Here is a 72,089-nt window from a genome sequence, read left to right on the forward strand (position 1 = left end):
CAAAGATATTGTTTGGATGAAAGGGCATCATTCTTGAGGGGGGAAAAGTGTAAACTGAAAAACACTATGCAAATATAAATGAATGTGCAGAAGTTAGGTGTTCTAACCAGTGAAATTGACAAGAGTGCCGCTCAGGTTGCTGCCAGAGGGTGGCAGCAGCAGCCAGGGACTTTGGCCCACCGTCCTTTGAAAAAAAGCAACCCTGGAAGCTGCCAGAAAGGGACACATTCACTGGGTTGCCCTGAGATGATCAGCTCATCTGACTGTGAAGAGATTGCCCTCTCTCCTTGAGTGGGATCTGGCCAGGGCTGAACCAAACCCCAGAAGTCTTCCTTTGAGTGATTTTCCCCAGATGGTTCTTATGGCCACCCTCACCATCACAATGCTGTTCTGAAAATTCCAGCATTCCGTGTAGGTTTTTTATTGGTGACCTCATCTAGCCTTCACCACAAACTTTTGAGTTTAAGGGAGCAGGCCAAATTACAACTCCTTCCCCCAGATCACCATTTTATTTTTTTAATTTTTAAAAAAATTTCATTTTTGTAGAGACAGGGTCTCACTATGTTGCCCAGGCTGGTCTTGAACTCTGGCCTCAAGCGATCCACCTGCCTCGGCCTCCCAAAGTGTTGGGATTACAGGCATGAGCCACAGCACCTGGCCATACCTCACCATTTCAGACATGACAAAACTGAGGCCCAAAGAGGTTGCTTTGAAGATCACACAGATACTAAATAGGAAAAAATTAGAATTCACATTTTAAGCCTGGGTTTTTTTTTAGCTTGAATTCCATTACATCATCACTTCTTTCACCTGCTTGTTCAGTTATTCATACAACCAGCACTTTTTGGGCTCTTGCAGTTTGCTGGAGAGCTGCATAGACTTCCTACTACTTAGCCATGGTGGCCGCTCTCCTGGCCTAGGCGAGCCGACGTCTCCCACCTTTTCTGCTCAGAGCTAGGGCCTCAGTCTATCTTCCTCTACTCTGGGCAGCAGGCGCCACCTCCTTGGTGTTCTGGGGCTCATATCCCAAGCCCAACAGCTGAGAAGGGCCCTGTCTCCCCCTGCTCCCTACATCACAGCTTCTTAGACCACAATCTCACAGGCTCTGCTGGCTTTCTATTTAGGCAATCCTGAGAAATAACTAGGAAGAGGAGGGTAACAAAAACAAAAGTGAAAAACAGAGAAAAGTAATGCATACCTGAGGAATCATATAAAGTCTCCTAGTTCTTCTCAGTCTACAGTTCATGACTTATTTGCTGCGAAGTCTCCAGGCCCTGAGCTTGAACTTCCCTGGCTTATTTCCCAAGGTGAAACTTCTCTATTATTTTGTCTCTTCTTTTATTCTCTTAAGTTGGCCTCATTATCAGGCACATAGAGGCAATCTGGGAACAAAGCTGACATTTGTCAAGCATCTCCTAGGCGCCAGGCATTGTGTTAGACCCTGGACACACATCACTTCGTTTGACCTCACAATAGGCTTGAAAACAAAGCATTTGTCTTCTTTTACAAATGTGGAAACTGAGATGCAAAGACATGAAATGACATGCCTAGATTCATGTATCTAGTACGTGGTGACTCAAAGCTCTTTTCCCTAAAAGCACATGATTATACAGCTAGCAACAAGCATGTACCCCTTCTTCTCTCAGAGGCGTTTACCGCTTGGGGGACTTCCAAGGTGAGTGACTCTCATATCCGGAACCCAGGCTTTACACAGGAACTGGCACTGTGGGTCAATTCCGAACTCTCTGCTTTGTGGGTGGGAAGCCCAAGAGGAAAAGAAAACTCAGTTTTTGCCTTGGAGGAGATACCACCTGACACCAGAACAAGCTCTCAGAGATGGTTTTTTGGCTGGAAAAGAGCACGTCTGCCGCCATGGTGCATGCATTGGTGGCTGATTACGTTAGGCTGCTTTTATGAGAACACCCACCTCTTTGCCTGGCAGTGGCAATGTTTGTGGAATCATACTGATACTGAAATTCTGCTGTGATCATCTAGATACAACCAAGCTAAACATCAGTAGGACCTGGCCACAGACACACAGTGTAGCCTTTCAGATCATCACTGAAGCCCTGGCAAATGTCAGGGATTTTTCTTTTTTTTTTTTAAATTCATTTTATAAGCACTTGGTTTTATTGCACAGAAGCAATTGAAACTGGACTCCAGTAGAAAGTGTGCCCTGGCATCATTCAGTGGCCAGTACCCAGCCCCACCTGGACCACTCTTCCAGAGTAGAGAGCTCTGGGCAAGAGCTTGACCACTCCTTTGGAAAATAGAAGGCCTTTGGGAATAGGTTAAGACATCTCAAGCATAATGTGTTTCTAACTGCTCATTCATTATTGCGGTCGTCTGTCAGTTGCACATAGAGGCAATAAATGCACTTATTTGGAAAGGAGGGGGGCAGTTTTTACAGTCAAGTGTTTACGTATGGCCTTTGGCATGTATCACATTCGGCTACATAAGCCATCATAACATAATTGTCCATCGCCTGGGGAGGGCGTGGAGGCAGGGGGCTGGGAGTGCCCTCTCTTGCTAACATATTGCTAACAGAAGTTCCTGTTTCAAGAAAGAGGCCCTGTCATAGAAGCGGTTTCTTCTTACATAAAGAGAAAAAAAGTGAAAATTGCATTACTCCGATCCTTGAGCTCCGGGACCCTTCTGAGTTTCTTTGGCTGCTCCAGACATTCCTTTCTCCCTGCCTTACTTCCCCTCAGCAGCCTTGTCTTCTGTGGCCTTCTCTGGAGGCCTGCTGTCTTTTTGGTCTGTGCTGGAGGATTTTTCAGCCTTTTCCGCCTTAGGTTTGCTGAGCTCCTTTGAGAGGGTGGGTCGTCTTTGGCTTTGGTCTCTGTCTTGGGTTTCTCCTCAGGCTTCTTGACCTCAGTGGCGTTCTCCTCCTTGGTGTCTTTTTTCTCCAGTGCTGCTGCTGCCTCCTCCTTCTCTGCTGGTTTTCTGGGTTCCTTGGCCTTGGCATCATCTGGTTCCTTCTTGACCACCTCTGTCTTCTCTTTGGGTTTAGCGTCTTCCTCCACCTCCACCTTGGCAGGAGCTTCCTTCTCTGGGGTGGCTGCTTTTTTCTTATATTGAGCCTCTTCCTTCTTGGCTTCAACTTTGGATTCTTTAGGCTTTTCGATGGCAGCTTCCTTCTTCTCCTCCACCATGGGCTTTGGAGCCTCCTTGTTGGGTGCCTCCTCTTTCTTGTTGTCCTTCTTCTCCGTTTTTGGTGTGACAGGAGCTTTCTCTTCCTCTGCCTTCTCTGGGGTCTCTTTGACTTTCACCTCCTGGGGCTTCTCCCACCCCTTCACTGGGGACTTCACCTCTTCCTTCTATGGGATCTCTTTCTCAGGGGCCTTGGCATCCTCTTTTAGGGGAGACTTCACCTTCTCTGGGAACTTGACCTCCTCCTTGACAGGGCTTTTGGCCTTTTGGGGGGATTTATCTGCAGAGGGCCTTGCTTCCTCCTTTGCTGGAGTGTTGGCTTCTGGAGACTTCACATCAAGAGTCTTGGCCTTCTCAGGGGACTTTGCTTCTTCCTTCACTGGGGACTTGGCCTTCTTTGGAGGCTTGGCCTCAGCCAGTGACTTTGCCTCTTCCTTTGCTGGGGACTTGGCCTTCCCGGGGGACTTGACCTCAGCTGGAGATATTGGTTCCTCTTTCTCTGGGGACTTGGCCTTAGCCAATGACTTTGCTCTTCCTTTGCTGGAGACTTGGCCTTCCTGGGGGACTTGACCTCAACTGGGGATTTTGCTTCCTCCTTCTCTGGGGACTTGGCCCCAGCTGGTGACTTTGCCTCTTCCTTCACTGGGGACGTGGCTTCCTTCTCTGGGTATGTGGCCTCTTCTGCTGGGGGAGACTTTGCTGCTTCTTCTCTCCCTTTTGTCTCCTCCTCTTCACCCCCTTCTTCCTCCTTGCGCTCCTCCTCTTTGGCCTCCTTTCTCCTCTTCAGTCACTTTTTCAGTCACTTGGGTCTCCTCCATCTGTTCCTCCACAATCACAGTTTCTTTCTCAGACTTCTCTACCACTTTGATCTTCTCTTTGCTTTAGACCTTTATGTAAGTGGACGTGGAGGGAATTTTGGGGAGTCCTTCTGGAAGCGAGAAAGGAATCTGGCCAAAGTCAATCTGACATTCCTCACCTTCCAGGAGTTTTCTGTAAGTGGCTATCTCTATATCCAGAGCCATCTTGACATTGAGCAGGTCCTGGTATTGTCACAGCTGGGCCCTCATCTCCCACTTGATGTTCCTCAGCTTGGCGTCCAGCTGCTGAATGACTTCCTGGTAGGAGGCAATGTCGGCCTGATGAGGGTCCTCCAGCTCAGAGGGCTGCCTCTCCAGTGAGTCCATGGTGCTTTTCAGTGCGTCCAGTTCTGTGGTCTTGGCCCGAAGCTGACACTGGTACTCAGTTATCTCCTCCTGCACTGAGCGCATGTCGTCTGTGTTCACCCTGGCTGCCTCCAACAGTCAGTCCAACCTCACTTGGAATCACTCCTCGGACTGCAGCGTGCTCTGCACTGCGTGGCCTTCGAGCTGCCGCAGATCTCCTGCAGCGCTGATGCGCTTACATCATGTCACATTTGAGGGCGTCCCCCCGCGTGGCCTGTACTTGCGCCTGTGCCTGCCAGGCGCTGCAGCGCTGATCTCGCCGGGCAGCTAGCCCACCTCCTCCTGATGGTGGCGCCGCAGGTAGCTGCACTCCTCCTGCAGTGCCTGCGCTTTCTTCTGCAGTTCCATGCCCGCCGCCTCCGCCTCCCACAAGAAGCCCGCGAGTGGGCCACAGCCTTGGCCTCCTCGCGCTGCTGGGCCTTTATGTGGAGGCACTGATGCACATGTGCGAAGTCTTCCAGCAGGTGCTCCTGCTCCAGGCGCAGCGGATAGCGCGGTGCCCGGGTACAGCACGTTGCAGCGCGTCTCGCAGACCTTGCGTTCATACAGCTCGCCCGTGGCAGTGCGGCCCACCTGCTGCTGTCGCAGCGCCGCCGCCTCACCCTCCAGGCTGCAGTTGTTCACGACTGGTTGCCGCACCCTGTCGATGTAGCGGGTGAAGCGGTGCTTCAGCGTCTGCAGCTAGCTGCTGCTTCTCACTGCGCGCCATGGCGCAGCCACCACTCTGTTCTCTCATCCCATCCCATTGCTCAGCGTGTCCAGCCAGTCGGTGCTTGAGGCGGCAGGCGCCCCAGAAGTGGCTGGGCGAGGCGGCGAGGCGGACACTGAGCTCGTGGACGTCGGCGTCCACGAGTAGAAGCCACTGGAGGAGTCGGCGGCCAAGCGCCTCCTGCTTGTGCTGCCCTTTAGGGCCAGCTTGTAGTGGAGGGTGCCCCCGCCGTGCAGCCTCACGAACAGGGCACCCAGCAGTGCGTCCGAGCCACTGAAGCTCATCATGGTTTGAGCAGGTGCCCAGGGCCAGGATAGGGTGGGAGGCACTCAAATGTCAGTTTATAGTAAAAATGAGGCTGGGCGTAATCCCAGCACTTTGGAAGGCTGAGGCTGGCGGATCATTAGGTCAGTAGTTCGAGACCAGCCTGGTCAATATGGTGAACCCCATCTCCACTAAAAATACAAAAATTAGCTGGGTGTGGTGGTGCACACCTGTAGTCCCAGCTACTCAGGAGGCTGAGGCAGGAGAATCGCTTGAATCCAGAGAGGGATGTTGCAGTGAGCTGAGATCGCACCATTGCACTCCAGCCTGGGCAACAGAGCAAGACTCCATCTTAAAAAAAAAAAATGCTAGACACTTGACTCCTTTTTTGTGTTTGTCCCCTGAATCTGTAAGAAGGTGTAATAAGGGTGCAAGTGGAGGCACCAAAGAGAGGAGATGGAAGTTAGGCAGGAAGGTGAGGTGGGACACAGAGATTGCTGCAACTAAGGACAAGTGAGGTGTGTGAGGCAAAGGTAACAGTGAGGTCTCAGAAAGAAGCAAGCAGTGTCTCCGAGTTTGGAGCACAGGTCCAAGGGACTAGGGATTAGGTGATGAAAGTGTGGAGGGAGGAGACAGGCACAACCCAGAACCTCCCGGGGCTTAGAGTCCTCTACTGAAATATGAGGAGATCTAATCCTATTTGGAATTTCTTTCTCTTCCAAAATCTCACAGTTCAAAAGATTCAGTTGGGTGTGAAGTACAGAAGTGGCAATTTTGACCACAGTGCTGCCAGAAATAATAAGTTCCTCTTCAAAGCTTCCTTTGTCTTTCTTAACCAGTAACAAGCACTTCTTTCTCTGCTTAATCTGTGAGGAGCACTTGTTTCTCTACTTAATCTGTAACTAGCAAACCTCTTACTCTGTAAATAACCCTTCCCACCTATTTGGTAATGGACAGCCTCTCTGTTCCCGCCTAATTGGCCTTACTCAATTTCAAACACTAGCCAATCAGATCAGCTTAGACTGTGCCTGACTCCACCCAGTGGGGAAAGGACACAGAAACAGGAACTGTGTTAGGGATAAAAACCCCTGCCCTACCCCACTTGGCATGCTCTTGCAATCAGAGGGATATAGGCAGCACCCCTCTGCAGAAGTAAATGTGCCTTGCTGAGAAATTTTTTGTGCTGTTTTTTGCTTGTGGCATCAAGCACTTGTTTCTAACAGTTTCTCCAGGATCCCATTCTCCTTGGGGGAAGTGTCACCAATCATCTCTTGTGAGGAGATGCCTCTGCTGCCTCATTGCGACTGCCTCAGGAGTGAGGGATTGAGACCCACCTGGCATGATGAATAAACCCGGATTCTCAGCAACGTGGGAGGAAAAGGCCTACAGATACCACAGCGACCAGGTAATTCTGTGCACAGACCAATGTAAGAAAAGCTGCGGGGGTGGTGAAGTACTTCCTTGGTGTTTGGGATGTCCTAGAGGTTGAAAGTGTATGAATGAGATGCACAATTAAGTGCAAAGTAAGTGTGGAGTCCAGATTTGCAGTTCTGGGGTCACCTCATATGGCTTAAAGTGGCTTTCCTGTCAGAAGTTTATACTGACCCACCAATGCTAAGAAGGACTTAAATTCCCACGGGGGAAGCAGCCAAAGAAGGATGAAAGGAAAGCAGTCGAGTGCAAGAAACCTCCAGTGGGGTGAGGTGTTGGGGGAGTTAAACCTCCAGGGAAAGGGGGCAAGAAATCTCTACTAAGAGAGATTGAACCACACACAGCCAGGAAACTCAGGGAAATGCCTAAAACTTCCAGGATGGGAAATACCCCAAGCAGGACAGGCAATATAAAGGACAAGACAGATAATAAAATTCTGTCTGATAGCCCTCTAGGTCTCATGTTAAAATATTGGAGGGATAATGAAAGGACTAAACATAAGAAGCAACAAATAAATTATTGTTGCTTTATTTTGACCAAAGAACCTATTCTTAAACCTTCAATTTTCTGGCCAAGGTTTGGGTCAAATGACAATTGGATTTGTCAACTTTTAATAGAATATGTCAATGATAAAATCCTGTCTCCCAAGAGGAAACAGAATATGCCCTGTGCTGGCGGCAGGGGCCTGTCCTCCTCTACCTGCTGAAAGCTACAGGAAATAAGCCAGAAACTACCTCCCCTAAAGAAATTGAGACTCCTACCCCCAAACAGTCCATTAACACATGAGACCCTTTAGACCACCTTCCCCTGCCAAACACCACCAACTTCCCTCCCCTTCAATCAGATGTAGCTGCCCCAAATCCTTCCCCTACTCACGTTGTTCCCTCCCCTTATAATCCCGACTCTTAGGGCCATTCCCAGTCTGAATGCCCTGCCCCAGGAAAGTTTCACCGTGAAATAGAACCATGTAAAAAGGATATTTAAAACTTCCCTTTCCCCTTCTCCTCAAAGGAGTCTGCCCCAACCCTTTTTCCCTTAAGAGAAGTATCACTTGGAGGAGGGGGAATTGGCTTTGAAAATGCCCCCTTAACTAGTTCAGAGGTCAGAAACCTGAAGAGGGAACTTAAAACGCTATTAGATAATCCTTTTGGGGTCACGGATCAAATTGACCAATTTTTAGGACCCCAAGTATATACTTGGGCTAATGTCCATCTTAAGTATTTGCTTTCTGGGGGAGAAAAAAGCCATGATCTGCAGGACTGCTGTGATAGTCTGGGAGCATGAACATCCTCCCTGTCAAAATATCCCTGCAGCCCAAGACCCCCAAAGGGATAATGACAATGCAGTCCACTGAGAAAACATGAAAGACCTTAGGGAAATGATAGTTAAAGGGAGTTGGGAATCAGTGCCTCAAACCCCAAATATTTCCCAAGCATTTAATATACAGCAGGGAAAAAACGAAGGGCCCATGGAGTTTTTAAACAGACTAAAGGAACAGATGAGAAAATATGCAGGCTTAGACATAGAGGATCCCCTTGGGCAGGGGATGTTAAAGCTCCGTTTTGTCACTAATAATTGGCCAGATATCACAAAGAAATTACAAAAAAATAGAGGACTGGAAAGATTGACCTGTAGAGGAACTTTTGAGGGAGGCCCAAAAAGTGTATGTAAGAAGGGATGAAGAAAAGCAAAAACAAAAAAGCAGAAATCATGCTCTCTGCTCTACAACAACATACCCAAGGGGCCAAAACCTGTAAGGAATTTAAGCCCCCACTTGCTAGGCCATATAAATGGCATGAAAAAGCAAAGCAAGGGAATTTAAAAATAAGGAGAGAAAGAGAGCCGAACAAATGTTTCAAATGTGGGTGAATAGGTCACTTCGAAAGGGAATGTCCTGAATGGGAAAAAGAAAAGGAAGTCATCCCATTTATGGCCTTCGAGGAAGAATAGAGAGTCAGGGACTCTGTTTCTTTTATCTTGAGTCCCACCAAGAACCCTTGATAAATTCAGAGGTGGGACCCAAACCCGAGCTCATTACCTTTTACACTCGATCTTAGCCAAAGGCCGAGAAGCCATAGCTCATTACCTTTTTAATTGACTCAGGGGCAGCTTGCTCCTCTGTTTGTTATCCTCCTTCTGGTGTACTTTGTTCACAAGAACTCCTGATCTCAGGAGTAAAAGGAGAAGGATTTAAAGCAAAAATCTTAGAAGAAACAAAAGTCATGAACTGTCACCCCAGGACCAACATTACCAGAGTAATGTTAAAGAAAAAAGCTTAATCTGACTGTCCCTTTTTCCTCTTCTCTTTCCCTTAGCTACCCCACATCTCATTATTAATGTAACCAGGTCAAAGTCACCCCAAATCATTACTTTTGATGCTTGTCTTGTTATACCCTGTGGAGACTTGCAAAGTCAAAGGCAGCTCTTTACTTCAGAAAAGTATCTTTGCCCTTCTTGGAAATTCTCAGATTGGGCAGATTCAATTAACTGGACAGTTCCCTCAGACTTGGGATATTATAAAGAAAATTCTATTAACTGGGAATCTTGTCCTCTGAAAACAGAGCTTCTCTGCCATAGCTGGTCCAATATTCTATGGACTACCAAAAATCGGGGTTGGACCTCCCCAACAAGTCTGTGTGTCCCTAAAACCATACATTCCTTTCACTAAAGGAAGCACCCCCCCGCAATTGCCAGCAAAACCAAAATAATCCAGTACAGATTTCCATTACTATCTCAACTTCTCAAAATTCCTCCCCTTCATTAAGTCGTTTCTATGGTATAGGAGCAGAGGTCACAGGAGCAGACTCTATAGGATTTTTCGAAATGCATTTCATCGCCCCCTCATCCCCTCCACCCTCTCCTTCTAAACCTTCTAATCAAACTATTAGTTTCTCCCTACCCAATACTAACACCAAAGTAGCCACTGTAGAAGTTAAAGATTTAGAACAAACCCTAGCTATTGAAACGGGCTACCAAGATGCAAAAGCCTGGTTAGAATTGATTAAATATTCCATTCACACACTAAACAAAAGCAATTGTTACGCTTGTGCAACAGGCAGGCCAGAGACCCAAATTGTCCCCTTTCTACTTGGATGGTCCTCCGACCAACAGAGTATGAGTGGTATGGTAACTCTCTTCCAAAACCCCACAGCCTGGGGCAATAAGGCATGCCGAACTCTAGTGGGATGCAGTAAGTCTAAGCCTTTTCAGGAGCTTACGAATCAGTCTGCCCTTGTTCATCCCCATGCAGATGTATGGTAGTATTCCAGTAGACCAGTACTAGGTACTTTGTCAAGTGACTGGATCGACACTTGCACCCTAATTCAATTGATCATCCCTTTCATCCTGGCGTTTCATTAACCAAGCAAAAAAGACAATCATAAAAAAGAAGTACCCCCCCCCCACAGGTCCTTTGACTCTCACATTTATATAGATGCCATCAGAGTTCCACAAGGAGTGCCAAATGAATTTAAAATTCAAAATCAAATAGCTGCAGGATTTGAACCTATATTGTTCTCATGGGACTGTAAACAAAAATGTAGACTGGATAAATTACATTTACTATCATCAACAGTGGTTTGTCAATTATACTAGGGATACCATTAAAGGAATAGCTGAACAATTAGGCCCTACCAGCCAAATGGTCTGGGAAAATAGAATAGCCCTGGACATGATATTGGCTGAGAAAGGTGGGGTCTGTGTCATGACTGGGGTCCAATACTGTACTTTTATCCCTAACAACACAGCCCCTGATGGAACAATTACAAAAGCCTTACAGGGCCTTACCACCCTAGCAAATGAATTAGCTGAATTCTGGAATAGATGACCCCTTCTCTGGTCTCATGGAAGAATGGTTTGGAAAATGGAAGGGACTCATAACCTCAATCTTTACCCCCATTGCAATCGTTATAGGTGTACTCATTCTTGTAGGTTGCTGCATCATACCTTGTATTCATAGATTAGTGCAAAGACTTATAGAAAAAGCCCTCACAAAACCCCCTCGATTCTCCCATTCTTATAGGTTGCTGCATCATACCTTCTATTCATAGATTAGTGCAAAGACTTATAGAAAAAGCCCTCACAAAACCCCCTCGATTCTCCCTTGTCCTACTCAGATAAGCTCCTACTCCTAAATGACCAAGAGGACTAACAAAACCAGGATATGTCAAGGAAATTTGAAGAGGAAGAACTATAAAGTCAAGAGGGGGAAATTTGCCAAAAATAATAAGTTCCTCTTCAAAGCTTCCTTTGTCTTTCTTAATCTATAATGAGCACTTGTTACTCTGCTTAATCTGTAATGAGCACTTGTTTCTCTGCTTAATCTGTAACCAGCAAACCTCTTACTCTGTAAACAACCCTTCTGGCCTAGTTGGTAATGGACAACCTCTCCCTTCCTGCCTAATTGGCCTTATTCAATTTCAAACACTAGCCACTTGGGTCAGCTTAAACTGTGTGGTCTGACTCCAGCCAGTGGGGAAAGGACACAGAAACAGGAACTGTGTTAGGGATAAAAACCCCTGCGCTACCCTGCTCAGTGTGCTCTTACAATCGGAGGGACACAGGCAGCACCCTTCTGCAGAAGTAAATGTGCCTTGCTGAGAAATCTTCTGTGTAAGTGCTGGTTTTTCCTTCTGGCACGGAGCACTTATTTCTATCAGTCCTGACTTGACCTGAGCCTTGTTAAGGCTCTCCTTTGACAAAGGGAAAGGGAGGTAGAAGTCAAGACCATCAATATTTTACTAATCAGGGAATAAGAGGTCAACCTAACGTAAGACCTTCAAAAATGTTTTCTTCCTTCTCTGCTTCTTATTCTCCTCCCTGTAGCCTACTTCTCCAGGAGTGTGAGTTTAGGTAAGAAAAAGAATCAGTGAAGACAGAGCAAGAGCCAACCTGTACATTGCAGCAAGAGTGGCGAGGGAGGAACTGGAATGAGTCACCAAGTAGATGGTCCCGTGCAAAGACTCAAACAAAGGCAGGGACTGCACCTGCCTCAGCACTCAGAATGTTTACTGAAGTGGTAGATCCACTTAGAATTAAACAGAATTCAACTGAAGGACAATACATGTTCAATCTAGATAGATTAGAATAGCAACAGCAAGCAAGGAGAGCAGAATAGTATCTATTATCCCACCACACAGGTACCAGCACCCTGGGGACATTCTGCAAGAGACTCACCCAACACATGCTTTTCGAGAAATAAAATGGGACTATATTGTTGATTGTGAAGGGTACCAGAAGATACTGATGTAGGACAGGTAAGCCCCATTAGGGCTTAGCCTGGGAGTGTTCTTGGCTTCACTCAGGAAAGAATCAAGGGTGAGCTGGTGGTGTTAGACAGCAACTTTTATTGAAGCAGCAGCAGAGGTACTGCTCCTTGCAGAGCAGGTATACACTACAGTCAGTGTGCCTAGAGTATCAGCTTAAAGGTAGTTTTGCAGTCCCATTTATACCCATTGTAATTATATGCAAGTTAAAGGGCACATTATGCAGAAATTTCTAGGAAAAGGGTAGTAACTTCTGGGTCTCCAGGTCATTGTCATGGAAAAAGGTGGTAAAGGTTGGGTATTGCCATGGCAACAGTAAACTGACATGGCACACTGGTGGGCATGTCCTACGGAAAGCTGCTTCCACCCATCTCTGTTTTAGCTAGTCCTCAATTTGGTTCAGTGTCCAAGCCCCACCCCCAGAGTCAAGTTCCACCTCCCACTTTAATGCCACCCTAAAACATGCCTTTTTAGCATATGGGTTATTTTGAGCAAAAGGCCATCATGAACCAGCAGAGGCAGTAAAAGCTTTAAAAACACAGCACAAAATTTTTCTTTTGTAAAGAAAATTTACAATTTCTGAAGAAAATACCCATTTGTAAAAGGCATCTCCTTTTCCTGTATCCAGAAGAGGAGTACTCTTAACAGCTCTTATCAATGGAGAAGGCATTGGCTTCAATCTGCCAACAAACCTTACTAAATAACTCATTGTTTACCACACTTTTCCTGGTTATTCAGTAACCTGCCTCTCCCACCTAGAAGCCCCAAATCCCTTTTTGTTTGGTTAGCCTAAGATACTCTACAAGTCCAAGTTCTAACATCCCTTTGGGTTACTCACCACTGGGTGTTCCCATGTTTATGAGGGATACACATCTTGATCAACTTCAATGTGTCTTTCCCTAGTTAACCTGTCTTTTCCCAGTCTGGTTTACAGGGTTCCAGCCAGAGAATCTAAGACGAGCAGAGGAAAAAGATTACTTTTCTCCTCTCCTACAATTGGGACCTGTTTTTATCATATTCCACAGCTTGTCTATGTCATGATTTACTTAACCAATTTCCTTCTCTTAGACATTTAAATTGTTTCCAATTTTGGCTTTAAAATACTGCAGTGTATAAATTTATAGCCAAGTCTAGTACATAGCCTTCATTATTTCCTTATGATAAAATCATCCTTGTGGACTTGTTAGAAATCCACATATTTTTGATACTTCTAATTCACACTGACAAATTGCCCACCAGAAACTATACCTATTTGCAATTCTCCTATATACAAGAACGCCCACTTTCACCATCATCAACACTATGTTTTCATTTTTCAAATGAAGATGAAAAATGCATCTATGTTAAAACTGACATTTCTTTATTCATAAATAGAAACAAAATTCTTCTTTTGTGGATTGCTTCTTTTATGACTTTGACCTATTTTGATATTAAGGTGTCTATCTTTTCTATGTTTACAAGAAAAATTTAATATTAAAAATTTAATGTTTGCCAGGCACAGTGGCCCACACCTGTCATCCCAACACTTTGGGAGGTCAAGGTGGGAGGATCACTTGAGCCCAGGAGGTCAAGGCTGCAGTATATTGTGATCATGCCACTGCACTCCTTCCTGAAACAGAGCGAAACCCTGTCTCTAAAATTAAAAAAAAAAAAAAAAATTGTTATGCCTTTGTCATGTATCTTGCAAGTAATTTGCTCCTTTTAGTGCATTCTTTTAATTTTTTTATGGAAAAATACAAAGTTTTCACATTTTACAGAGTCAGATCTACCGATCTCTTTCTTTTTCATGGTTTCTGCCCTTGAAGCCATGCTCATCACTCAGAATTGAATTAGTTTTAGAGGAGTAAAATCAATGTTTCAAATAGAGGAGCAGAAAGCTGCTCTTCACATGCTCCATGAGGAAAGTGAGAGGAAGAGAGGGCAAGCGCACTCAAAAGCTGAGACGGGGGAGAGGATGGCCGGCACCACCTTCTCTCCACCAGGCCTTGACAGACTGGAGTTGGACAGTGGCTGGTGGGTTAGCCACTCACAAGCAGGGAAGCTCTGTGCTGCTTCTCTGGGTTGGCAGATACTTTTGAAAAAATATGTGTGCCCTAAGCATCCTTTCTTAAAAAGACATTTTTTTAATTACAAAAAAGTGTTTGTTTCCAAAATTTTAAACTTCACAGAAATTAATAAAATGGAAAGAAAAATAAAATGCCAGGACCCCAATTCATTATGCCAAAAGGAAAAAATAAACTGAAAGTTGAGTCATGCAAGAAACTGCCTTTCCTTGAGTTTCTAAGCAGACAACTACAGATAAAAAGCTGCTGTCTCCAGGGGTAGCTACTCTATGTTCACCTTATCTTATGAAAGTGCCAATTTACTGAGCATGAGAAGAATACACAATTGACCATTCCCCTACCTGCTTCTTTTCTCTTGCAACATATGGATTCAGTAATGTGACTGTATCCTCCCTCCTTCCCCTCTGACCAGCTTTTCCCCTTTAAATACTGAAGCCTTCAAAATCATCTTGAGAAAAAGGCACAAACCACAGATTGTTCCTGTGGTTCTGTGTTCCTTTTTGTCCTTAATGTTGATGAAATAAACTTCTAAATGGATTGAGACCTGTCTCAAGTATTTTTTGGTTTACAAAGGTAAGAAGTGAAGATTTCATGTCCGTTCTCTCGCAGTCTAATACCTGAAAGACAAACACTGTAAAAAAAATTCACCATCAGCCCTTTCAGGCTTTTTTCCCGTACATACCTTAATAACAACAGAATATGATACGGTATGCTGGTATACCCGTAGCATAGTATAAAGACAGTATCATATATAAAAAGGACTAATCCTATAGATATTGTTTTGCAATTTACTCTTTTCATGTGATTTTCCAAAAGCATCTTTCCATGTCTTACTTTCAGGCCTATGTTATACTATTTTGATGGTTATACAGTATTTCATAATACGAACATACTGTAATTTTAGTGGCTTGCAATTTTTTATTACAAAAATGATACAACAAACGTCCTTGAACAGCATTTTAAAACATCTGTGCTTTCATTTGTGTGGGATAGATTTCTGAAGTTAAAATCACTCGGTGAAAAAAAGACACATTTTAAAGTTTGGTGGAAATGATAAATTCCTTTCCCCAGAAAGTATTGATTTATATTCCCTCTGATGTTGTATGAAGGTTCATTTCTTCACACATTCATGTTAATAATGTAAATTATCATTTTTCCTGATTTTGCCAATCTGCTGGTGAAAAATGGTATTTTATAGCTAAGATATATACATATAATTTTGGTGACATTAGACTCCTCTTGTGGGTTTGATATTTCTTCTGTGAAGTGCTTCTTCTGTAAGCTGATCATTTATATCCTTTGCCCATTTTAAAAACTATTTTGTATTGATTGATAAGAATTATTTCTATATTTTGAATATTAATAATTTTATACATATCACAAGTATTTTGTCATGCCTTTTCATTTTGTTCCTTATTTCTTCATCTGCACATAAACCTTACTTCTTTTTTTTTTTTTTTTTTTTTTTGAGACGGAGTCTCGCTCTGTCTCCGAGGCTGGAGTGCAGTGGCCGGATCTCAGCTCACTGCAAGCTCCACCTCCCGGGTTTACGCCATTCTCCTGCCTCAGCCTCCCGAGTAGCTGGGGCTACAGGCGCCCGCCACGTCGCCCGGCTAGTTTTTTGTATTTTTTTAGTAGAGATGGGGTTTCACCGTGTTCGCGAGGATGGTCTCGATCTCCTGACCTCGTGATCCGCCCGTCTCGGTCTCCCAAAGTGCTGGGATTACAGGCTTGAGCCACCGCGCCTGGCCAACCTTACTTCTTTATATCATCAGTTGTGTTCATCCTTTCTTTCTTACTTTGGATTATGTGTTATATGTAGATAGGCCTTCCATACTCAAGCTATAAGAATATCTTTCTATATTGTCCTTTTAGCATTTTAATTAATTATTTTATTTTATTTTATTTTTTTGAGACAGAGTCTCACTCTGCCGCCCAGGCTGGAGTGCAGTGGCATCACCCTGGCTTACTGCGACCTCTGCTTCCCAGGTTCAAGCAATTTGCCTGCCTCAGCCTCCTGAGTAGCTGGAATTACAGGCACATGTCACCATGCCTGGCTAATTTTTGTAGTTTTAGTAGAGATGGGGTTTCACCATGTTGGCCATGTTGGTCTTGAACTCCTGACCTAAGGTGAGGAGGTCCGCCTCGGCCTCCCAGAGTGCTGGGATTATAGCTGTGAGCCGCCACGCCCGGCCTCCTTTTAGCATTATTGTAGTAGTTTTGCATTTAAAATTTTAATTCAATTGTTGTGCATTATTGTGGAAGATGCTCATACAACCATGAGGTAAATATTTGGGGCTTCCTTTTACCCACCCAGTAATGGCAAATAACTGCTTTGACTTAATTTCATTTCCTCGGCAACTTTCTGACAGAAAATATCCATATTTGTACTTAGAGTTGAAAAAGAAAACAAGCACCACTTTTACAGTTTTTACTCACTGTGACCTAAAGAATTGTAACGCTGAAAATGTGCTTTGGAAGTCTGTCATGGTTATTCCTCTTTTTAGGCATCTTTTCAGGGCACACGCATCTCTGCATCACTGTCTCTTTCCTTGTGTCACAAATTTCTGTTCTCTTTTTCTCTCCCTGTTCCCTTTCATTTCTTTTTTCTCCTAATCTCTCCTTTTTCTTAACCACCTATAATGCTAATCAATTTAAATGCTTTTGACTTGTTTGTTTTGGTGGTTTAAGTGTATTTCATAGTCTCTATGCTTCTTTGTTTTGGAACAAGTTTTTATTTACCTAACAGTGAATTTCACTAGAGTTGTAAAATATACACCAAACATAGGATTTGGGGATTGCAAGCATTTATAGCTGATACTCAATTTCTTTGTTTTCATCACAAAAACGATTTTAGAACATGAAAAATATCTTTGGAGAAACAAAAAAATCAATTTCCTAATCATTTTATGGGCATACCTTTTTCAATATTTATAATCATATAGGATAAATATTTGCATTCTGCTATTGGCTTGTGAACATTTACCTATATTTCTCTGTGGTCTTGTTAGGGACAGTATACCTAAGTGGATAAAAGCCTGGGTGGTTGAATTTGGCTTCTCGTTTACAAAAGACTGATCCTTAGTCATCTACTTAGCCTCTATGATCCTTTTCTCTTTCACTGAGATGAGAAAATCCATCCGTCCCAATTTTTTGTGTGAGGATTAAAATGCGGTAAGAAAACACACACTCATAAACACATCTGCTTTGGCAAAGGAGCATATCAGAAGGGCTGGCTTGTGCACGCTCTCGCTCTCTGTGTATGTGTGCTATGTTTTATGTTACTGTAAAAGGTGTAAAGAGAGGCACGTGGTTAAGTTCTCGGGGTGTGGACTCCACCAGTCTCACTTCAGTTCCTTTTGCATGAAGAGCTCAGAATCAAAAGAGGAAACTAACTCCTAAGATGAGCCTTCCATGTAAAATTGTAACCAGCTTCCTTCTAATTTTCAACGTTTCTTCCAAAGGTAAGTTGGTGGATGGGTCGCCACTGTCACGGTTAGAAGCTTCTTCTTTGGAGACCCTGAAGTAACATAAGAGCCAAAGAAGTCCCAACCCAGCTTTCCCTGGAAGTGACTCTCAGTAACTCTTTTGCTTTTTCTAGGTGCAGTCTCCAAAGAGATTAGGAATGCTTTGGAAACCTGGGGAGCCCTGGGTCAGGACATCGACTTGGACATTCCTAGTTTCCAAATGAGTGATGATATTGATGATATAAAATGGGAAAAAACTTCAGACAAGAAAAAGATTGCACAATTCAGAAAAGAGAAGGAGACTTTCGAGGATAAAGATGCATATAAACTATTTAAAAACGGAACTCTGAAAATTAAGCATCTGAAGATCCATGATCAGGATAGCTACAAGGTATCGATATACGATACAAAAGGAAAAAATGTGTTGGAAAAAACATTTGATTTGAAGATTCAAGGTAAGTGTTCATTCCCTTTATTGCTTTATTTCAGTGTGGGTGCTATTTGGCAAGTTGGAAAATAGCATTTATAATATTCCCCAGCGCTGACCTCTGCCTCTAGGGGGGCTGTACAGGAAATTAGATGCATGTCTCCTGCCCCAGTGAAGACTGTGGTCCAGTGCTGGAATGGGGTACATCTGAAGTCTACCTGCCTACAACTTTCTCTTCAGGTGGTTACAGGAATGTGGGGCTGGGTGAAGAACCTGGATTAAGGTGGCATTAATCAGGAGAGAGACACAGGTGGGGAGGGGGAAAAGGCAACTGTTCCAGGTTGCTGATGAATGGGCGAGCTAGGAGTGGGGCAGGAAGAGGCTGACTGGAGAGCAGCGGGCCTTTCATCGACAGAGCCCATTTCAAGCCAGACTGCCCTGAAGGAGGAGTTATATGGCAGAAAAGGCCTGGAAACAACATATTTAAGGATGAACAGCCCTCGTTTTGGATCTGCTTGTCAGAGTGATCCAAGGTGATAGGTGATTTTTGCTAATATGTGTAGAAGATGCACAAGGTGTGGCTTTATTTATCTCTGCCGTACTGGGAGGGCAGGAGTGGATATTGAGGATGGGGTTAGGGAGACTAGTCTGCTGCTGTGATCCAAGGGAAGTGAGGACCAATTAAATCAGATGTTTTTGCATGCGGCCTGGGTATCATTAGGTTATAAAGCTCCCTGGGAGATTATAATGAGCAGCCGAAGTCAGTCACCACTGGCCTAGACCAAAGGGTGCCTGTAAAGTGGGAAGAATGAGGATAATAAGGGTCAGGCATAGAGAAAGGTGGCTTGGGCAAGGGAGAGAAGGAAGAGAAAGTGGAATCGAAATGCCATTGAAGTTGAAAGCCCAGGGGATGCTGGGGAGGGAGTGATAAGAAGGAAAAAGAAGAAGCTGCGCTTGACTTGGGGAGGCAGACAGGAACCCCAGAATGAGCACAGGCCAACCATTCAGTGAGCAAATAAGCATTTCTGTGCTTCACACAGAAAATGTCACCGGAAACAGGGTCCCCTCCTTCTTCCTTTCTGTCTCCAGCCCCGTCTTCAGCACCTGGACCTTCTGTCTCCAGCCCCCCTTCAGCACCTGGGCCTACCAGCAATCCCAGATAGTGTCAGATTGCCCAGTCCAGCATTCCCAGACACTGTCAGCTCCCCTGCAGTGACAACTTTCCACACTCTAGTCCTGCAACCTTGAGTGGGAGCACCTTGTAGAAATGTAGTGGGGTTGAGCATGGCTCTCAAAAGGGTCTCTGATTACAGGCTCTGGAAACCACAGATCTCAGGACTCCAAACAGCACAAAACTCGAGTGCCCTGTTTTGAGTGTGAGCCCTACATGAGGGACCATGCTGGTGTTTTCACATTTGGGTCGCATTTAGCGTTGCGGTGGAAATAATGGCTACCAGCTAGGAGTCAGGTGCTTGCTTACATGATCTTATTTAAAGCTCCCAACAATACTGAGACATAGCTGTTATTATCTCTTTGTTATATATAAGAAAACAGAGACCTAGTCAGAAGCAGCTTGTCCAAGGTCTCATTGCTTGACAGGAGCAAAGTCAGGATTCAAACTCAGAGGTCTTTTTGGCAAGGATAATGACCTTTTCTTTTTTTTTTCCAAGCAGCTTCATTGAGATAACTCACCTAGCATTCAATTTGTCCCTATACTAAAATGGCCTTTGGTATATTCAGAGTTTTGTAACCATCACCACAATCAACATTTTCATTGCCCCCAAAAGAAACCCTTCACCCTTTAGCCTAAAGACAGCGACTTGCTTTGTGTGTGTGCACGCCAATGTCATATAACATCTTGATTCAACTTGTAGTTGGGCACTATTACCAGACTTAAGGTCACCACGGCCTTGGGCAAATTCCCTATCTGCTCTGAGTCTGATTTTTGAAGGACAACTTCAAGGGATATTCAATGAGACAATGTGTGTACAAGTGCCTTGCAGTGCCTGGGGCACAATACCTGTTTGCTCAGTGCTAATGCCTTCCCACATCTGTTTGTTTCTCCAAGCTTCTCTTTGTTTTTTTTTGTGTGTGTGTGAGATGGAGTCTTGCTCTGTTGCCCAGGCTGCAGTGCACTGGCATGATCTATGCTTACTGCAGCCTCTGCCTCCCAGGTTCAAGTGATTCTCCTGCCTCATCCTCCCAAGTCGCTGGGATTACAGGCGTGTACCACCACGTCCAGCTAATTTTTGTGTTTTTTTTTTTTTTTGGGGGGGTGGGGACAGAGTCTCGCTCAGTCGCCCAGGCTGGAGTGCAGTGGCGCGATCTTGGCTCACTGCAAGCTCCACCTCTCGGGTTCATGCCATTCTCCTGCCTCAGCCTCCCAAGTAGCTAGGACTACAGGCGCCCGCCGCCATGCCCGGCTAATTTTTTGCATTTTTAGTAGAGACGGGGTTTCACTGTGTTAGAGATGGGATTTTGCCATGTTGGTCAGGCTGGTCTCAAACTCCTGACCTCAGAGGATCTGCCTGCATCAGCCTCCCAAAGTGCTGGGATTACAGGTGTGAGCCACGGCACCCGGCCTCCAAACTTCTCAAACTCCAGTAGTTGTGCCTGCATTTCCTTCATGAGGGAGTTGCTGCTGCAGGCTGAAGAGGCAGTGGAGGGCTCCTTAGAAGCAGATGCTGGTAGGGAAGTGGTTAATCCCAGCAACTCAGAATTAAGGAGTTCTCAACCATGGGAGGCCTTAGGTTGGATCAGTTCTAAGATGCTATCTTAGTGAATGTATACGGAGGTACCACTCCACAACTCCCATCACTGTGTTGTTCATGTTAGCAAAATGCTAGAACAGTCAGCAGTCAGAAACTTATTAATCAATTAAATTAAGAATGCATCCTTTAAAAAGATGGAGATATGCATTTACTGATGTTCATTAAAAAAAGAATGTCATAATATAATTTCACAATAAAGGGGAAAAGGCAGACTATAGGATCACAAACTAGTTTTAATTTTAAAAATATTACATATATATATATATACACATATACACACACACAGAGAGAGAGAGAGAGAGAGAGAGAGAGAGAGAGAGAGAGAGAGAGAGAGAGAGAGAGAGAGAGAGACAGGGTCTCACTCTGTAGTCCAGCCTGGAGTGCAGTGGCTCAATCTTGGTTCACTGCAGCCTCTGCCTCCTGGGTTCAAGCAATTCTCACACCTCAGCCTCCTGAGTAGTTCGGATTACAGGCGCGTACCCACACACCTGGCTAATCTTCGTATTTTTAGTAGAGATGGATTTCACCATGTTGGCTAGGGTACTCTTGAACTCCTGGCTTCAAGTGATCCGCCCACCTCAGCCTCCCAAAGTGCTGGATTACAGGCATGAGCCACCTCACCCAGCTGAAATATTACATTATTTATATATGTACATATAAATAGAAAATATCTGATAAAGATATACATAAAAATATTATTCATTATTAACTTTGAGTGGTGGCATTGTGGGTAATTTTTAATCTGCTTTAAACTTTTAAAAATATTTTATCGGCCGGGCGCGGTGGCTCAAGCCTGTAATCCCAGCACTTTGGGAGGCCGAGACGGGCGGATCACGAGGTCAGGAGATCGAGACCATCCTGGCTAACACGGTGAAACCCCGTCTCTACTAAAAATACAAAAAAATAGCCGGGCGAGGTGGCGGGCGCCTGTAGTCCCAGCTACTCCGGAGGCTGAGGCAGGAGAATGGCATAAACCCGGGAGGCGGAGCTTGCAGTGAGCTGAGATCCGGCCACTGCACTCCAGCCCGGGCGACAGAGCAAGACTCCGTCTCAAAAAAAAAAAAAAAAAAAAAAAAAAAAAAAAAAAAAAAAAAAAAAAAAAAAAAAAAAAAAATATTTTATCAACTTGTACAATGACTGAAGTTGAAAGCCCACGGATGCTGGGCAGGGAGTGATAAGAAGGGAAAAGAGGAAGCTGCACTTGGCTTGGGGAGGCAGACAGGAACCCCAGCATGAGCACAGGCCAGCCATTCAGTGAGCAAATAAGCATTTCTGTGCTTCATACAGAAAATGTCGCCAGAAGCAGGGCCCCCTCCTTCTTCCTCTGTCTCCAGCCCCATCTTCAGCACCTGGGCCTACCAGCAATCCCAGATAGTGTCAGGTTGCCCAGTCCAGCATTCCCAGACACTGTCAGCTCCCCTGCAGTGACAACTTTCCACACTCTAGTCCTGCAACCTTGAGTGGGAGCACCTTGTAGAAATGTAGTGGGGTTGAGCATGGTGCTCAAAAGGGCCTCTGATTATGGCATCTGGAAACCACAGATCTCAGGACTCCAAACAGCACAAAATTTGAGTGTCCTGTTTTGAGTGTGAGTCCTACGCCGGAGACCATGCTGGTGTTTTCACATTTGGGTCGCATTTAGCGTTGCGGTGGAAATAATGGCTACCAGCTAGGGGTCAGGTGCTTGCTTACATGATCTTATTTAAAGCTCCCAACAATACTGAGACATAGCTGTTATTATCTCCTTGTTATATATAAGAAAACAGAGACCTAGTCAGAAGCAGCTTGTCCAAGGTCTCATTGCTTGACAGGAGCAAAGTCAGGATTCAAACTCAGAGGTCTTTTTGGCAAGGATGATGACCTTTTCTTTTTTTTCCAAACAGCTTCATTGAGATAATTCACCTAGCATTCAATTTGTCCCTATACTAAAATGGCCTTTAGTATATTCAGAGTTTTGCAACCATCATCACAATCATGTTACTGTGTTACTGTTGTAAGTAGAAAAAAAAAATTCGATTCTGAAGAGACAGGCAAACTTCATGACCAAACCCCTAGGCTATGTACTTACTCGTTGCTGAGTGTTGATACTTTCCATTTTCTTCCTTCTCAGTAACACCAATAGCATCGTAGAACTGATCATCTTGGGATGAGAAGAAAACTTCTAATTTAATTTCTGCATGCCTACATATATTGGGACATAAACGAAGTTTGACTGTGATGTTCCATGGGGAAGATATTGGTGTCTGGAAGTCAGAGTGGGAGGGAATCATTGAAAAATAAGCTAGTGCGTCTATATTATGAATGGAGAGAAACTGAGAGGGAAAAGTGGCAAGTCTGGGGGAAACAAAGCAAAGAATGAGAAAAAAAAACCAGAGGAGGAGGAAAAAGAGAAGGTCACACAGCTAGGAAGTGATGGGGCTAGGATGTAGACCTGAGCCATCTAATGTCAAGCCTAGGCATTTTCCTTTTATGATGCAGTCTCTCTGCGGGACAGGCAAGAAGTTTGTGATTATTGAATGCATGAACTACCACTAATAATATCAGTGCCTAATGATCTGCCCAGGGCTTTGCCACATGTTGCTCCTTTTGTGACAGGTGGGGCATGTTTTTCTGATCCTTTTCCGATGCTCTGAGGAGGGCTAGTGTAGACCCTGTGAGCAGCTGAGCAGCTCTGGGCTGGGAGAAGGCAGAACCAAGTCTCTGGTTCCCAGGCAGGTGGCTCTTTTTCCCCAGAGCCTTGAGCTCCTTGGACACCCACATGCTCACATGTACCCACCTGGCCCTCTGCTCCAGGAACTTGGTTGGGGCAGAGGTATCCGAGGTCTCCGTTCACATGTCAATGTGGCGATTCCTCCAGGATGGGGTTCCTGGCTGCTCTTAAGGCATTGCCCTTCTCAGACTCCTGAGGCACCCTCTTAGCCATATTCCTAAACCCTGACTGCCATGTTTTATTTAGATGGTGCTCTAAGGCCACCCACTGAACCTTTCAGAGCCTTGAACATTTTTTCTATAAATGGGAAGAAAAACATCAGCCTCTCTGTTAGGATTAAGTGATATCATACATGTGAAAGCATTTTAAGGTATAAGACAGCATATAAACATTACATATGATACATTATTTAGTGGCAAAATGTATCTATGAATGTCATCAGAAATAATTTTTTTCCAAATGCTCTTTGTAAATAAAATCATTTTCAAACGGTGCTAGAGGTCTTTGACATGGTTCCCTTGTCCCTATCTGACTCCATCCCTCACTGTATAAATAGATATGCTTATTAAAATCAGAAAATTGCCTAAATTGAACTGGATCTTTATTTTCTTTTTAGAGAGGGTCTCAAAACCAAAGATCTCCTGGACTTGTATCAACACAACCCTGACCTGTGAAGTAATGAATGGAACTGACCCCGAATTAAACCTGTATCAAGATGGGAAACATCTAAAACTTTCTCAGAGGGTCATCACACACAAGTGGACCACCAGCCTGAGTGCGAAATTCAAGTGCACAGCAGGGAACAAAGTCAGCAAGGAATCCAGGGTGGAGACTGTCAGCTGTCCAGGTGCGTGGCAAGCGTCACTTCACAAACACAGCTCTCCAGGCCCTCAGGAGGCAGAGGCACGCTGCTCCAGGTCACAAGTGCTCATGCTGGGAGGCAGCCCTGGCTCAGGATGAAGCGTGAAAACATATCTCTTTCTCTTGGAAATCTTCAAGGGAAGCCTCAGGGGAGGTGGTGTTCTGTGGTTACCCAACCTGGGAGTCCTCCCACTGAGCACAATTTGACCACAAGCAATTTTAAAGATCCTCTTCTAGGAGAAAGAATTGCAAAACCGAAGAGGGAGGAGCTGTAGAGAGTATCTCATGCAAAGCCCCATTTTCCAGAGAGGGAAACTGACTTGCCCAAGGTCCCTTGGCTAGTTAGTGACATGATTCCAACTGCTCCCCTAAAGATCAGTGGTCAGCGCCTCCTATCAGGAATAAAGGTGAAAAGGTTGCAGAAACCCTGGGGGACAGGGACATGGGGGAATGGAGCCCTTGAGGCCAAAGAGGACTGTGGACAGCAAGGCAATACTCCTGGCACACAGCAGGACGGCAAGGCTTGGGGACTAGCTCCAGAAAATCTCAAAACTCCAAGACCATAATGGGTCCCCAGTGTCCCAGCCTGACATGACCTCCAGAAGTATTTCTGAGAGGCAGCCTGCTGTAGTGCCCAAGCTCTCGCTTGGGAGTAGAGGTCTGGACTTCTAGTTTGGGTCTGTCCAAATTCAGCCAGAGAATTTTGACAGAGTTTCTTCCCCTCTCTATGCTTCAGCTTCCTGGCCCACGAAGAAAATAAGCACCATGTTCACAGACTATTAGATGAGTAGACTCTTGGATCCACTTCCAAGTTCATTCATGTGGGCCATTGGGCTGCCTCACAATATGGCAGCTAGCTTCCCTCAGAGTCCTCTAAGAAAGAGCAGGAATAAGTGCCCAGGACAAAAGCCATGGTCTTTTTGTAACTTAATCTCAGGAGTGATATCCCAATCACTTCTGCTGTGTTCTGTTCATTAGAAGCAAATTAATAAGTCTAGCCCACATTCAATCAAAGGGGATTGCACATAGATGAGAATACCAGGAAGCAGGGGTCATTGAAGGCATCTGAGAGTCTGCCAATCACCAACTTGACCAGCATCACTTCACCCCCGGTTTTCCCACCAGTCATTCTCCCACATTTCCCTATCACTAAGGCACAGTGAGTGAAGTTGCCTCTCCTTGACTTCACAACTTCTTTTTATTTGAGACAGGATTTTGCTCTGTTGCTAAGGCTGGAGTGCGGTTGTATGATCATAGCTCACTGCAGCCTCGACCTTCCAGGCTCAAGCAATCCTCCCACCTCAGCCTCCCCAGTAGCTGAGACTACAGGAGGATGCCACCAAACCCAGCTAATTTTTAAATTTTTTGTAGAAATAAGGTCTCACTGTGTTGCCCAGGCTGGTCTCGAACTCCTGTGCTCACACAGTCCTCCCACCTCAGCCTCCCAAAGTGCTGGGATTATAGGCATGAGCCACTGCAGTGTCCTCGGGAGATCTTTGATTAGAGTTGTCAGATATAGCAAATAAAAATACAGTATAAGTATGTTTCAGAGATTACATGGAACATACTTGGGCTAGAAATTATTCATTGTTTATCTGAAATTCAAATTTAACTGGGTGTTTTGCATTATATCTGACAACCCTATTTTAACTGGAGCCCACAAGTATAAAAATATGTGTGTATCACGGATGGAAGGAGGGAGAGAAGGAGGACCTTGGGAGCAGCCAAGGTTTGAAGGCTGGAACGCTTATGTCCCTTATTCTATGGTGCAGAGCGGAAGCTGGTTGGGAGAAGGACCACTAGGGAGATGGGAAGAATACCTGGGGAGATATTAGGGTGGAGGAGCTGCTCTTGAAGACCTGAAAAGGGATTTGGAAGTTTTATTCTGAAAGGCCAAGGCAGAGAGGAGCAATGATGAGAGTCTAACCATTTGGTTCAGATTAGGTGAGCGTTTACATACTTAAAACCTCCGATGCGCAAAAATACTTTATCACATAAACTCATGGGCATGTGATCTCCAAGAGAAATTGTAGGAAGATACTATGCCTGGATTTAGGAACTGGGAGGGCATATGTTTGATTGACAGTGCCACCGCTGCTTCTGAAACATAATGTAATGTTCCCCACCGCGAGCACTACCAGGTGTCCCACGGCGCCACACTGGACAAACTGGAGAGCAGGCTGGGTAAAGCATTGCCTACATTCCTGCATGTGCCCAAGATAAAGTTGTGGCAACTTCCCAACGACTCGGAGAGAAGATGGAGCTGGTGGCTGCATGACTTAGCCATGTGCTCCCCAAAGCATTTCAGGCCTGCCCTGCCGCACCCTGGGTCAAATCAGAAAAGTTCTCAAGCTCAGCAGGAAGTGGCCTCTGGTATCTCCTGCCCCTCCTCCAAGCCAGTAGGGCCTAAAGGGCCCTAAATCCTTTACTGACCCAATTTCAATGGTTTAAGATTATGCCTGTTTCTCTGGTGGAGGCCTCTTCATCAGTAGAGCTTAGAGATGTTGTGTAACTGGCAGGCAAAGAATGGGTTAGAGAGAGACTCGAGGAAAGAAAGCCAAGATGAACAAACCACTGCAGTCTAATAATCTGTTAAACTTGGTTTCTGAGCCTCTGACCCTCTCCTTGGGGCCCATCCTGGGCTTCATGTATAACAGTGTCTCCCTAGGATCTTTTTTGCCTGCAGAAGCATTTCTTTTGTGATGCTGGGCCAAGTTCCAGTTGTTCTTTAGATGACCCCGTCCCCTGACCCCAGCCCCACTGCTGCTTCTCTAACTGCTATTGACTCACAAGGGGCAGACAGCCCTCCCGTTTCCCCTGTTTCTGGGAAACAGCTCCCAGAAGCACCAGTGCAAGAACACTAGCAAGAGTGAGACCTCACATTTGTGTTGTTTTACAGTTTACAAAGCACTTTCATATCCATTATCTGATTGACTTCCAACAGCCACCTTATGATGTAGGTTTCATTATCTCCACTTTACAAAGAAGGAAACAGGCTTGGAGGGGTGAAGTAACTCTCCAAAGTTCGCTACAGCTCTTGCCTAGAAAAGCCTAGACCAAACCCACTTCCCTTAACACCGAAGTCACTGTTTTCCTCATTGCATTACAGTGACTGAAGGTCCAGAAACTGAAGACTAAGTCTACTGCTGTTACTAGCGCACTGTACGCCGGGTTTCTCTCGTGGCTCCAGGGAAACTCTGAGGGGTGCTGGCCATGAGGTCAGAGTGCTGGGCTGGACAAGTGAAATATTTACCCTGAGTGTTTGGAAACTGCCTGGTAGAGAGGGTGAGAAGGAATCATGGTGCGGGGGGCAGGGTAGCCAGAGACGAGAGCAGGATCGACAGTGCAGAAACACCGAGACAAGGGGTTGCTTAAGGGAACTGCTCAGGAACAGATATTGCGTGGCTTCGGGCAACTCATCCTCCCTCTCGGGGCCTCATGTTTGACACTAGAGGTTCCTTTAGAGTATCTCTAAGATCCTTGGATCTAAAAGTTTGTGATGTCCATGTCCATGACGGGGGCAGTGGGCAGGCAGGCCTCGGTGCATGAGCAGTCAGGCATTTCTAGTCCCTGAGAGCAGTTTCCCAAGGAGCCTGCAGATGGAGCTTCCCCAGGACCTTGGGTCCTCCCAGGGTTGACACCACTCACCACCCTCTGTGAGCCTGGGAGCCGTGGGGTGAAAGGTCCCAACAAGCTCTCTTATCTGCTTGATGTAGGAGGCAGCATCCTTGGCCAGAGTAACGGCCTCTCTGCCTGGACCCCTCCCGGCCATCCCACTTCTCTTCCTTTTGCAGAGAAAGGTCTGGACATCTATCTCATCATTGGCATTTGTGGAGGAGGCAGCCTCTTGATGGTCTTTGTGGCACTGCTCGTTTTCTACATCACCAAAAGGAAAAAACAGAGGAGTCGGAGAAATGGTAAGCTCCCCCTCTTTCTTCCCACCACAGGCCCCAGCAAAATCCCCATGAAACAGCTCATGGGGATGACACCTTGAATCTGCAGAGAAAATAATGGAAATAGGTAGTTTCGGAATGTCAGGGTTGTAGCCAGCGGGTATAGCTTGTTTCATTTTGTGGTTAGCTTGATTTTTGAAAAACAAATTCTTAGTGGTGACAATGTGGGAGCTTTGAGACAGTGAATCCAGTTGGCCTCATTGGAATCCACCACTGAGGCTTACTTGGTGACAGGCTAATGTGAACATCTTTTGAATGAGCCACACTTCTCTACATAGGTAGAAAGGTTAGCTCTAAAACACCATTTCTAGCAATAAATGTCCTGTCTATGGGTGACCGAAGACTGTGGACTTAGTCTTGGGTTCAGGACCAAGCTCCTAGAAACACAGGGAAAATCATTCAGGTCATCAGGTACTCACAGGAAAACAGCTGTTCTAAAGCAGGGTGACTGTGCTCCCCTTTGCTAATTCTCTGTTTGAGGGATGTGTTAGGGTTGAGAGTTTCTCCTCGGATCAGGCCTGTCCGACAACCTATCAGCAATGAAAAGGGCAGCTGGCTCAGGGAGCATCCAGGCCAGCCAAAGCAAAACACTTCAGAGAATGGCCAACCCGGGGTCACTGTCAGGGCACAGATGAGGGTGTCAGCCATTGGCGGGACTTGCAGCCAAGGGAACAGGCCCTGGGGTTCTCTGCAATTCACGTTCACAGCAGGACTTGGTCTCTCCCTAGAACCTGCAGGCACAGCCACACCAGCTGTTTCCAGTGCTGCCCAGGGAGGTGGTCCAGATTTCCCCAAGCAGTGGTGGCCTTGGGCCCTGTGCCCTCTGGATTTGGTTTCTTTACCTCAAACTTCTTCCTCTGTTCTCCCTCTGCCTCCCCGTCAGGCTGTGGTCCCTCAGCCCCACGTCCCATCATGCCACTGCCCCCAGCCCAGGCCCTGAAACATCTTCCTGAACTTAGCCCCATTCTTCCCACCACCATTGTCCCACACTTTCCACCACAGTGCAGCTGAATCACTGGCAGGTCCCTTAGGCATGCCCGGCTTGCCCTCCTCTGTGCCCAGCTCTGGCTGTTCTCCATGCTCCTCTCTAGCAAAGACCCCTTCTCCATTGACTAATGGTCAAAGACCACGTCTTCTTCCAAGGTGGACCTCACTTGTCACCCCAAGACAAGGTGATCTCTGCCATCACCAGGCTGAGAAGACCAGCATGGTGGTTAGTTCATGCTGATAAAAAAAAAAAGTCATTAGTCTCTGTGTTTTATATCTATTAGTGCATCCAGCTTTCAGAGTGATCTTAGGAGATAGATAACAACACAGTTGAGCAAACTTAAATTCAGTGAGGTTCAATTATTTGCCTTAAATCCTGTGGCCAGTAGGCTGATTCAGGCCTAGGCTGAGGCAAGGAGCCCAGAATTTAAGGCACAGAATTTAAGGAGGCTGACCTGCCCTTGCACAACCTGAAAGTTGGTGCCTCTTTAAACTGCATGCCCGTCAGCCTCACTTGCCTCATCCCAGTCACGCCCTGGGCTGAGCAACCAGGAGATGCAAACAAGGGAGACGGACAGTGAGCCTGGAGGAATTCCTGGGAGCACACGTTTAGGCGCCAGCTGCAGCTGCTGGGGTGGGCAGACTGAGACCCACTGTCCTGCTTGAACCAGGCAGGGTGCACAGAGTCGTAGCCAGCCTTGTCTGTGCAACCCTGACTGCAGTCTCAGCCATGTGGTCACACCCCATTCCTCCTACCAGAACTCATGTGCCTCTGCCTACACTTTCTGGTGGCCCTGGGCTCTTCACAGAAATTGACATTGCAATTTTCAATTCTTGTTCGCCTCTTGATTTTAGGCTTCCTGAGGACGATTTGCGTCTAAGTCACAATGACACTTAACACTTAGAAGATGAGGAATAAACATTGGAAGGACAAATGAACAAAATGGTGGATGGGCCAGGTGTGGTGGCTCACACCTGTAATGTCAGCACTTTGGGAGGCCAAGGCAGGAGGATCCTTTGAGCTCAGGAGTTTGGGACCAGCCTAGGCAATGTAGTGAGACCTTGTCTCTACTTTAAAAAATAAATTAAAAAATTAGGCGGGTGTGGTGACGTATACCTGTAGTCCCAGCTAGTCAGGAGGCTGAGGTAGGTGAATCATTTCAGCCCAGGAAATTGAGAATACAGTGAGATGTGATCAACCACTGCACTCCAGTCTGGGCGACAGAGCAAGACCCTGTCTCAAAAAAACAAAACAAACAAAAAACAAAAATGGTGGGTGAACAGAGTAGTAAATCAATGGCCGGTGCAAGCTTGCCACATAGGAGTCACTGAAAAAGGACCACCCACTGCCCCAAATTCAGAACTGGGGTCAGGGGTTAGAACCCTCTGCACAGTCTACTGGACATAACCTAAGCAACGACTGCAGGGCACGGAAGATGGCATAGAGGATGTGTTTTGCCCTTTCTGGAGGCCCTTTCCTCTTTGTGCTTAGAGCACACGAGCCACTTAGGTATCAAAATCACATTGTCTGACTTTGACTCTACACTCAAAGCCACCTAATGCTCACATTTCCTGTAGTCAGAGGAGGCCATCTGGTTTGAATCAACATCCGGAAGTTACAGGGTGATGCTTAGAGAGGGCTTGTGCTTCCCCAGCCACACATCTCCATAAAGATGTAAGAGGTAATTTTTTCGGCCGGGTGCGGTGGCTCATGCCTGTAATTCCAGCACTTTGGGATGCCAAGGTGGGCAGATTACCTGAGGTCGGGAGTTCAAGACCAGCCTGACCAACATGGAGAAACCCGTCTCTACTAAAAATACAGTATTAGCCAGGCATGGTGGTACATGCCTGTAATCCCAGCTACTCAGGAGGCTGAAGCAGGAGAATTGCTTGAACCCGGGAGGCGGAGGTTGCAGTGAGCCAAGATTGTGCCATTGCACTCCAGCCTGGGCAACAAGAGTGAAACTTCGTCTCCAAAAAAAAAAAAAAGAAAAGAGGTAATTATTTCACCCCAGGGAAAATCTTCTCTTCCTAACTCCCTCTGGAGCTACTGCAAAGATGGCTTTGGGTGCAGGTACTGAAATACCTAACTTACAGCCTGAAGGAGTCCAGAGGGGCCAGCAGGGTGCTCCAGGCCTCTAGCAGCTGGGCACCCTCACAGATGCCCTGTGATTTTCAGAGTACAGGAAAACTACATTACGAATAGTTGTGGTTCTGCTTTCATGGACTGAAGTCACACAAAGAAGAAAATCCTGATGGATGAGGAGAGGAGGAATTCTTTCCCTCCTACGGCCAAGAGGATAGGTCACGAATTTCTGAGGAGTTAGTAAATTTCTAAGGACAAAAAGTCCCTTGCATATTCCAACCTCTTACCAGTAGGTGGGTTGCATGACAGTAGAACTGGGGGAAAGGCATATCTAACACTGAAATGCCTCAGAAGGAATGTAGTTACTAATATCCTCCATGACTCCTCATAACCCCTTCCCATGCGCTCTAACAACGAGGTTCTTGCTCTCAGGGAACAATCTCTAGGTCAGTACAGAGGTAGGGATCCAGGTCTGAGTGCTATCTCTGATCACAGGAGCACCAGGCGCAAAGCCCTCCACTCATGTGTCTTCTTCCTGTTGGTTCCTTGAGTTCTCTAGTCCTACGCTCTCCCTCTACCTTATGGTGAGCACTTCTTTCTCTCCTATGAGCTTTAGAGTTCTCAGAGAGTAGGGGCAACTTCTTCTTTCTCATTGCATCCCCCAAAGCAGTACCTTTTATGTGCAAGGTGCCTTGCACATGAAAGGTACTCAATATTTACATCAATTTCACCTGGCCAAGATGAACTCTATTGAGGTTTTGTTGTTGCAGATGAGGAGCTGGAGATAAGAGCCCACAGAGTAGCTACTGAAGAAAGGGCCCGGAAGCCCCACCAAATTCCAGCGTCAACCCCTCAGAATCCAGCAGCTTCCCAACATCCTCCTCCACCACCTGGTCATCGTTCCCAGGCACCTAGTCATCGCCCCCTGCCTCCTGCACACCGTGTTCAGCACCAGCCCCAGAAGAGGCCTCCTGCTCCGTCGGGCACACAAGTTCACCAGCAGAAAGGCCCGCCCCTCCCCAGACCTCGAGTTCAGCCAAAACCTCCCCAAGGGGCAGCAGAAAACTCATTGTCCCCTTCCTCTAATTAAAAAAGATAGAAACTGTCTTTTCCGATTAAAAAGCACTGTGGATTTCTGCACTCCTGATATGCACATCCGTACTTCCATCAGGTGTTTTCTACATGCAGAACATTGTCACCTCCTGAGGCTGTGGGTCACAGCCACCTCTGCATCTTCGAACTCAGCCATGTGGCCAACATCTGGAGTCTTTGGTCTCCTCAGAGAGCCCCATCACACCAGTAAGGAGAAGCAATATAAGTGTGATTGTAAGAATTGTAGAACACCGAGCACAGAAATCTTAGAGATCTCTTTTCCCCTCTCAGATCATGTGTAGATGCGATAAATCAAGTGATTGGTGTGCCTGGGTCTCTCTACAAGCAGCCTATCTGCTTAAGAGACTCTGGAATTTCTTATGTGCCCTGGTGGACACTTGCTCACCATCCTGTGAGTAAAAGTGAAATAAAAGCTTTGACTAGACCCGAGTCTGCTCATTGTGTGAAGGACCCCAGTATCGAGGAGAGAAGGCTGCCTCACTGGTGTGACAGCAGGATCAAATTCAGTCAACTCAATCCAGCTGAGACCTCCTTAGTTCTCACCAGAATGACCAGAACATTCTCCCCAGGTTTCAGCAAAGCTGGGTCCAACAACCTATTTGTAGATTTCCATAATGAATTGAAGACTCCATGCACAAACGTTAACAGGAATCACCAGAAAACTTAACCTTTTGGGTCTTACTTCCTTGACTGTTCAGACACGGTCATCATGACCTGTACTGTCATCCTTGAAAACAGGGAAATCGGCCGGGCGCGGTGGCTCAAGCCTGTAATCCCAGCACTTTGGGAGGCCGAGACGGGCGGATCACGAGGTCAGGAGATCGAGACCATCCTGGCGAACACGGTGAAACCCCGTCTCTACTAAAAATACAAAAAACTAGCCGGGCGAGATGGCGGGCGCCTGTAGTCCCAGCTACTCAGGAGGCTGAGGCAGGAGAATGGCAGGAACCCGGGAGGCGGAGCTGGCAGTGAGCTGAGATCCGGCCACTGCACTCCAGCCTGGGCGACAGAGTGAGACTCCGTCTCAAAGAAAAAAAAAAAAAAAGAAAACAGGGAAATCTGTGGATACTGGAGGTGTCATGAACTCATCAGATGACATACAAAAGGATAGGCTAAGAGACAACTCAGTTGAATCAAAACTTAAGTGTCTTAAGTGACTGTAATTAAAAGGTCAGACCCCATCGCTAGCTGTACTTTGGGGGAAGTGGGGAGAAAAAAATAATTTTCAGTTGGAGTTCTAAAACAATAGGTGGTGAGAAAGCACCTGCTTTGAAATGTTGGTGCCATGTCTGTGGTCCTGTCTGCCCGCCTTCTCCTTGGCTTCTTAGACTTGCTAAACCTTGTTACACTCTGGCAGGAAGCTCTGAGGGCTAAACCACAAAAACTAAGTATATTCAGGACTTCCTGTGACAGCTCACTGAGGATTGAACTACTTTTTCCTCTGAATCTGAGAGGCTATTGTTTCAGCACCCAGAGTTAATTACTAAGGACAATGATGAATGAAACCTCATCGCCTCCCAAAATTCAAACACAAAATCCTGCTAGGTAACAATTGCCTCAAGATCTACCCAGTAGAGGGATGAGGGCTCTGCCCGGGCATGGTGGCTCATGCCTGTAATCCTAACACCTTGGGAGGCCGAGACAGGTAGATCACCTGAGGTCAGGAGTTTGAGACCAGCCTGGCCAACGTGGTGAAACCACTTCTCTACTAAAAAAAAAATTAGCTGGGCACTGTGGCACGCACCTATAATCCCAGCTACTTGGGAGGTTGAGGCAGGAGAATTGCTTGAACTCAGGGGTGTGGAGGTTGCAGTGAGCCGAGATCACATCACTTCGCTCTAGCCTGGGCAAAAGAGCGAAACTCCGTCTTAAAAAAAGAAAAAAGAAAAAAGAGGTGAGGGTCCCAGCCCTGCCCCTTTCTCGTGCTTCGTAACACCTATGAGTGATTTCATTGGCTATCTCGCCAGAGTAGCTCATATGCCGTTCCCTTAAGAAAATCTTCCCTGGCTATCCAGCCCTGGGCTCTGCCTTTCTTCTGAAGTCCTGTGGCATTACATATGGTACAAAACACATACAGCCTATTCAATCCTTCATCGTTCATTCATTCAACAAACATTTATTGAACTTCTACTACTTGTCAGGCTCTGTGTTAGGCACTAGGAAAACAGAGGCATACAATTGCATCTCTGCTTTCAAGAAGCTCACCATCTGGTAGGCAAGAAGCAGACCAACCATGGGACAAATGTAGTGCAGTGTGATAAATACAGGTCAGAGGCAAGTACATGAACCCAGAGGAAGGACTTTGAACCCAGACTGAATGGTAGGACTGGGGTGACAAAGAGGGCTTCCTAGAGGAGAGACATTTGGGTTGTGTTGTAATAGATTAATTGAACTGGTGAAGCAGAGGTACAGAATTACCCACGTAGAGGGAGCAGCATGAGCAAGGCTCATTTGGCTTTCTGTTTACACAAACATGTAGTTTCTTTTTAAACTACTGTATTTAACTAATTTGAATATTTCATTGATTTTTCAACTACTGTTTTCAACTTTTTGCATTTCTTTTTCTTTCTTTTTCAGCTACTGTATTTAACTAATGTGAAGATGTCATTGATTTTAAGTGGCACCGTTCTTTTACATGTCACTAAGAAAGAAAACTTCTCAGTTGCATTGTAACAAATACTAAGATACAGTCAATTTTTAGTCACAGTCCCATTCCTGAGATGTTACAACATGAAAAAATATGCATTTTAGAATTGATGAAATGCATAGTAAAGAAGATTTTTGAGTACAATGACCATTTCTCTCTTTTTTTTTTTTGAGACGGAGTCTCGCTCTGTCACCCAGACCATTTCTCAATATCGCTGCCAGCACTTTATTGAAGCTATCATTAGCCAATTGATTCAATGGGTTAGCACAGTCCGGATGAAAGGAAGGGAAGTGAACATACACAACATCCTTGTCATCCTTATCCAGGGAAGATAAGATGGATTCTCTGCCCTGCACCACCATTAGGTGGGAAACATGAACCTTGCTTAAGATTTGTGCTGCTATCACCTACCTGTCTGACACTGTGTGACACTGAACCTGTCCCAGAGCATGGACATTCTGAGAAGTAGTCAGGCCAGCTGCATAGGAATAACTTGTAGAGCTTGTGAAAAAAAAAATGCTGACAATTCTGTAAGTTAGGTTGGGGGCCAAATAAACATATTTTTAAACAACCTCTCCAGCTGATTCCAATGGGCATTCAAGTTGTAGGCAACCTTGGAGACTATAGATAATGCAGTATTGTAAGAAAAATCAACAGTTGTAGCCCAGTTAACTATTCCTCCACAGGGAAATCTCCAATAAGAAGGCCAACCATGTTGGAAAAAATATCCACATAATTTAAGGCACTGGAACATCCTAGAGGGTTATATGAAGATAGAAAATTTAGAGGTTTCTGATAGCCTATCTGCCCACCCTAAATAGTGGTCTAATCATAGCAGCTGGACCAGCTTAGCTCCAAAATGATCTCAACTGTAAACTGGAAATTTCATCTCAGTCCTCCTGCTCCTTTTCCTTTGCTCATTTTCTAATGTTAACCTCCTTACCCATGCTCAGTGGGTTGCAGTTACTCAGCAACTCAAGTTTACCAATAAGTTCACCATCTCAAGACTACTGTACACGCTGTTGCTATTACACATGCTGTTCCCACTACCCAACACTTTTCACCTGGCTCTTCACCTGTCCACACTCTTCTTTCAGAGCTCAGACAGAAAGTCATTTCCTGGGGGAGACCTTTCCTAACGCTTGAACTCCACTGTAACGTGAATCTTGTGTGAGACCATCTCTGTTCTGTGCCCATGAAGTTCAGTGTTGTAGAAGACTCACAGGTATCGAAGACAGGAAGTTCTGACTCTCTCTGTCTCACACTGGCTTTGTAAGCTTGAGTAATTTATTCAGCTTCTATGAACACTGAATTTCTCATCTATTAAATGAGGATGACACCTCACAAGGTTAGAGTGAGGACTAAATGGAAATAATGTATGGAATGTAACTAATATATCCTTGTGTACAGAATACATCTGAAAACTGTGAGCTTTATTTCTGGCATGATACTCAAGAAGGAATATCCTGGATGGCACATATACATGGGCTAGTTATTGGAAAGAGACACAGCTCATTATAAATTGATAAGTAAGCACTCTGTAAGGTGACTTAGTCTGTCATGAGTTTGATTCATCTGAGTCAGTTTCCTAATTTTGGCTCACATGGAACAAATGGATGATAAAATCCTACAACAGAGGCATTTAAAGATAAAGAACAGACCTGTGAGGCCACCTCACAAATCCTGGATTGAGTCACAAGTCTTCTGTCACCTCCCTGGCCTCATAAGCAAGGTTTTCGTGAAAACAATACCAGGACATTACTTCACATGGCATCTTGCTGGTTTATTTATAGTAACACAGAGCAAAAGGATGAGGAAACCAGGGAAAATTCTGGTCTTTTTAATTGCCTACCAGACAATGACATTACAAAAAAGAAACTACAGGCCAACAACTCTCACAGATACAGATGCAAAATTTTTCAAAAAATATTAGCAAACCAAATTTGACAACGTATAAAAAGAGCTATACATTACAACCAAGTGGTATTAATCTCAGATATGCAATGCTGGTTCAACATTTGTAAATCAATTAGTATAATCTATCATATCCACAAGCTAATGGAGAAAAATCACATGATACTATAAGTAGACACAAAAAAAGAATTTGACACCTGTTTATCAATGCCTATTTATTAAAAAAACTTCTGGTAACTGGGAATAGAGGGAAACTTTCTCAACTTGATAAAAAAAATTCTACAAAAAAGACATGCACTTAACATTTTACTTAACAATGAGAAACTAAACTTTCCAGTAAGATCAGGAATCAGGATGTTTCCTCTCACCACTGTTTCTCAACATCATATTAGAAGTCTTAGTTAATGCAATAAGACAAGAAAAGGAAATAAAAGGTATGCAGGTTGGGAAGAAATAAATAAAACTGTCTTTGTAGATGACGTGATCATCTGTGTAGAAAATCTGAAAGAATCAACAACAAAATAATACTGGAACTATTAAGCAATTATATTAATAGCAAGGTTGTATTAAATAATTCTTACAAGGTTAATATTAAAAAGTCCATCAGTTTCCCATATACCAACAATGAACAAGTGCAGTTTGAAATTGAAGACATATTACCATTTACATTAGCACTCAAAAAATGAAATACTTAGGTATAGATTTATATGAAGAAAACTACAAAACTCTAATGAACAAAATTAAAGAAGAACCAAATAAATGGAGAACTATTATGTTAATGGACAGGAAGACTCAATGTCACCAAGACGTTAGTTCTTCCTAACTCAATTTATAGATTCCGTGTAATCCTGGTCAAAATCCCAGCAAATTGAGCCAGGTGTGGTACCTCATGCCTGTAATCCCAGCATTTGGGGAGGCCAAGGTGGACAGATCACTTTGAGACCAGCGTGGTCAACATGGTGAAACCCTGTTGCTACAAAAAATACAAAAAATTAGCTGGGCATGGTGGCACCCACCTGTAATTCCAACTACTTGGGAGGCTGAGGCAGGAGAATCACTGGAACCTGAGAAGCAGATGTTGCAGTGAGGCAAGATCGTGCCACTGCACTCCAGCCTAGGAGACAGAGTGAGACTCCGTCTCAAAAAAAAAAAAAAAAAAAAAAAAAAAAAAAAAAAAAAATCCCCGCAAACTATTTTGTGGATATTAAAGTGACTCTCAAGTTTATATAGAGAGGCAAAAGTCCCAGAATAGCCAACATAATATTGAAGGAGAACAAAATTGGAGAACTGAACTACCCCACTTCAAGATGTACTATAAAGTTACAGTAATCAAGGTAACATGGTATTGGTGAAAGAAGAGACAAATAGATCAAATGGAACAGAATAGAGTGCCAGAAGAGACCCATATAAATGTCATCATCTAACCCAAGCTTGTCCAACCCTCAGCCCACAGGCAGCATGCAGCCCAGGATGGCTTTGAATGTGGCCCAACACAAATTTGTCAACTTTCTTAAAACATTATGAGATTTTTTTTTTGACTCATCAACTATTGTTAGTGTTAGTGTATTTTATGTGTGACCCCATTCTTCTTCTTCCAATGTGGCCCAGGGAAGCCAAAGGATTGGATACCCCTGATTTGACAAAGGAGCAAAGGCCATACAATGGAGAAAGAATGGTCTCTTCAACAAATAATGCTGGAACAACTGGACATCCACATACACAAAGAGAAAAACGAATCTAGATACAGATTTAACAGGCTCCATAAAAATCAATTCAAATTAATTACAGGCCTAAATTTGGTTGCAGGGTACCAAATTTATTTATTTTAAGGAATGGTACAAATCAAAGAACTTAAGTGGATGTTTTGGTATAACTTACAGAAAAGGTAAAGGAAACCCCAACGTGCAGGCACTGCTTTGGTCCAGAGAGGTCACCCCGTGGCTACAGGAAATGAGCCTAAGGCTTAGCTGTCCTTATCCCTCTCTCCCAGAGAGTTCTGCCAGGCTAGATTCCCAGCTCTTTTCCTGCACAGGTTGGTCACGTGGTCACCCAATTCTTTGATGGATTTCTCCGGTTCATTCAGGTAATGTGTCTCAATGAGGTGATGGAAGCGGGGGTCGTTTTTATGCAGTTTCAGTAGTGACCAATTTACGTGTTTTCCAAGTGTAAGGCACACTCCATCGCATTCAGCCGGCTCTCTGCCTGGTGTATTGACTCCTGAAGGAAGACTCCGCCCCCTCGTTGTTTCTGCAGCTTCATCAGTTTCTCAGCGGGCTCCCTCTCATCATGAGATTAGTGAGGAAATAAGTGTTTGGCAAACTTCCTCAAAGCTACGTTGTGGAGGTGAAAGCAGTAAGATGTGGACAGGTAGATGGAGGAGGTTGGAGCTCCAGGTTGACAGGGGGGTCTCAGGGCGGTCCCAGCGCACGGTAAGGAGGTGGAAGCTCTGGCTCTGAGCTGCCAGCTGCTGGGGCACGGGAAAAGCGCCAGTTCCCTCCAAGCACTGGTGAAGCAGGAAATCGCGGTGACTCTCCGCGAAGAACATCTCCGGACCTAAATATTAGATGCAAGACTATAAAACGCCTAGAAGATAACTGGAGAACATCTGGAGGACCTTGGTCTTGGCAATGACTCTTTAGATGCAACATCAAAGGCAAGATCCATGAAAGAAAAAAGTAATAAGCTAGAGTTCATTAAGGTTAAAATTTTCTTGGGTAGGTTCATTGGATCACACCTGTAAGCCCAGCACTTTGGGAGGTCAAGCAGGAAGACTGCTTGAGCCCAGGAGTTTGACACCAGCCTGGGCAATATACTGAGACCATGTTTCTGTAAAAATTTTCTTAAAAAACTAGCCCAGCAGGGTGGCACACACCTGTAGTCCCAGCTATTAAGGAGGATGTGGTAGGAGGACCACCTCAGGGAGGCAGAGGTTGTCATGAGCTGGATCATGCCACTGCACTCCAACCTGGGTGACAGAGAGCAAGACCGTGTCTGAAAAATAAATAAAATTAAATTAAATTAACATTTTTTGCTCTGTGAAAGACAGTCAAGAGAATGAAAAGACAAGCCACAGACTATGAGAAATTATTTGCAAAAGACATGCCAGTTAAAGGATTATTATTCAAAATATACAAAGAACTCTTAATACTCAACAATAAGAAAACAAGCAACCAGATTAAAAATGACTAAAGATCTTAACAGTCACCTCACCAAAGGAGATATACAGATGGCAAACACCGAAGCACATGAAGAGATGCTCTGTGTCATATGTCATCAGGAAAAATGCAAATTAAAACAACAATGAGAATACTACTACACACCTATTAGAATGGCCAAAGTCCAGAATGCTGACTACACTAAATGCCAGTGAGGATGTGGAGCAACAGGAACTCTCAAACATTGCTGGTGGGAATGCAAATGGTACAGCCACTTTTAAAGACAGTTTGGCAGTGTCTTATATAACCATACATACTTCCCCCTTGCAACCCAGCAGTCATATTCCTTGGTATTTACTGAAAGAAGTTGAAAACTTGTTCGTACAAAAGCCTGCACACACATGCCCAGAGAAGCTCTATTTATAATGACACCACTTGGAAGCAACCAAGGTGTCCTTCAGTAAGTGAATGGATAAATAAACTGTGGTATATCCAGACAACAAAATAGTAGTCAGTGCTAAAGAAGTTAGCTATCGGCCGGGCGTGGTGGATCACTTGAGGTCAGGAGTTCAAGACCAGCCTGGCCAACATGGTGAAACCCTCTGTCTCCTAAAAATACAAAAATTAGCCAGGCATGGTGGCACACACCTGTAATCCCAGCTACTTGGGAGGCTGAGGCAGGAGAATCATTTGAGCCCAGGAGGTGGAGGTTGCAGTGAGCTGAGATTGCACCACTGCACTCTAGCCTGGATGACAGGGTGAGACTCCATCTCAAAAAAAAAAAAAAAAAAAAAAAAAAAGTTATCTATCAAGCCATGAAAAGACATGGAAGAAACTTAGATGCATATTACTAAGTGAAAGGAGCCAATCTAAAAAGTCTACACATACCATTTGATTCCAACTATATGACACTCTGGAAAAGGCAAAACTGTGGCAATGGTAAAAAGATCAGTGGTTGCCAGGTGTCAGATGGCAGGAAGGGATACATAGCATGAGACAGATACTTTTCAGAGATTTGAGAATACTTTGATTGATACTATAATGGTGGATACTTGGCCTTACACATTTGTTCAAACTCAGAATGTATGTCAAGAGTGAACTCTTATATTGTAACTCTTTACTATATGTTTAGAGAAAACATGTGTTCTACAAGCTTTTCTGAGGCATGAGTCATAGTGCTGTTGGCCATGAGTTCAATGTTAATGAATCAAAAATATATCTCGAATAAGATGTCTTTAAACAGAAACACACATAAAATTAGGTTTTGTATTGATCAGTTGACTCACTGTTTACTCACTCAGTGGTAAGGCTCACAAGAATCTAACCCTGTATTTCCCCTGGGAGCAATGTTTCAGTTTGCTAAGTCAGTGTTTGCAATAACTTTACAGAACATAACTACCATGAATAGTGAGAATCGGCTGTATCGACTTTTCCTTTTCTTTCTTTTTGCTCTGCCATCAGATTACCTCTTCTCATATCCCCTTTTCCACCACTGGGCCAACTACACTGTTGCTGATGATTGCTGTGGTGATGAGGCAGGAAGGGGGTTAACAAAGAAAGAGTTTACCAGCTCTCCCCTGGCCTGCCCTTCTCCGCCCCGGTTTGGAGACACCCATCCCCCAACATGTGCTTGCTCACATTGTGGTTCAAAAGAGCCTTCAATCTTCTCAAAGGGTTCTCAATTATGTGTTAGTTTATCATGTACCTGATTATTTCCCTTTTGTAGCTTTTCTCTACTATAGTTCTGTATTTACAGTTTTGGGGGAAGGTACCAGCAGTACAAGCTGGTTCACTGGCTTGTCAAAAACTTGATCAGGGAGGATGTTAGCAACATGATGCAAGAACAACCAAGAGGAAATATCAGATATGAAAAATATAACTGTTGAAACAAAAGGCACAATAGCTGAAGTATGAAGCAGGATAGATACGGCTAAGGACTGAATTAGGAACCTGCAAGATCATTGCAAAGACCTATGCAAGAATGCAGGGGAAAGTAAAAGAGTTTTTTAAAAAAAAAAAGAAAAGAAAAGAAACAATAGGGATATGAAGGATAAAAATAGCAGCATTCAGATAATAGAGATTCCATAGGGAGAAAAACATAAAGTTGAAAATTGAGCCTATAATATAGAGCCAAAGAGAGAGAGAGCAAACCCCAACATTTTACTGTGAATTAGAATCATCAAAGACTGCAAGAAATTTTCAGAATGTTTTCAGAGAGAAAAACATACAAAAGAACAAGCACTAGATTGACATGAGACCTGAGTAACAACGCTGGACGCAACAAGACAAAGAAGTAGTATTTTTAAAGTGTGTGCAGTCATCCCTAGGTTTATGTGGGAGATTGATTCCAGAACCCCCATATATATCCACGTCTGCACATGCTCGAGTCCTGCAGTTGGCCCTGCAGAACCCACCCATGTATGTGAAAAGTCGGCTCTCTGTAGATGTGGGTTTCACATCCCACAAATACTCTATTTTTTATCTAACTTGGTTGAAAAAAACCTGCATGTAAGTGGACCCCTGCAGTTCACACTCAAGTTTTCCAAGGGTCTACTGTACATTGAATTTTACATACAGACAAATTGATAATGAAACATGAAGATATAATTTAAAAATTCTGGGCATAACAACCATAGTTTCTAGTATACAAAATCTCAGAAACTATGTCATACAAAGACTCACTTTGAAAAACCCTTGGAAGAAATATTCAAATTAGAGGAAAATAAATACAACAGATGTTGTATAGAAATGTGAAGTTAGGGTGATTCAATAATTTAGCAAATTAATTGTTATCTTAAAACATCAAAGATTGATGAAAACACAAATTGAAAACCATATTCATAAAAACCCAGAACTAAAATTCTATCTAGACCATATCAGTTGTGTGTGTGCTGTTGTTGTTGCTGTTATATGTATTGGTTGGGGAGAGAGAAAGAAGAGTCCAAAGACATAAGAGAACATGCTAAACTACTTGCCTTATTGGAAGAAAGAAATGGGTATTTATAAGTTTAGTAAGTCAGGATGAATAAATAAACAAATGTGTGTCTTAAGAGCAACCACCATAAAAACAAAAATGGAATATGTTCTTTTAAACCAGCAAAAGAAAATCGTATCTACTCAGTGAAGAGTAAAATTAGAAAAGAAAAAAAGGTATCAGTAATGAAAAACATGAAATAAAATGGAAGAAATAAGTAATAATATAAAGTGATTATAAGAAATGTAAACAGGTTAAACAACCAATCAAAAGAGAGCATCTCAAATTGAACATTTTGAAAGATCCAACAATATATTGTTTACAGAAGACAACTTTACAACAAAGAATACAAAAAGGTTGAAAATAAAGCAAATATGATCCAAAAGAAAGCTGAAGCAACAATCTTAATATCTAATAGAAAAATTCAAAGGACAAAAAAGGAAACCATACTTGTTGAAAGAATAGTAGAGCAAACGCATATGCACCTGACAATATTGCAACAAAAAAATAAGGCAATCAATAGAACTTCATAGCAAATAATATATATATATATTAATTAATAATTTTAATTGGAAGTTTTAACACAAAAAACTTACTGAGGAGGAAATGGAGTCTTCAGAAATGAATAGGTTAAACAGAGAGAAAACAGTGATATAGAAATCTGAGTATTTTAGGCCGGGCGCGGTGGCTCAAGCCTGTAATCCCAGCACTTTGGGAGGCCGAGACGGGCGGATCACAAGGTCAGGAGATCGAGACCATCCTGGCTAACACGGTGAAACCCCGTCTCTACTAAAAATACAAAAAATAAAAACTAGCCGGGCGAGCTGGCGGGCGCCTGTAGTCCCAGCTACTCGGGAGGCTGAGGCAGGAGAATGGCGTAAACCCAGGAGGCGGAGCTTGTAGTGAGCTGAGATCCGGCCACTGCACTCCAGCCTGGGCGACAGAGCGAGACTCCGTCTCAACAACAACAAAAAAAAAAAAAAAGAAAAAAAGAAATCTGAGTATTTTAATTAATATGCATTATTTATATTCAACAGAGAACACATGCTCTTTTTGGGCATATATGAAACAATTTTAAAAATTAATCACATATTAATCCACAAAGAAAGTTACAAGAAAGTCTAATGAATGAATGTTATCAAGAATATATTTTTCAATCATAATAATTAAAATTATAAAATATTTTTCAATAGGGTAGTGACAAAACTGTTAGATTACTAGAGAATATTTTTCTAAAACTATGTTATTTCTAGAAATACAATTTTTTTCTAGAAATGTGTTATTTCCAGAAAACCCAGAAAACAATTATTAATAGTTGGCCTAACAGTAAAATGAAAGTTTTGATAATAATAATAACAAATGAAGCTAATAAATACATAAAACGGGTAATGAAAACACTACCTATCAAAATTTGAAGACCATATCTACAGTAGGTTTTAAAGACAGATGTATAGCTTTAATTACATTTATCGAGATATAAGGCAGATTGAAAACAAAGGGTAATACTCAAGAACACAGAGAAAGGACAAGCAAAGAAACAGAAAGAAAGAAATAATAACAAAGATAGAACAGATATCAATGACCTAGAGAAAAACAACAACAAAACAGAGAAGATTAATAAAACCTTAAACTGATGTTTCAGAAAGATTAATAAAGATAGGCATGCGGCAAGGTTACTAAAGTGAAAAAAAAAAGAGGTAGAAAGTACAAATTTAAAAACTGAACACAAATGGGGAAATAACCACAGACACAGTAGAGGTTTTAAAATTAATTAATATTGTGAACAATTAACTATAAATTAACACATTTTTAAAAGTACAAGCCCATTTTACATATAAATGTAGATGCAAAAATTCTAGATGAAATATTGACAAATAAATTCAACACTATATTTTTAAAAACATATCATGATGAAGTACAGTTCATCCTGGCAATGTAAGGTAATGGCAACATAAAAATAATCTACCAATAAAATTACAACATTAATAGTCTAAAGGAGAAAAATCATGATTATATTAATGTATGCATGGATGGAAGGGGTAAAACCAAATATGTACTCAAAAGCATTAACAGGCTAGGAATAGAAGCTCTTGCCATCATTGCTAATTGGCCCCCTGCTAATGATAAAAGTTTACCTGGACACATGGTTGTGAAGCTAAGACTAGGTTTTCCATCCACTCTTTTTTTTTTTTTGAAACTGAGTCTTGCTCTGTCACCCAGGCTGGAGCACAGTGGCACAGTCACTGCAGCCTCGACCTCCTCAGCTCCAGGTGATCCTCCCACCTCAGTCTCCCAAGTAGCTGGGACCACAAGTGCATGTCACTGCATCTGGCTAATACTTTAATTATTATTATTTGTAGAGATGGGGTCTCCCTATGCCACCCAGATTGGTCTCAACCTCCTGGGCTCAAGGGATCCTCTGCCTTAGCTTCCCAAAAGTACTGGGATTACAGACTTGAGTTATTGTGCCCGGCCCCATCCACTCTTGCTATGTATTAAATATTTAGACTCTGGTCAAAGGGATACATTTTGAGCATCTGGCAGTGCTGAATCAAATCAACAAATCGTATAGCATTTGTCACCAAAAAATTCACTCCTGGCTGTATATTAATACATCTTAGAGAAGTACCCACATGGGCGCATAATGTCTGTTCTTGTAAAGAATTGTAGGTACTCTAGGTCATGACCAGGAGAATGGATAAAGTAAAATTTGGTACTTGCATGGAATGTTTTTTGTTTTTTGTTTTTGTGAGACACTGAGATTCTTAAATCAGAGACTGTTGTTAAGTCACATCCATCAGCTGTACCATCCTACACCTTACTCAGAGTAGGTGCTTAATAGAGCAATATTTGATGATTCACTGATTATCTCTTTTTTTTTTTTTGAGATGGAGTCTCGCTCTGTTGCCCAGGCTGGACTGCAGTGGTGCAATCTCGGCTCACTGCAAGCTCTGCCTCCCGGGTTCATGCCATTCTCCTGCCTCAACCTCCCGAGTAGCTGGGACTACAGACGCCTGACACCATGCCCGGCTAATTTTTTTTTTTTCTTTCAGTAGAGACAGGGTTTCACTGTGTTAGCCAGGATGGTCTCCATCTCCTGACCTCGTGATCCACCCGCCTTGGCTTCCCAAAGTGCTGGGATTACAGGCATGAACCACCATGCCCGGCCACTTGCATGGAATTTTATTAGCAGCTAGAGACAACAGTTTAAAAGAGTACCCAGCAGCAAGAAGCCACCTTACAAACAATGCTGCTAATCAGTAGTTGCCTAGGGAAAGGAAATAGAAAGGAGTAACATGAGGGAGTTCCTTTATGGTGATGGACCAGTTCAATATCTTGATTGTGGTGGTTACATGAATGTATACATGGGATTAAATTGCATAGAACCACACACACACACACACACACACAGAGAGAGAGAGAGAGAGAGAGAGAGAGGGGAGTTCATGTGAAAACCAAATTAAAATTTGTGATTTAGGGGCCGGGCGCGGTGGCTCAAGCCTGTAATCCCAGCACTTTGGGAGGCCGAGACGGGCGGATCACGAGGTCAGGAGATCGAGACCATCCTGGCTAACACGGTGAAACCCCGTCTCTACTAAAAAATACAAAAAGCTAGCCGGGCGAGGTGGCGGGCGCCTGTAGTCCCAGCTACTCGGGAGACTGAGGCAGAAGAATGGCGTAAACCCGGGAGGCGGAGCTTGCAGTGAGCTGAGATCCGGCCACTGCACTCCAGCCCGGGCGACAGAGCGAAACTCTGTCTCAAAAAAAAAAAAAAAAAAAAAAAAAAAATTGTGATTTAATTAATAGTATTGCACCAATACCTATTTCCAGGTTTTGATATTGTAATGCTGGTATTTAAGGTACCACTGTTGGAGAAATCTGGGTTAAGTGTTCACTAGACTCCAGGTCCTATTTTTGTAACTTCCTTGGAGTGTGTAATTGGGTGGGTAAGTCTATTGACTATTCTAGGACAAATTAGACATTCTGCAGACAATTAGAAGAAGAAGCCAAAAGTAAGCAAAAACCGTCCATACAAATATTATAGAACCAGAGTCTTGCAATACTTGCAGAACTAGGAAAAAGAACATGAGGGATATCATTAAAAACAATACTTAGATTTTTATTCTCTTTATTTCATTTCCTGATCACGAATTTTATGGTGTATTTGTGTGGCATGAAGTTGTTATTTGGCTTATAAGAATGTGACTGTGAAGAGCTTGGTGCTCAGGAATTTCTGTAACATCACAACAAGGTATCTTCTGCTCTCTGTTATAGCAGTGAATAAACTCTAGTCTTTAATTAAAAAAAAAAAGAACTTATAAAAAAACACAGCACTGCTTAAAATTAATCTTACTTCTATTTCTCCAAAGAAAAAGGACCAACTTTTTACTACCACTGTTTGAAGCACTTCCAGCCTGGCTCCTGCATGCCTCTCCTGTGGCAGCACTCTGCATGCCTACCCCTATGTCTAAGTTCCAGGCATAGTCAACTTTATTTGGTTCTTTAAACATGCCACTTTCTCTCATTCTGGCCCTATGCCCATGCCATCCTTACTGCCTTATTTAGCTAACTACTATGTGTTCTTCAGATCTCAGCTTAAACATCATTCTTTTTACCTAAAACCCCCACCATCTTCCCAACACTTAGAACAGAGCACTAGCTGGGCTGATTCCTGAATTCCCCATAGCACCCTGATGTCTGGCCCCTTTTACAACCATCCTGATATTTCAAAGCGGTTACTTGCCTATTGCCTGCCTTCTAGGTTGGGCTATGTCCTAGGTCTGTCTCGTTCGCTTCAGAATTGTCAGTACTTAGCGTGGAGCCTGAAACATAGTCAATGCTGAATAAATATTTTTAAACAATATATTTGCCTGGGTGACTCATTGGGAGCAAGGGGTCTGCCTTAAGAACCAGATCCCTGACCTGAAGTATGAAAATAGGGCTGGTCAGGACTCATATGAGAACTGGCACAGGATTGTATGTGCTGGGAAGTTGATGACTGGGACCATCCATGAGAAGCAGGGCAGATAGGAGCTGGAAAAGAACCCAGGGGCTGAGGCAGGTTCCCCACTCACACTACATGATCCCTGCATGAAGTGGCTTGGAGAAAATACAGAAAAAAAAAAAAGACATCACTTTGAATGTTTGAATCTTCTTCCACCCTCACAATCAGCAGGCTGCCCATTAACCTTCAGAGGGCTTAAGAAGAGACTGGGTGCAGTGGCTTACGCCTGTAATCCCAACACTTTGGGAGGCTAGGGGGTGGATCATGAGGTCAGGAGTTCAAGACCAGCCTGGCCAACATAGTGAAACCCCGTGTCTCTAAAAATAATACAAAAATTAGCCTGGCATGGTGGCACATGCCTGTAGTCCCAGCTACTCGGGAGGCTGATGCAGGAGAATCGCTTGAACCCAAGAGGTGGACGTTGTGGTGAGCAAAGGTCATACCACTGCACTCCAGCCTGGGTAACAGAGCGAGACTCCATTGAAGAAGAAGGAAGAAGAAGGAAGAAGGAAGAAGAAGAGGAAGAGGAAGAGGAAGAAGAAGAAGGAGGAGGAGGAGAAGGAGAAGAAGAGAAGAAGGAAGAGGAGGATGAGGAGGAAGAAGAAGAAGGAAGAGGAGGATGAGGAGGAAGAAGAAGAAGAAGGAAGAGGAGGATGAGGAGGAAGAAGAAGAAGAAGAAGAGGAAGAAGAAGAAGAAGAAGAAGAAGAAGAAGAAGAAGAAGAAGAAGAAGAAGAAGAAGAAGAAGAAGAAGAAGAAGAAGAAGAAGAAGAAGAAGAAGAAGAAGAAGAAGAAGAAGAAGAAGAAAAAGAAAAAGAAGAAGGAGGAGGAGGAGAAGAAGAAGGGGGAGAAGAAGAAGAAGGAAGAGGAGGATGAGGAGGAAGAGGAGGAGGAGGAGCTTTCAAGAAGTGGATTTTCTCCTGTCAGAGAGAGCAGCCCACAGAGTCTCTAGCTGCTTCATTTACTCCTGTCTCAAGGTCAAGGGCATCAAGATTAATGTTATAGGATGCCTTGGAAGCAAAGCTAGCTTTAAGAGTACTAACATTAGGGAAAACCAAAGAAAATGGCATATAGGAGGCAGGACTAACTTGTAGATCCCACACTGATGAACAGAGCAGCGTATGGAGACCCACATCGTGAATTTTGTTCCAAGAACTGCCGCAGAAACTACCAGCAAAACTGAGAGAATCCACAGACCCTTAAAAGGAGGTGGATTGCCGCTGCAGCCTCCATGGGGCAGCCTCCATAGGACAGCCTAGGAATAGTGAATCTTCTTGCTTTCTTAACTAAGAGGCTTATAGCCTGGGGCAAGTTCTCAGCCTTACTCACCGGCTGCCTGGAAATAAACTTGTGCTGTTGTGGGGGCACGGTGGGAGTGAGACCAGCCTTTCGAGCCGTGGGCTGCATGGGAGCTGGGTGAGGACTGTGGCTGCTGGTTTTTCCCCACTTCCCTGGAGACCTGTGTGATGTTGCAAAGGCAGCAATAATCCCCCTGGGAACATAACTCCATTGGCCTGAAAACCACATCCCCATCCCCTACAGCAGTCACAACAAGCCCTGTCCAAGGAGAGTCTGAGCTCAGACACCTAATCCTTCCCTCATCTGATGGTCTTTCTGTGCCTGCCCTGGTAGCCAAAGACAAAGGACATAATCCCTTGGTAGCTCTATGGCCCTGCCCACCACCTGACCCTAGGGCAAGCTTGTATCCTCCCTATACAACTGCAGCTGATGTGCTCTTGAAATCTCTACCTCCTAGCTGGAAGCCAACCAACACAAAACCAGCACACTTAACAAAAGTACAACCAAGGGCCCTCACAGAGTCCACTTTACTCCCTTGCTACCTCCACCAGAGTAGGTGCTGGTTTCCACAGCGAAGAGACCTGAAGACGGATCACATTACAGGACTCTTTGCAGACACTCCCCAGACTGGAGGCTGGTAACTCCACTGAGTGGCTAGGTCCAGAAGAAAAACAGTCACTGCAGTTCAGCTCTCAGGAAACCCCATCCTTAGGGGAAAGGGGAGAGCACCGCATCAAGGGAGCACCCTGTGGGACAAAAGAATCTGAACAATGGCCCTTGAGACTCTCATCTTCCCTCTGACATTGTCTACCCAAATGAGAAGGAACCAGGAAAACAATTCTGGTAATATGACAAAACAAGGTTCTTTAACACCCCCAAAAGATCATATCAGCTCACTAGCAATGCATCCAAACCAAGACAAAATCTCTGAATTGCCAAAAATAGAATTCAGAAGGTTGACTATTTAGCCAATCAAGGAGGCATCAAAGAAAGGTGAAGTCCAACTTTAAGATATGAAAAAAAAAAAAGGGTGTAGACAAATGGAAAATCTCCAGTGAAACAGATAGCACAAATAAAAAACAATCACAACTTCTGGAAATGAAGGACACACTTAGAGAACTGCAAAATGCACTGGAAAGTCTCAGCAGTAGAATCAAACAAGTGGAAGAACTTCAGAGCTCAAAGACAAGGCTTTTGAATTAACCCAATCCAAAAAAAAAAAAGAAAAAGAATTTTTAAAAAATGAACAAAGCCTCCAAGAAGTCTGGGATTATGTTAAACGAGCAAACCTAAGAATAATTGGTGTTCCTGAGGAAGAAGAGAAATATAAAAGTTTAGAAAACATGTTTGAGGAATAATCGATGAAAACTTCTCTGACCTTGCTGGAGATCTAAACATTGAAATACAAAAAGCTCAAAGAACACCTGGGAAATTCTTCACAAAAAGATCATTGCCTAGGCACATAGTCATCAAGTTATCTAAAGTCAAGATGAAGGAAAAAATCTTAAGAGCTGCGAGGCAAAAGAAAGAATCAAGTAACCTATAAAGGAAAACTTATCAGATTAACAGCAGATTTCTTAGCAGAAACCCTACAAACTAGAAGGGATTGGGAGCCTATCCTCCTAGCCTGTTTAAACAACACAATTATCAGTCAAGAATTTTGTATCCAGTGAAACTAAGCTACATAAATGAAGAAAAGATACAGTCTTTTTCAGATAAACAAATGCTGAGAGAATTCACCACTAATAAGCCAGCACTACAAGAACTGCTTAAAAGGAACTCCAAATCTTGAAAAAAATCTTCAAAGTACACCAAAATAGAACCTCCTTAAAGCATAAATCTCACAGCACCTGTAAAACAACAACAACAACACACACACCAAGGTATTCAGGCAACAAATAGCACCATGAAGAGAATAGTACTTCACATCTCGATATTAACATTGAATGTAAGTGGCCTAAATGTTCCACTTAAAAAATAGAGAATGGCAGAATGATATAGAATTCATCAGCCACGTATCTGCTATCTTCAAGAGACGCATCTGACACATAAGGACTCACATAAACTTAAGGTAAAGGGGTGGAAAAAGATATTCCACGCAAATGGACACCAAAAGCAAGCAGGAGTAGTTATTCTTATATCAAAAAAAAAAAAAAAAAAAAAAAAAAAAAAAAAAAAAAAAAACTTTAAAGCAACAGCAGTCAAAAAAGAGAAAGAGGGACATTGTATAATTATAAAAGTACTAGTCCAATGGGAATTATCACAATCTGAAATATGTATGCACCTGACACTGGAGCTCCCAAATTTATAAAACAATTACTTCTAGACCTAAGAAATGAGATAGATGGCAACACAATAATAGTGGGGGACTTCAATACTGCACTGACAGCACTAGACAGGTCATCATGACAGAAAGTCAACAAAGAAACAATGGACTTAAACTATACTCTAAAACAAATGGACTTAACAGATTATTTACAGAACATTCTACCCAACAACCGCAAAATATATTCCATTCATCATAATGCCTTCTATTCATCAGCACATGGAATATTCTCCAAGATAGACCATATGAAAGGCCACAAAACAAGTCTCAACAAATTAAAAAAAAAAAAAATGAAAGTATAACAAGTACTCTCTCAGACTAGAGTGTAATAAAATCAGAAATCAACTCCAAAAGGAAGACTCAAAACCATGCAAATACTTGGAAATTAAATAACCTGCTCCTAAATGATCATTGGGTCAACAATGAAACCAAGATGGGAATTAAAAAATCCTTTGAACTGAATAATAATAGTGACACAACCTATAAAAACCTCTGGGATGCAGCAAAGGTAGTGCTAAGAGAAAAGTTCATAGTATTAAATGCCTACATCGAAATGTCTGAAAGAGCACAAATAGACAATCTAAGGTCACACCTCAAGGAGTTAGAGAAACAAGAACAAAACAAATCCAAACCCAGTAGAAGAAAAGAAATAATCAAGACCAGAGCAGAATTAAATGAAATTGAAACAAGAAATAATACAAAAGGTAAATAGAACAAAAACTAGTTCTTTGAAATGATAAATAGAATTGATAGGCCATTAGTGAGATTAACCAAGTAAAGAAGAGAGAAGATCCAAATAAGCTCAATTAGAAACAAAACGGGAGATATTACAACTGATACCACAGAAATACAAGATTATTCAAGGCTACTATGAATACCTTTATGTGCATAAACTAGAAAACCTGGAGGAGATGGATAAATTCCTGGAAATATACAACCCTCCTAGATTAAATCAGGAAGAAATGGAAACTCTGAACAGACACATGCAGTGAGATTGAAATGGTAATTAAAAAGTTACCAACAAAAAAAAGTCCAGGACCAGACGGGTTCATAGCTGAGTTATATCAGACTTTCAAAGAATTGCTACCAATCCTATTGACACTACTCCAAAAGATGGAGAAAGAGAGAATCCTCTCTGAATCATTCATTCTATGGAGCCACTATCACCTAATACCAAAACCAGGAAAGGATATAACAAAAAAAAGAAAACTACAGACCAATATCCCTGATGAACATAGATGCAAAAATTCTCAAAAAAATACTAGCTAACCTAATCCAACAGCATATCAAAAAGATAATCCACCATGAACAAGTGGGTTTCATACCAGGTACACAGGGATGGTTTTACATCCACAAGTCAATAAATGTGATACACCACATAAACAGAATTAAAAACAAAATTCACACAATAATCTCAATAGTTGCAGAAAAAGCATTTGACAAAATCCAGCATCCCTTTTTGATTAAAACCCTCAGCAAAATCAGCATAGAAGGGACACACCTTAAGGTAATAAAAGCCTTTTATGAGAAACCCACAGCCAACATTATAGTGAATGGAGAAAAGTTGAAAGTGTTTCCCCTGACAACTGGAACAAGACAAGGATGCCCACATTTACCACTTCTATTCAACATAGTACTAGAAGTCCTAGCCAGAGCAATCAGACAAGAGAAAGAAAGAAAGGGCATTCAAATTGTTAAAGAGGAAGTTAAACTATCACTGTTTAATGGTTACATAATCATATACCTAGAAAATTCTAAAGACTCATCCAAAAAGCTTCTAGAACTGGTGAATGAATTCAGCAAAGTTTCTGGATACAAAATTAATGTACACAACTCAGTAGACCTGTTATACACCAACAGCGACCAAGCTGAAAGTCAAATCAAGAACTTAATCCCTTTTACAATAACTGAAGAAAAAAAATACTTAGGGATATACTTAACCAAGGAGGTGAAAGACCTCTACAAGGAAAACTACAAAACACTGCTTAAAGAAATCACAGACCCGCCCAGGCGCAGTGGCTTACGCCTGTAATTCCAGCACTTCGGGAGGCCAAGGCAGGCAGATCATGAGGTCAAGAGATCGAGACCATCCTGGCTAACATGGTGAGTCCCAGTCTCTACTAAAAATACAAAAAATGAGCCCGGCGTGGTGGCGGGCATCTGTAGTCCCAGCTACTCCGGAGGCTGAGGCAGGAGAATGGCATGAACCCGGGAGGTGGAGCTTGCAGTGAGCCGAGATCGCAAGCCACTGCAGTCCAGCCTGGGTGATGGAGCGAGACTCTATTTCAAAAAACAAAAAACAAAAAAACAGAAATCATAGACCCAGGCAGGCAGATCATGAGGTCAAGAGATCAAAATCATCCTGGCCAACATGGTGAAACACTGTCTCTACTAAAAATACAAAAATTAGCTGGACATAGTGGTGCATGCCTGTAGTCCCAGCTACTCAAGAGGCTGAAGCAGGAGAATCGCTTGAATGCAGGAGGCAGAGGTTGCAGTGAGCCGAGATCGTGCCACTGCACTCCAGCCTGACAACAGAGCGAGACTACATCTCAAAAAAAAAAAAAAAAAAAAGTAGAAATCATAGACAACACAAACAAGTGGAAACATGTCCCATGCTCATGGATGGGTAGAATCAATATTGTGAAAATGGCCATACTGCAAAAGCAATCTACAAATTCAATGCAATTCCCATCAAAATACCACGTTCATTCTTTACAGAACTAGAAAAAAAAAAATCCTAAAATTCATATGGACCCCAAAAAGACGCCAAAAAAAAGCCAAAAGCAAGACTAAGCAAAAAGAACAAAACTGGAGGTATTACATTACCCAACTTCAAACTATACTATAAGGCCATAGTCACCAAAACAGCATGGCACTGGTATAAAAACAGACATATAGACCAATGAAACAGAATAGAGAACCCAGAAATAAAACCAAATACTTACAGTCAACTGATCTTCAATAAAGCAAACAAAAACATAAAGTGAGAAAAAGACACCCTATTCAACAAATGGTGCTGGGACAATTGGTGCTGGGATAATTGGCAAGCCACATGTAGAACAATGAAACTGGATCTTCATCTCTCATCTTATACAAAAATCAACTCAAGATGGACCAAAGACTTAAATCTAAGACCTGAAACCATACAAATTCTATAAGATAACACTGGAAAAACTCTTCTAGATATTGGCTTAGGCAACGACTTCATGACCAAGAACCCAAAAGCAAACACAACAAAAACAAAGATAAACAGATGAGACTTAATAAACTAAACAACTTCCACACAGCAATAGAAATAATCAGCAGAGTAAAAAGACAATCCACAGAGTAGGAGAAAATCTTCACAATCTATATATGTAACAAAGGACTGATATCCAGAATCTACAAGGAACTCAAACAAATCAGCAAGAAAAAAACAAACAATCCCATCAAAAAGTGGGCTAAGGACATGAATAGACAATGCTCAAAAGAAGATATACAAATGGCCAACAAATATATGAAAAAGTGCTCAACATCACTCATGATCAGGGACATGCAAATCAAAACCACAATGTGATATCACCTCACTCCTGCAAGAATGGCCATAATAAACAAAATCCAAAAATAATAGATGTTGGCACAGATGTGGTGAAAAGGGACATTTTTACAATGTTGGTGGGAACATAAACTAGTACAACCACTATTGAGAACAGTGTGGAGATTCCTTAAAGAACTAAAGGTAGATCTACCATTTGATTCAGCAATCCCACTCCTGGGTATCTACTGAGAGGAAAATAAGTCATTACACAAAAAAGACACTTGCACATACATGTTCATAGCAGCATAATTTGCAATTGCAAAATATGGAACCAGCCCAAATGCCCATCAATCAACGAGTGGATATATGTATGCCATGGAATACTGCTCAGCCATGAAAAGGAATGAAATAATGGCACTTGCAGCAACCTGGATGGAATTGGAAACAATTATTCTAAGTAAAATAACTCAGGAATGGAAAACCAAACATTGTATGCTCTCACTCACATGTGGGAGCTAAGCTATGAGGACACAAAGGCACAGGAAAAATACAATGGACTTTGGGGATTCAGGGGAAAGGGTGGGAGGTGGGTGAGGGATAAAAGACTACACATTGGGTACAGCATACACTGCTTGCGGGATGTGTGCACCAAATTCTCAGAAATCACCACTAAAGAACTTATTTATGTAACCAAATACCACCTGTTTCCCAAAAACCTATTGAAATAAATAAATAAATAAAATAAACCGAAATTAAAAAATAGAACTAACATTAGGATGGATGTGGTAGCTTATGCCTATAATCCCAACACTTTGGGAAGCCAAGGTAGGAGGATGACTTGAGCCCAGGAGTTCAAGACCAGCCTAGGCAACATAGTGAGACCTGGTCTCATAAATAAATAAATAAATAAATAAGCTGGGCATGGTAGTGCATTCATGCCTTTAGTCCCAGCTACTTGAGAGACTGAGGTGGGAAGGCTACTTGAGCCTAGGAGGTTGAGGCTGTAGTGAGCCGAGATCACACTACTGCACTTCAGCCTGGATGACAGAGCAAGACTGTCTAAAAAAACAAAAACAAACACAAAAACAAAACAAATAAACAACAAGAAAAAGCAGAGTACTAACATCAGCAATAGCCCAGTGCCATGAGTTACCTGAGATAAGACTACTACAGGCCCAGTGAGTGTTCCAATGAATAAATGGACTCCACACCAATATGTCCATTAGGAGAGGCAAACCTGGACAGGAAGAGACAAGGTGCCTGTGACCTAGATTGGTCACTGTGTCATCACCTGCCCTTGCAGAGCTGATAAAGGGATTCAGCTGTGACTGTTGATTACACCATAAAAACACATTTCTCTAAGAAAGCAAGGAGGAACAAAAGAACAGAAATTTCTGCTGCTTAGGGACTAGTGACTTGTCAGCAGTGTGTCATATCACTTACCTCTCAGGGGCAGGATTTCCTTGGAAGCTTTAGTTAGGGATGTGGAAGAAAATCTCCACCTATGCTTCACAAAGATCTGTGTCTTAGGACCAGGTCCAAGGTGAGCCCACTGGTGTGATTTCTGAGAGATTAGTAAGCCCTGCTGCCCCCTAGGTGGCTCCCATACCACTGGCTGATAACTGAAATTTTATTTTATTTTATTTTATTTTATTTTATTATTTTATTTTTATTTTATTTTTTGAGATGGAGTCTTGCTCTGCAGTCCAGGCTGGAGTGCAGTGGCATGATCTTGGCTCACTGCAACCTCTGTCTCCCGGGTTCAAGTGATTCTCCTGCCTCAGCCTCCTGAGTAGCTAGGATTACAGGTGCCCACCACGACACCCGGCTAATTTTTGTATTTTTAATAGAGATGGGGTTTCACTGTGTTAGCCAGGATGGTCTCGACCGCCTGACCTTGTGATCTGCCCACCTCGGCCTCCCAAAGTGCTGGGATTACAGATGTGAGCTACCGCGCCTCTCCTGAAATTCCACTATTAAAAATTCATGTTGGGTTGGATGTGGTGGCTCACGCCTGTAATCCCAGCACTTTGGAAGGCTGAGGAGGGCAGATCACTTGAGTCCAAGAGTTCAAGACCAGCCTAGGAAACATGGTGAAACCCCATCTCTACTAAAAATGCAAAAAAATTAGCCGAGCGTAGTGGCGTGTACCTGTGGTCCCAGCTACTCAGGAGGCTGAGGTGGGAGGATTGCTTGAGCCAAGGAAGCAGAGGTCGCAGTGAGCCATGATCATACCACCACACTCCAGCCTGAGTAACAGAGCGAGACCCTGTCTCAAACACACAAACAAACAAAAACGTTATGTTTTTCAGCATGAAGCAGTGATGAGCAACTTGAGGACTGAGATCTACATGGAAGAACCACCAGACTGGTAAATGATTTTCAGGATGAATGTCCAGATACTAACTTGTTAGTGACTGAAAAGCCATGATGGCTTCCTCATTGACATTTCTTTTATTCAGTAAAGCAAGTATTCCAAATCTTGAGAATCTATGTTGTTTTCCTTGCATTTTCATTTCATGGAAAGTAAATGGTATGCAAAGAAGGCTGCTCACCTCTGGTTTAAGGGTTTGATTCCTGTTAAAATGCAAATCATCCCAGAAGAGTGCAGCTTAAAAATGACAACAACAACTTTATTTTTTAGAGCAGTTTTAGGTTCACAGCAAAATTGAGAGGCAGATACAGAGATTTCCCATGTACCCCCTTTCTTCATAAAGTCATAGCCTCCTGAATTATCCACATCCCCCACCAGAGTGGCACATTTGTTACAATGATGAACCCACACTGACACATCATTGTCATCCAAAGTTTACATTAGGGTTCACTCTTTATGTGCATTCTGTGGGTTTGGACAAATATATAATGAGTTGTATCCACCATACAGAGTAGTTTCACTGCCCTGAAAATCCTCTGTGCTCTGCCTGTTCATCCCTCCTTCCCCCTAACCTCAGGCAACCGCTGATCTTTTCGATGTCTCCGTAGTTTAGCCTTTTCCAGAATGTCATATGGTATGTAACCTTTTCATATTAGCTTCTTTTGCTTAGTAATACGCATTTAATGTTTCTCCATGTCTTTTCATGGCTTGGTGGCTCATTTGTTTTTAGCATTGAATAATATTCCATTGTCTGGATGTACTGTAGTTTATCCATTTGTAACAAAATAGCTTAACTTCAAAATGCATTTTTTTAAACATCCCTTTCTCTTTTCTCCCCAGTCTTGAAATACAATGTTGAAGCAAACTGCAGAAGCCTTCACCCTCAAGCTTAAAGTAGACTCTATGTCCCGCCCTTTCCCACCATATACTCCCTTTGCATTTATCTAACTGTATACTAGTATCTAAATATGTTCTTACTTAGAAGTTCCAGGGGCTAATCTTTTTTTTTTTAATGGAATACACAGGGATTTAATATAGTATAATCTAAAAATTATCAAAAGCTGCCTTCCAGGGGCTACTCTTGAGACAGGCAGACCAAGCCTGGAGACCCCACTGCAAAATTCCAGAGATTACCTCAAGGCAGCTAGTCAACAATATGGCCATTGTTCCAGGTGGACTGAGACCCAAGATAGCCGCGGAAACAAGACACATGGATCTTGTACTCAGCACAATTCCTGCATGCTTCACACGTTAAGTTCCTCTTTTTTTTTTTTTTTTTTTTGACAGAGTCTTGGTCTGTCACCAGACTGGAGTGCAGTGGCGTGATTTCGGTTCACTGCAACCTCCTCCTCCTGGGTTCAAGTGATTCTCCTGCCTCAGCCTCCCGAGTAGCTGGGGTTGCAAGCAAGCACCACCATGCCCAGCTAATTTTTCTTATTTTTAGTAGAGAGGGGTTTCACCATGCTGGCCAGGAAGGTCTTGATTTCTTAACCTCGTGATCTGCCCGCCTCAGCCTCCCAAAGTGCTGGGATTAAAGACGTGAGCCACTATGCCTGGCCAAGTTCCCCTTTTTAAACTCTTGCTTTCTCCTCAGAAATTTAAAGTGATTACTTTGGATGGGAATCTGGTCACTTTCACTTCTGCTTTACTAGTTTTGGTTAATAAAGTCACTTTCTTTCTACCATATCTCACTCTTGTCATTGGGCCCTGCAAGTAGCAAAGCAGCCAGACCTGTGCTCGGTTGCACATTCACCTACAGAAGGATATCTTGTGCTTTCAAGTATTGGTTATTATGAATAAACATGAGTGCAGCCTTTCTTGTATGGAAAGAAGAGCATTTTGGCAAGGATGCTGAAGGCATAGAAATGGTAGAAAGGAGCAGGAGACTCATGTGGGGAAGGGAGTTGGGGCAACACCTCCCCGCTCACAGCTCTGCCTGTGGCCAGCCATGCTTAGAATATACTGAGCCTTAGAGCCCCATAGCAGAGGAAACGGAGCTGTGGCATGCAGGGCAGCTGGCCTGGTGCTCTCCTGAGTAGCTGCCAATCCCATAAAGCCCTCCACTAGTAGCCTCCAAGAGCTGCCTAGATGTTGGAAGAGAAATCTGCCCTTTTTAAAGCCAAAAAGTCCCCTCTTCCAGGGAAGGGACTCCTTCCTCAACCTAGAGCTCAGAGGAGAATCTGTGCGGGAAAGGCTAAGAGAGTCTTGATCGGGGGAGCACTCCTTGGGGGAGCACTCCTCAGGGGAAACACTTCTCAAGGGGACCTCACCTCAGAGGGAATACCTTTCAGGGAAACACTTCTCAGGGGAACACTCCTCAAGGGAGCACTCCTCAGGGGGAGCATTCTTCGGGGGGAACACTCCTTAGGAGGAGCACTCCTTGAGGGAACTCTCCTCAGAGGGAGCACTCCTCAGGAGGAATTTTCCTCAGGGCTAACTTCTCTTAAGGGGAAGTCTTCACGGGGATCATTCCTCAAAGGGAGCTTTCTTTCCTCTATGTCCTTTCCATCTTCTGGCAGGGTCTCAGAGCCAGATGTGTTCCCACTTCCTTACAGGGCAGGATCAGATATCACCATTTACACCCTCACTGAAAAGGCAGTCACACACACTCATACTGTAAGGGAGGAAAAATATCTTTTTCTTGACCCATCTTAGATTCATGGCTGAGGCCCCTGTAACAAAAAACAGATTTAAAAAAAAAGGCAAAAACAATATATTTAACATAAATGTTACATGACGCAGGAGCCCTCATCAGGAAATGAGGAAACAGGTAAGCCTGAATATTTTCATGTTAGGTTTGACAATCAAAGAGAAATATGAGAGGAGGACAAAAGGGAACGACATAATGGAGACAAAACTGGGGAAAACTTAGCAAGCCCTGTTATTCAGATCCCCCTCTGTGTCCCTGTGTCTCCAGGGACAAGGATGCTCCTTTCCCCTGGGTGTAGGGAGGGAACCATTCACCTCTCACATGAAGGTTTTAAGACCTGCTGCAGGGGAAGGTGAGAAAATCCTTCCTATGTTTTACGGAGAAGTATGGGGAAGGTTAGAGAGACTTTCCTGCACATGCTGTTTTCTCAAATTCCTGCAGCTTAGAATATTTTGGGCTAGCAATGTCCTGAGCCCCATCAACACCGATGTTTTCCCTGGCTAGGCCTTGTGAACCTTATGAAAAAAAAAATCTGATGTTTTCTGGGAATTTCAGCAAGTATGTAAAGAAAATGCCAAGGACTGTCTGAGAACCCTTCTCCTTGCACCCCAAATTGTACTATGCTTGTGGCTGGTCCTGGAGTGCAACCTGGGGCTCTGAGAGGGGCTGGGAATTAATAATGAGCCATCTCTTTTGTGTGCTGCCCTGGGATGTGGGAGCAGCTGGCTTGGACCCCTGCACAATGGAATTATTGTACCTTCAGTCCAGGGATCTGAGCCCCCTGAGCTGGCAGGAGCTCTCAGAACATCCACTATGAGGCAGGCATGTGCTATGTGCTGTCAGCACTGGAGCTGCCATGAAACAAGCTCATGGAAACAGGTTGGGCAGAAAGGTGTTGAAAAGTCAGGAACCTCTTGTTGAATAACAAAAAACAAGTACAATGTAAGAACTTGTTTTTAGTGGAAAATGACTCTTCACATGACTTCGATATGTTCACCTCTCTACCAGTCAGTGTACTGGCAGGAAGCAGAATGTCACTCAGATGGCTCAACTTGAGACTTCAATGGAGGGACCACTTAAGAAGTGTAGGCAAGGTCAAGGACACCAATAGGGATGCTGAGGCACCTAGAGGCTAGGAACTGCCGGAAGCTGTTACTCCCCTAGACCAGGAGGGACAAGGGGTTCAATGAGAGCTGTAGCTGTAGAGAAGGGGTCCTCTGGAGAGAGCAGCAGCCATGGGAAGACAGCTGCAGTCAAGATAGAGCGTTAGACCACGAAAAGGTGTGGGAAAACCCCAACTTCTCTTTCCTTCTTGTGGGGGCCTCCCATTGGCCAACCCAATTGGAAGCCGGGTGGTCAGGGAGCGCAGGTGTTTCAGCCCATAGCGGTCAACTTCCTGAGGCACAGAAAGTCAGAAAAGGCTGGTGAATGGACTCCAGGGTAGGGGGCCAGGTGGAGACTTAACTGATATTGTTATGTTGGGTATGTACATCCTCTAGATACAGTACAGTTATAAAATCCATTCCAGAGGCAAGTCCCATGCATTTCCACTCCATGTGCCCTTCGCCTCTCCTACTTCCCTGTACTTACTAGGATCCATCCTGATCTTCATGAATCATGAAGACTACCTTGGATCTGCTGCATATGTGAGTCAGACTATTGGCTCTTTGAGAAATTAATTTGCTTTCTGTCCCATAGACATTGATCAGTAAATGTGTAATGTTGGAAGGGCTGCAATGGGATTAGAGAGAGTTAGTGTTCATCCCTCACTAAGAGCTGCTTCTACTCCCAGCTGGCTTCCCAGGGATAAAGCCTCCTTGCAGAACACACAGAGGTGGTGCAGAGAAAGCCCTGTGACCACATGAATACCACCAGACCTTGAAGTGTGGGGAAAGAGGGCCGTAGGAGGCAATTCTGAATTTTTGATGGCATGAATGAGCACATAAAATCACTTAGAGTGTTCAGGAAATTTTTCATTCCTCTTCATTAGCTACCTTGCCTCCTTCCCCCTCAACTTTATTTTTTGTTTGTTTACTTCTTCTTTCAGGGGACCAGAAAAATGTAAGATGTGCTATTTATTTACTCATGCATTCATCCATACATTCCTTCAGTCATTTTTTACTGCAAATATCTATGGTGCCAGGCACTGGGATTAGAAGGATGAAAATTATGAGGCTGGGCATGGGTGTCTCATGCCTGTAATTCCAGCACTTTCGGAGCCCAAGGGTTGTGGATCACCTGAGGTCAGGAGTTTGAGACCAGCCTGTCCAACATGGCGAAACCTCCTCTCTACTAAAAATACAAAAATTAGCCAGGTGCAGTGGCACGTACCTGTAGTCCAGCTACTTGGGAGGCTGAGGCAGGAGAATTGCTTGAACCTGGAAGGCAGAGGTTGCAGTGAGCTGAGACCAAGCCACTGCACTCCAGCCTGGGCGACCGAGTGAGACTCCATCTCAAAACAAAACAAAACAAAAACAAACACAGAAGCATGAAAATTATGCCAGCTGGCCTTGAAAACTCACCATTCATTTAAGGTGTACACACACATTGATTTCTCAAGTCTCATCAGTGTTGGGGATAAACAAGGGCATGAGTGACAAGTGCAATGGTATTTAACTCTGAACACCCACAAGCAATTGTTAAACTCCAGCCCCACTGAGAGTCCTAGAGGCAAACACTCCTCAAAGTTGCAGAGGTTTTCCCACATCATTACCATCATGTCCCAGACAGCCCTGCTGCTGCTGTTGCCTGAGCAGGAAAACCAGGGACAGTGTCTCTGCATTGGGAGCCTTGGGTGGGCTTATTAAGCAGTTTCTGTTGAATCTCCTGTATCCAGTGGGATTTCCACATTCTCAGAGAAAGCCCTGTGGCCCTAGAATCTCCTTTCATCTGGGCTGTCACTCTTTTCCGGTGTCTCGAAGAAAGAACCTACAACTTTTTGAATCATTTAGTTATTTTACCTAGAGCAATTTCAGTCAAAATATATATGATATCAGACCTTTTCCTGTTTTGCAAAAATATTAGAGCGTAGGAAAGTGCTGACTGGGGAAGGTGGGGAGGGGAGATTCCTGGGGGTTGGGGGACCAAACAGAGGAGCAGGAGGGCCAAGGCCAAACTTCCTTACTTTACACCCTTACCAGGGGTGGCCCTGCTGGGTTGCAGCAGACAAATAAATGTTGTGGGCCTTCTGTGTCCTGTTAGGCAACGATAGTGAGTGCCTTAGGTGGGTGGAACATTCTTGATGATTTATGTCATGCCAGAACTTGCCTGTGCTTTAAAAAAAAGTTCTAGACATCAGGGGACTGATGTCTAAGACATCAGATACACTGCCAAACAGCAGAACATGAAATTTTTCCTGCTAGATTCCCTCTATAGTTTGTCCGTCCACTAAATAAATATGTGTTGCTCTACTGTGGCAAAGGACTAAGACATGTGTGAAAACCAGCTCATTCTCTCAAAATGCTTAATTTCTAGCCAGAGAGGTGATATATGGAAGAATGGGTTTTTTTCCTTCTTGCTCACCATCCTTTCCTCTTTCCAGAGAGTAAATCTCCCAAGGCTACGATAATAGAGGATAACAGAGGATAATTTTGGTTGTGACACCTAGGTCTTGGAAAGGGCCAATCTTTTCTCATAACACGAGATACATGAGTAGAGGTTAACATCTGCCTTATGAGAGATATTATGGTAATTTTAAATATTTCACATAAGGATCAGTCTCCTGGGACTTCTTCTCCTTTCTTCTACTTCAGCACCCAAAGTTTTCCTTCCCACCTCACATTTCAAGAGGAGAAAGAGTTGAAACAGAAAGTAATTGACAAGTTGTCCTGACGACGTTCAGACACAAGAAGAGTCAAGACTTTGGGTGGGTGCTATGGAGGGAAAGGATTAAAATAAGTGTCGTGGGAAAGAAGAGGAGAAAGATCCAGGGAAGGGACCCTGCCACTAAAAGCTGTTGCTCTGTGGCAGATCCCAACGCCTGTGCCCTTGAGCAAATTAAGAGACAAAGTAGACTAACCACTGGGATCATTAGCATTTGGATTAGAAGGCTTTGGATGATCAGCAGAAATAAAGAGCTGTTTTTATATTCTTCATGATTCTGGTTGTGTGTTTGACCTGATAAGATGTGAATCAGATCATCTTCCCACTCTACCCCACCTCCCACCTTCCTTCACAGCACAGTCCTGGATGTCAGAGCCTAGGAAATGAAGAGAGCCACTCTGGGAGCCAACTGATCAACAAATGGAGAGGCACTCTCGTTTGACTGTTCCACCTTCCACAAGAAGAGGGTGGTGCCCAAGTTCCAGACACACATAGAAATATTAAATAGAACCCACGAAGCACTTTGCAAGTCCAGAGTAAGGAGATGTTAACTCTTTCTGCTTTGATGAAAGACAGGTTTGATGGAGGAAGTGGCATTAAAAAGGAGCTTTGGCCGGGCGCGGTGGCTCAAGCCTGTAATCCCAGCACTTTGGGAGGCTGAGACGGGCGGATCATGAGGTCAGGAGATGGAGACCATCCTGGCTAACACAGTGAAACCCCGTCTCTACTAAAAAATACAAAAAACTAGCTGGGCGTGGTGGTGGGCGCCTGTAGTCCCAGCTACTCGGGAGGCTGAGGCAGGAGAATGGCGTAAACCCGGGAGGCGGAGCTTGCAGTGAGCTGAGATTCGGCCACTGCACTTCAGCCTGGGCGACACAGCGAGACTCTGTCTCAAAAAAAAAAAAAAAAAAAAAAAAAAAAGGAGCTTTAAAGGACAGCTATAATCTAAGTCCGTGGAGAGAGAAGGGGAGGAAATTCCAAGCAAAGGGAGCAGAGGTGAAATGGGAATGGAAATGAGATGTGTTGTCTTTATTTATCACGGGTGTCATGGGATATCATGTGGAAAATCAGTGTGATTATTTATCTGTACAATGCTGACCTCTTTATACCTTTGTAATAATAACCTTGGCAGGAACTTACATAAAATCCCAACTGGAACCAAATATTCATTTCTTATTTTTAACTAAACCACAGATGAGATCAAACCAAACCTGAAACACACACACACACACACACACACACACCCCATATATACCCCTAAGTTTGAACCAGACAATAGAATCCTGCAAATATTAAAAATCTATTTTGTAGTTTTGAACCAAAATTGCTGACAAGAAAGGTATATTTTTGAATCCTAAATTATTTTCCTGTTCTAAATATAATATGAAATTTATTCGGTAATCTGTGTTTGTAAACCTCCTTATTAGCACACAGATTTCAGTGAGCTGGGGCTATATGTAATGATATTGATTTCTGCATGTAGTGTGTGGAATTAATTGTCATAATTAACCTCTGTACATTGCTATATCCACAGGCTATCAGTCAGAGTCCATAATTGAAAACACAATCATCTGCTTAGCTAGGTTAAGCAGAAAGAGACTATACTATGGGATGTTAGGTATCACACACTCCCTGGGAAGTCCAAAAGGTCAGGACTGGAAGCTACCCAGTCAAGTGTATCACTCATCACAGGACTAAATCTGCAAAGACCACACAGAGCAGCGCTGCAGAGCCCACTGGTGATGCTGGGCACTGTACATCAGAATCTCTGCCTCTGCTCTCTAGAAAAGCAGGCACACTGCCACTCTGCCTGCCAAAACCTGGGTCTCATGTGTTCCTGCTCTTCATGTTGCTTCTTTCCAAATGTAAGTCTTATCAATATAAGACTTGGACACATCAGCTCTAATGTACTTGGTCCATCCCATGGACACAGTCTAGGAGGCATGCCTGCCCCCTACACCTGCACTGGAATCTGGAGAAATGAATCCTGACTTCCGACCTGGAAAGCGCAAGTCCACAATGTGGGAAGATGCCCAAACATAAGATGTTGAAACAATGCAGGGTGGCCACAAAGCATGACAGAAGTCCACTATACCACGTGCCGTGGTGCCGTATCAATCCATTTTATTTTCTGTGTTTAATTTGTTTAGCACATAGGAGATTTCTGTTTCGAGCAATATCATGAACAAAAGAGCCTGAGAAAATAACCAACTGTAAGACATTTAGAAACGCTGAATAAAATATATCAAAACTCCTCCGAAAGGCATAATCTTCACAAAAATGGTAGTGAAATGATACCAAAATGAAACTGAAGCTGGAAAACTTAGTGAAGAGCTGACTCTGAAGCTGTAGACATCCTTTGGAGATGTTCTAATGGCTATAACCCAGACTTTGGAGTTTCATGGTGATGTAAGGAGTAAAGTTAAAGTCTCAGGTCCTTAGAAAGGTAGGAGTTGGAATAGAGACCCTCATATAATATTGACATAGTCAAAAAGCCTCAGTGAAAGAGTGTCTACAGAAAAACTGCTCAAAGCAAGGGGACACATTGAGGGAAATTTTTTCAGCCTGCATTAAAACTGGCTAGGAAAAAAAGTCTCTCCTAAAACTGAATTTGTGGGCCGGGTGTGGTGACTCACGCCTGTAATCCCAGCACTTTGGGAGGCCAAGGCAGCCGGAACACCTGAGGTCGGGAATTTGAGACGAGCCTGGCCAACATGGCGAAACCCCGTCTCTACTAAAAATACAAAAAATTACCCAGGCATGGTGATGGGCGCCTGTAATCCCAAATACCTGGGAGGCTGAGGCAGAAGAATCACTTGAACCCGGGAGGCGGAGTTTGCAGTGAGCTGAGATCACATGACTGCACTCTAGCCTGGGCAACAAGAATGAGATGCCATCTCAAAAAAAAAAAAAAAAGAAAAAGAAAAACAAAAAAAAGAAAAACAAGAAAATGAATTTGTGGCTGGGTTTTGCATTATCTTTGTAGCTCAAGAAGGCATAAGCTGAAAATTTTACTGAGGTGCCTCCAGGTTTGTAATATACATGGTGACAGGTAGAAGAACACACCAATTGCCTCTAGAAGGCATATTCTTAATCCAGGTCTCTCAGGAGTCCCACAAATGAAGTCCAGCCAAATCACCTCATGAAGTTATAAAAGACCTAAGAAAACAAGACACTCCTAGGCAAGAGTCAATAAAAAAATAATGATCAAATGGCCAGGCGCAGTGGCTCACGCCTGTAATCCCAACACTTTGGGAGGCCAAGGTGGGCGGATCACCTGAGGTCAGGAGTTTGAGACCAGCCTGGCCAACACAGTGAGACCTCATCTCTACTAAAAATATAAAAATTGGCTGGGCATGGTGGTGGGTGCCTGTAATCCCAGCTACTCAGGAGGCTGAGGCAGGAGAATTGCTTGAACCCAGGAGACAAAGATTGCAGTGAGCGGACATGGTGCCATTGCACTCCAGCCTGGATGACAGAGTGAGACTCCATCTCAAAAAAAAAAAAAAAAAAAAAAAAAATCAAAATAGATCACCTATGACAGGGGTCCCCAACACTTGGGCCACTGCATAGCAAGAGGTAACCAGCAGGTGAATGAGCATTACCACCTGAGCTCCGACTCCTGTCAGATCAGCAGTGGCATTAGATTCTCACAGAAGGGCAAGCCCTATTGTGAACTGTGTGTGAACGCAAGGGATCTGGGCTGTCTGCTCCTTATGAGAATCTCATGCCTGTTGATCTGTCACTGTCTCCCATCAACCCCAGATGGGACTGTCTAGTTGCAGAAAAACAAGCTCAGGGCTCCCACTGATTCTACATTTTGATGAGTTGTATAAGTTGTTTCATTACATATTACAAGGTAATAATAATAGAAATAAGGTGCACAATAAATATAACATGCTTGAATCATCCTGAAACCATCACCCCCACCCCAACTACCCTGTCTGTGGAAAGATTGTCTTCCACAAAACCAGTTCCTGGTGCCAAAAAGGTTGGGGACCGCTAATCTACAGCATCAGATACAGTTTAAAGCATTAAAAGAAAGGGGAAAAAAGAAATGGAAAACATGAGCAAGAAAACAGTTACCATCAAAAAAGGAAGGATTACACAATAGATTCTACATGGCTAAAGAGAGATTTAGGAAACTGAAATAAATTTGCCCAGAATGAAAAAAGGCAGAGACAGAAATATGAGAGATATAAAATGGAAGTTAACAGACATGGGAAACAGAATGTCTGACATCTTAATTAGAATTCCAAAATAAGAGAACAGAAGGGCTCAGGGATATTGGAGTCTATGAGGATGGTCAATAAATGACACTCCATTCTCCACCATGTTTGGAACCTATTAAAAATGCACATTGGCTAGGCGTGGTGGCTCACGTCTGTCATCCCAGCTCTTTGGGCAGCTGAGGTGAAGGATTGCTTGAGCTTAGGAGTTTGAGACCAGCCTGGGCAACGTAGCAAGACCTTGCCTCTACTCAAAGTAAAAAAAAAAAAAAAAAAAAAAAAAAATTAGCCAGGCATAATGGTGCAGGCCTGTAGTTCCAGCTACTTGGGAGGCTGAGGTGGGAGGATCGCTTGAGTTCAGGAGATCAAGGCCACAGTGAGCTGTGATAGTGCGACTGCACTCCAGCCTGGGTGGCAGAGGAAGATCGTGTCTCAGAAAAAAATTAAAAGCTTATTTTTTTTAAAGGTACATTAGATTTCGGCAGATGGAGATAAAAATGCCAGGTTTATTACTGATGTAACTGGCAAATAAATATGCATTAATTGTAGCCTTCCTAATATTGAACTTCAGAATTAAGCAAATTTCCCCATTCCATCACTGGCAGCACTAGACAATTGAAGTCCCATCTCCTGTCTCCCATCCTTCATAGGATATGCCCTGAAAACCTTAAGCAGAGAGGAACACAGAGAAAAGTGTATGCCCTGCAGCCAACTCCCAAAGAGAAAGAGGACCACAGACTTGTGAGCATGCTCAGATACGCTCTCCAACCTCACTGTTGGATGAGAGAGAATAGACAGACAGAGGCCAGGAGTGCTGGTTTAAAAGGATCTCCTCCTGAAGCTGCTTAATGGGTACAAAGATACAGTTAGATAGAAGGAATAAATTCTAATGAATCTCTCTGATAGCAGAGTAGAGTGACTAAAGTTAACATCAGTGTGTTGTATTTTTCAAATAGCTAGGAGATTTGAAATGTACCCAACATACAGAAATGATAAATACTTGGGTGACTGATACTCTAAATACCCTGACTTGGTCATTACAGATTCCATGAATGTAACAAAATTTTACCTGTGCCCCATAAATATGTACCAGTATAACGAAACAACAAAATTCTGCTCCTTAAAGACAAAAAAAAAAAAAAAAAAAAAACAAAAAAAAAAAAAAAAAAAAACAAAAAACAAACAAACAAAAAACAGCAAAGAATCTCCTCCTATCAGAGGAGAGGTATTATCCAAAAAGATGGTACCTACGAATTTTCAAAGTCCTTAGATAGAGGAAGTGTTAATAAATGTTTAGCAAGATAAATAAAAAATAATCTATACCCAGACACACTGTAGTAAAACTGCAGAACACCAGAGACAAAGAGAATGTAAAAGTAGCCGGGCGCGGTGGCTCAAGCCTGTAATCCCAGCACTTTGGGAGGCTGAGACGGGCGGATCATGAGGTCAGGAGATCGAGACCATCCTGGTTAACATGGCGAAACCCCGTCTCTACTAAAAAAATACAAAAAACTAGCCGGGCGTGGTGGCAGGTGCCTGTAGTCCCAGCTACTCGGGAGGCTGAGGCAGGAGAATGGCGTAAACCCGGGAGTCGGAGCTTGCAGTGAGCCGAGATCCCGCCACTGCACTCCAGCCTGGGTAACAGAGCGAGACTCCGTCTCAAAAAAAAAAAAAAAAAAAAAAAAAGTAGTGAGAGCGTAAAGGTTACCTGTTAATGACTGTCAGAGGACTTATCAGCAGCAAGAATATAAACCAGAAGACAATAGAACAAGATCTTCAAATTGCTAAGAGAAAACAGCTGTCAACTTAGAACTATACCCAGCAAAAACTACCTTTTAAGAAAAAAGAAAAAATGAAGACATGCTTCTGACCAAAACAAACAAACAAACAAACAAAACTCTGAGAACTTCTAACTATAGAAACTTCTGAAATGCATTCCTTTCAGAAAGAAGCAAAAAATATACAAGTGGAAGTCAGAGATGGAAGATGAAACAAAGTATAAGGAGCTTCTTCAACTGTCCGACTTTCCTAATTTATGTCCCTTGTGTAGATCCCCTGCCTTAATTTTGTGAACTCGTTGTTCAGAGTTTGGGGTGAAATCTGTGATTCGTCATCTTAATTCTGGATTTCTATAGAGCCCATAGAAGGATGAAGGTGCTGCCACCTTCTCGGAAGGTGCAAGTCCAGGGAGTTAAGGGTGAGGAAAAAGGAAATAAGACCAAAATCATGAGAAGTCGTATGATGGGAAGCATCACCAAGTTGTACAAATCTTTCAGGCCATAAAGAAAACAGCAGACTGCTCAACTAGGATGTCCCCTGGAAATGTTACAAGAAAAATCCAGGCCTCTGTGTATTGTATTGAAGGAAGAAAGGAAGAGAAAATGGTTTCTTCTTGATTCTCGCCATCTCCTGCTGCCCAATGGTCAAGATTTACCCCGTGCAGAAATCATTCTGCTGCATCTTGAGTGGTATCACCAGGTACTCAGAGGCTGCCAGAAAGCCAAGTTCAAGCTTCATGGTGAATCATTTCATTCAAGTTCCAGAAGTGAAACTGAGACTTGGTGCAAATAAGGCTTAGTATGTGAGATGTGAAAACTACGCTTGGGGACCTTGGCAGAGTGCCAGCAGTTTGGGGCGGGTGATGGTGCCATCAGGGTGGCAGGCAATCAAGGGGCTCTGAGAAGGAACACAAGGTCTGAGTCTCATAGGCTCCTGAAACAGCTTTTCTCTCCACAGAGCTAACTGACCTGCCTAAGATTAACCTACACTTTGGCCTTCTGAGAACTATTCTCTAACCAATGAACTAACTAACTCAGATTCAAAATTATTTCAATAAAAAATTAAAGGAAAAATGAACCACTTATCCAATCAAGATAGGATAGACTACACTGTGGTAACAAACAACCCCCAAAAAATGACTTCACACAGCAAAAGTTGATTTTTACTCAGGCAACATCCATTGAGTTTCGGGGTGACTTCCAGAGCAACTGTCCTAAACGAGCTGCGTCCACCATCCAGGCTGTGGAGGCTCCATCTGAGCTCATGGTCTCCTTGGTGAGTGTGGCAGGAGAAGGGGAGGCTGGGGAATCATGTGCCTGCTCAGAAAAGCCTCCTCCCAGAAGTGACACAGGCTACTTTGGCTCATAGCATAGCTCAAACCTAGTCCCGTGTCTCTAACTTCCAAGGAGTGTGAAAGCATAATTTTCCTTTCGTCTGGATGAGGAGGAGACCCCTACAAACACAAGTAATGTTTTCCGGAAACGTTTTTTTAGAAATAGAATTTATGTTGAGAAGATAAGTTTAATCACTAAAATATTATCTCCTTTATTCTTATTCTTCCTCATGTTTCTATTCTGTACACATAAGTGTATTCAGCTTAAGTATAAATGTCAGGAAGACTTACATTTATTTTCTGTGATATTACCATCATTTTGGAACTATCCTAATGAGAAGTCCTATGTTCGATTTTACTTACAGAACATTTTGATAGAGTCAGTGACATTAAAATTGGCTTAGAACAAATAGGTTGTTTTAGAACTGAAAAAGACCTTAGCGTTTCACTCTTACAAAAATATGTTTTCAGAAACATCTGGAGAAATCTATACTGTCAAAGTAAGCGTTTGCTTTCAACATATCAGTCACTACCCCGCTGGCACTGCGTCAGTGTCATTGTTCTGTCCTTTCCTCTGCCTCA

At 43.5% G+C, this 72,089-nt stretch overlaps 1 protein-coding gene and 1 pseudogene across 1 annotated transcript; one reads left to right on the top strand and one right to left on the bottom strand.

Moving 5' to 3' along the window:
- Positions 1-2,697: 2,697 nt before the first annotated feature.
- Positions 2,698-5,372, bottom strand: LOC104665927 (annotated as a pseudogene).
- Positions 5,373-17,435: 12,063 nt separating this feature from the next.
- On the top strand, positions 17,436-32,906 carry CD2 (CD2 molecule). The gene is made up of 5 exons (XM_010367901.2): positions 17,436-17,571; positions 17,709-18,029; positions 24,099-24,329; positions 28,138-28,260; positions 32,140-32,906. Exons 1-5 carry the CDS (start codon positions 17,511-17,513, stop codon positions 32,457-32,459), a joined length of 1,056 nt encoding a protein of 351 aa, XP_010366203.1. The 5' UTR covers positions 17,436-17,510; the 3' UTR covers positions 32,460-32,906.
- The last annotated feature ends 39,183 nt before the right edge of the window (positions 32,907-72,089 follow it).

The sequence above is a fragment of the Rhinopithecus roxellana genome, chromosome 8 (genome assembly GCF_007565055.1).
Source record: "Rhinopithecus roxellana isolate Shanxi Qingling chromosome 8, ASM756505v1, whole genome shotgun sequence".
NCBI lineage: Eukaryota > Metazoa > Chordata > Mammalia > Primates > Cercopithecidae > Rhinopithecus > Rhinopithecus roxellana.

Bases quoted from the DNA above. Each gene is read 5' to 3' on its own strand.
- CD2 (XM_010367901.2), top strand. From the start codon at position 17,511: ATGAGCCTTCCATGTAAAATTGTAACCAGCTTCCTTCTAATTTTCAAC. The intron at 17,572-17,708 runs GTAAGTTGGTGG...TGCTTTTTCTAG, and splicing joins TTTCAACGTTTCTTCCAAAG to GTGCAGTCTCCAAAGAGATT. The intron at 28,261-32,139 runs GTAAGCTCCCCC...TTGTTGTTGCAG, and splicing joins ACAGAGGAGTCGGAGAAATG to ATGAGGAGCTGGAGATAAGA.